Source organism: Topomyia yanbarensis, unplaced genomic scaffold (genome assembly GCF_030247195.1).
Source record: "Topomyia yanbarensis strain Yona2022 unplaced genomic scaffold, ASM3024719v1 HiC_scaffold_10, whole genome shotgun sequence".
Taxonomy (NCBI): domain Eukaryota; kingdom Metazoa; phylum Arthropoda; class Insecta; order Diptera; family Culicidae; genus Topomyia; species Topomyia yanbarensis.
In genome coordinates this window covers 156,439-228,527 of record NW_026683225.1, presented here as the reverse complement: position 1 = coordinate 228,527, position 72,089 = coordinate 156,439, and the positions used below count along the sequence as shown (strand labels likewise).

General features: G+C 37.6%; 4 long non-coding RNA genes across 4 annotated transcripts; all 4 read right to left on the bottom strand.

Moving 5' to 3' along the window:
- Nucleotides 1-2,937: 2,937 nt before the first annotated feature.
- LOC131694570 (uncharacterized) lies at nt 2,938-3,500 on the bottom strand. The gene is made up of 2 exons (XR_009306523.1): nt 3,374-3,500; nt 2,938-3,282 (listed from the first exon to the last, which is right to left on the bottom strand). It is a non-coding gene; the product is annotated as an uncharacterized LOC131694570 (long non-coding RNA).
- Nucleotides 3,501-20,862: 17,362 nt separating this feature from the next.
- On the bottom strand, nt 20,863-21,422 carry LOC131694565 (uncharacterized). Its single transcript, XR_009306521.1, has 2 exons — nt 21,296-21,422; nt 20,863-21,204 (listed from the first exon to the last, which is right to left on the bottom strand). It is a non-coding gene; the product is annotated as an uncharacterized LOC131694565 (long non-coding RNA).
- A 17,361-nt stretch (nt 21,423-38,783) lies between these two features.
- Nucleotides 38,784-39,343, bottom strand: LOC131694566 (uncharacterized). The gene is made up of 2 exons (XR_009306522.1): nt 39,217-39,343; nt 38,784-39,125 (listed from the first exon to the last, which is right to left on the bottom strand). It is a non-coding gene; the product is annotated as an uncharacterized LOC131694566 (long non-coding RNA).
- A 17,385-nt stretch (nt 39,344-56,728) lies between these two features.
- Nucleotides 56,729-57,288, bottom strand: LOC131694564 (uncharacterized). The gene is made up of 2 exons (XR_009306520.1): nt 57,162-57,288; nt 56,729-57,070 (listed from the first exon to the last, which is right to left on the bottom strand). It is a non-coding gene; the product is annotated as an uncharacterized LOC131694564 (long non-coding RNA).
- Between the last annotated feature and the right edge of the window lie 14,801 nt (nt 57,289-72,089).

Below are 72,089 nucleotides of genomic sequence, written 5' to 3'. Positions count from 1 at the left end.
GATTTCATCAAACGAATCATGTCGCAATATGGAGAAGTAGAATCTATTACGAATGACACCGGCATTCCCAACGGCGTTCGTATTGTGACTAAACCAATACACTGGAACCTCCATTTACGAACCAAACCGGGGGTTCGTAAATTGAATTAGTTCGTAAAAAAGTATTCGTTATTTGGGATTTAGTTCGTAAAAAAAGTTTGCTTCACATTCTTATTAATATTCGTGGGTTGAGCAATATTCTCGATAACCCTAACAATATGGATATTTTTGGAATGGGCTTCCCAAGTAGAAGCTGAAAATGGATAATTGGAACCTTTTCCAAGTCCAATATGACGATTGCTGGTTGAGTAATATTCTTGATAACGAACAATATGGGTTCTACAGTGGAAACCCGATTTTATCATCCCCCGATTTTGTCTACCCCCGATTTTATCCGTTTTTTGACTCGATTTTATCAGCTTCATATGAAAATTGATAGTTGGTAGTTTGATGGGCTCTAGCAGACTAACCAGGTTGAATTCGAGAAAATGCTTTCTTGGGCATATATTTTTGCCTTTCTCATATAGAAAGGTTATGCAATCACTCTGAAAAACGTCAACCTAATCCCGGCTCTAATAATTTTTTTTTGACTCTCAAAAGGTTTCTGGATTTTAACAGAGGCGTAGTTTAAGGAGAGGGGTTACACCCCCCCCCCCGCTCTGCCGTTCACTCTCCTCTCTTAAAAATCTTCTTAAATCACCCCTCAGCCCTCATACCCCTCCCCATCAACCCCATATGTTGCATAGTACTGAATACTAAATGCACCTTAAATTTTCATAATGTTTTGAAAGCGTTATGAAGCGTACATCATTGATGAATAAAACAGATACGAGTGGACCTTAGTGGCTTCCTTTAGGAACATCTTAAATAATTTCTGTGTATGATTTGCCTAGTACAAGTACTCACCAAAGGGTGTATACAATCGCTTTTCTGTGTTATTATATTCTGGTTGAATAGGAGGGTCACGCGATACCCACCCCCCCCCACCCCCTCGTGCAACCCCTTGGAGCCGCCAACATGGAAGCGTAACGCACACACTCGGGTTGAGTATGATCTTTTAACCGTGATCCCACCTCATGGCTGTAGAAGTAGTACTAATGCGATCGCCAATCGACAGTCCAGCTACGCTGACCGGGAATCGTGTTCAAGACTGGCACTTTGAAACAAAGCTGGAACAGTGAAATCTAAATATGACTATTGTATAATAAATAGTGTAAATAAATGATGTTATGTTTAATAAATGGCCTTTTAGTGCTGTGTGGGCTGAAAATGTCCGAAGAAGGCGGAAAAAAATGCCCTTTTGCAGCCCTGTGAGAGGCGTTTCATGTTTTTGTTTGGGTGTTCGTTTGCTTTGCATCTAAATATTTATTGTTTCTAGAGCTAGTACGATAAGAGAAGATTGCATATAGCGATGCAATCGGAGACTGAAAACATTTATTTTTTTCTGTTGAATCTCAATTTTTTTTAATTGATTGCCGAGATCCAAACAGATCTCGAATATCAGCAAGCAATTTTTTTGAGATCTCAGCAAAAGTAAATATTTCACTGGAAATCAGTAAACAAATGTAGCTTTGTTGAGATGTTAGTTCTTTCTAAAGTATGATAACCATTATGTGGATACGTAGTCCAGTAGGTGCTCTATAAATTTGCCAAAGGAAGTATGGTGCTAGAGTGTTTCTGGAAATGTTATAGTTGATTGGAAATCGATGGTTGGAATCAATTTTCGATCAGCTATAACTCTTTTCAGAAACACTTTATACCAACACTTCCGGTGTACTAAAGGAAGACTGATTTAAAAATTCTATTTCGATGCATTACCCAAAATCATTGGCTAATATCATACGTGGATGTAATGAAACATACATGTTTCTCATAGTTTCGAATGTTAGCAGAAAATAGGACTTTGTCCACTAATACGAATTTTCAAAGTTTGAACAACGGTTTATTTTATTTTTTAGAAACATTCTCTCGCGTTTCCTTCAGCAAAGTCATTAGGCACTTTCTGGGCTATATTTTATACTTCAGGCAAAACTGCGGTTTTAGGTGCATAGGTATTTTAAACCCCAAAATGAAAACATAAAAATGTTGTTCTGAAAAAATAACCGTGTTGTCACACCCTAAAACAAACGAATATGAAGAGTTTAAGGTTGAACAGAGAAGGGGTTCGAAACGAAAAAAAGCAGTTTTTTTTCCACACCGCGTGTTAGATCTTCATAAAAATCAATCAGCAGTACTGTGACAACATTCTACATACGCTGATTGATTTTTATGAAGATCTAACACACGGTGCGGTAAAAAACTGCTTTTTTTGTTCTGGATTTTTGCCCATTCTCTGTGCAACCTTAAGACAATAGCTAATCGAAGCAGGCGCTGGTAAAAAAAACAGCGATTCGACATCAGGTAACGTTTGGATCGACTGGACGCATCACTACCAGGGTTACCATATTCAGAGATTTGTCTGTAATGTCACGGATTTTTTTCATAAATTTTAATCACAGATTCACAGATGACAGATTTTTGGCATTTTGATGAAAATTTCACAGATTTTTTAACATATTGTGATTTTTCACAGATTTTTTGGAAATTTATCACAGATTTTTTTCCTGTCTTGGTCATCACAGATGGTTAAAAGATTTTTTTGACCGAAACGTAGATTTCAATGTGGCATCCCTGATCACTACACTGACTGACCACTTCCTTCCAATATTGATAATGATGGTTACTGTTCTGTACGTTTCACCCGGAACGCGCTGTTTACATCGAGCATGCGAATGATCCGACAAGAAAAGCATGACGAAGAAACGTCGCCTACTTTGGAAAATCTCGAACGATAATTTCAAAAGAAACAGCCAAGTAGAAGTATAAGAAATTCTTGCTGATAAATAAACGAAACAAAAATGGTTGATATCGCATGTATTTATTTATGATTCATACGATAGTGGCTCCACCGACGTAGTTTCACTAGAGAGTAGCATATCGGAGACGACATTTCCCATTTAGAAATCCAGCTGAGCTGGTCAAACGGAACATGACGTCATAGGTATTCTAGTCTCTGGGTACCTACCGGTAGAACCAACTAGCGCAGGCGATATCAGTAACCGGCAACTTATTTGCGGCTGTTGTCCTGTTGAACTCCCTGCTTCACAGCCGCAGCTCGTTGCTCAGGACTCTTGGTACCTTCACCTTGTTGGTACGCTTGTATGGATTCCTTTATAGCGGCGGCTCTCTGCTGGGTGTTGGAAGCTGAAAAGACAAATTTAAAATATGCGGAAACAAATGTTACAATCGCGCAGTATTAAGTTCTGACTATTTTATGTATTCTATATGCACTTACGTTTATTGTCCGACATTTTGATTGGTTATCGCTGGAATACTTGGAAAAACGTCTGACCACTAGGAAAGTAATATCTAAAATGAAGCAAGGAAAATCCTTTCTATGGTATATAGCGCCGAGAACTTGTACACATCTAACAAAAACTACTCAAAATAAGGGTAACTACTACTCAGTTTTGCTATAACTTTATCATTCTTTTATTACTTGATTTAACACTGTTCAATGTGTTAGTTCGACGGCGCCGAGGGTCTTTTACATTTATACAATGCACCAAAAATTTCTTTCTGACATTCGAAACCTGTATGTGCAGTTTTCTGCTACGCATTGAAATCTTCCTTCAAGGCGGCGAAATATTTCGAGTCTTGTCGACTGCAACTTGAGGTTCGATAGCTTTCCCTGCTTTCCTGCACAGTCAGATGTTTTGGTTTGTTCCACCGTCTATTGGAATAAAACAAGCGCTTGCGCTTTCAACACTCGCTTAAGTTTTCGATAAACTACTTTTTCGATTATCAATATAATGTATATTATCAACAGTCGCATATCACAATAACTATCTAGAATAACCTTGTTTTTAAAACTTAGGAGAAGGGTATCTGTTCCTTCCGACAAATGTGTACTAATGATTTGTAGAGAAGTCTTCAACAGTCAGTTATCGTGGAGTTTCTTCATTTCAAATAAAAATGTCTCTTATTTTTAGGAAAAATTGGAGAACTTAGAGAAATTTTTCCAAATGAAGAATTAATTGCAGAGAAAATTGTAGGTGATGGAAATTGATGATTGACACCATTTTCAAATTCAAAGTATCGACCTACGGTTACCATGAAACACTGAAAGCCTCCATTTTATAAAAAGTGATCCTTACTTACTTTTACTATTCTACGGCAATAGAGTTGCCATCGCAAAGAGAGGCTTTGACCCCAAGATTATTACCGGAGACTAATTGAGACGAAGGACTGAAGGATTTTCTATTGTTTCAAATAGTACTAGTACAGTCCCTTGAATAGTCAAAGATTGATCGGTACTCAGTACTCATTTCCATATGCTTTGGATATAAGTAAGCTGACCAACTGTGGGCTAGGAAAAATCCGTAGACATTTCATCTCAAAATTTAGAAAACTAAAGTTGATTTCTTAGACTGTTTAGTATTTCTCTTGTTTACTATATTTTACTACAGGCAATGGGATTTTTAACAATGGTTTTAGGGGTTGGCATAGCGTAGTTGGTAAATCGATTGGTTCGATTCCCAACCCCGCACACAGGGTCAGAGTTTTTTCAAAAGAGATTTTTCTACCACGAAAAAAGAAGCAAATGACCCTAATTTTAAAACCTCTATAATCGAAATATTTTCTGAATTCAATGTTATTGATGGAGCACAGAAATTATAAGTCAGAGTTTCTGTGTTAGTGTCCTGATCGGTTTCCTCCATGTACATTTGTTATTTGATTTGCAGTTATTATTTATGGAACCAAAATATATTTAGTTTACCATCATAATCTAGTTCGACCGTTCCAAGACATCGTTTCGTTCTTCGCATTATGCTTTTAAAAAATCCAGAAAAAATCTTCTGTTTAACATTCTTCATGTTCACAACTGGAATTTCTTTTCATGCAGGAAGGTTCTTAGAAATTATATGGGTTTCTGTAGAAAATTAGACAATCCGATCGAAATGAACTTACGAAATTATAACAGTTATGTTGCTTAGAACATTGGATTCAAAATTATTAGGTTTCGAATTCAAATATCCATGATAATCCAATCCCATAATTATGAACTTTGATTAGAGGATCTGAATGCAGAATCATAGAATGTTGAGGTAGGAATCTGTCATTGATAACTGCAAAGCGTGGTTTGTAGAATTATACTGTCGTGTTTTGTATTGTCGGACTAGGTAGGAAGAACGCAATCTTACCGCGTAATCACCATTGAAATATCTAGGAATAATTAGTTTTTTTTCATGTGTCCTTTGTAACGATTTCATTTTTCTGTACAGCGACACTTTTAAAGACCGTATCGCAAGCTCGAGATGCCATATCGTGCAGTCGAATCTTGATTTTGCTATTATCCATGAATACGACTTTTTGTAGATTGTTCTGCAACATGATTTTATTTGTCTGGCGCAATCTATCGAAATTTATCATTATCGAATGTCTGATATGATGGCATCTGATAGAGGTGACTTTCGCAAGGCTAAGCTATGAAACCTGTATGTAAATATTCCAAAACTCGGACTGATACGAAAAGATTAAAAGTAACGTTCTTTGATCCGAGTTCCTCTTTTATTTTTTTCATTTCCACACATCTCGACAATAAACGATCACTTCGGCACGAATTAAAGTATTACAGCGATTGTTGTTCAAATTGGCACTTCCCGACAGATTCTACGATACAGTAATTCCTCCGAGATTCACCTAAAAAAATTTAAAATCGCGAAAGACCATCTTCGCTACAGATAAAACATCTAGACCTTTTATTCAAAATGACATATCTACAATGAGTGACCCTCTTTGTTTACTTTCTCTTCTGTTAATAATTCGGTCGCTTTAACGTTTATCCCTCAACTCTTTGCATAATATGCTAGTCAAAACCACCGTCTTTCGATCTGTACTGTAAAATAAGTGAAAAGTGCTATAGAGACGCCGTAAAAATCGAAAGAGAAAGTAAACAAAGAGAGTTACTCATTGTAGATATGTCGTTTTGAATAAAAGCTGTGTCATTAGACGTTTTATTGTGCACTTCCCACCAACCTGGACTCTTTTAACATGTTTCTAAATTTCATACTAACTGGCAGACAAAAACATAATTTTATTACAGAATACGATTCCCATAGATATTTTAAATTTTATTTTCTTTCTTTCTTTGTCGAGAGTTGTCCTACTGGAGCTGTAGAGCTGAGTTCACGGAAGGGCTACCCATCAGAATCCCTCATTACTACTTAAGTCCAATTGCAGCAGGCCATGATTCTGATTGGGTATCAAGTGGACGGCTCAGTTGTGCGGGCGTATGGGCTTTACGATCGCGTGAGAATCGGATTGGAAGTGATGTAGGGGTCAATAAATCGTTAGGGACGTTTTTGTGTTAGCGAAATATTGGGCGTAGTTGTGCGTGGATGAGCGCGATTGTATGTTCGGCTTTGTGTACCACCGCGAAGGTCTAGGGCGTTTGTATGTTATTGTGTTCGATTGCGTAGACGTCTGTTCGTCGCGTAGACGTTTGCATGTCGTGTGTGCTAGCGTGGCACTTCGCATGCATAAATTCGATTTTACATTTACATATTCGCGTGGGTTTTTGGATGATCGCACAGACCGTGAATCTAATACTTAATTTTTAGTGTATGATTCAGATGCTAGAAAATAGTGAGTTTTCTATTACTATCAACTCTATCACTAGAGTTCCCGGTCATGCCGCCATGGAACGTATTGTCTAGTAGATATGAGCGTCATTTTTTTTTTCTGATTGGTCCAGCTGAGAGCATGGGGCCTAGGCTGCTAGGGCCGAGAGGAAGAACTTCTGGACGTAGTTAATTTATGATCGCGAGAACACGAGCTTGTGTAGGCTCATTCTTGAGACCGCGTTTGTGAATTTATAAGTGCTAAAACGTTCAATTAGTCACCGGAGCGCATGCATGCACAAGAACGGTGCTGCACCGTTCTTTTATTTTGTGCACTGGCTCATAATGTATCAGAGCTAAGTTCATTGAGCTAGCAAGTAGTACGAGCACCGATGAGCGAGAGCTCTTGCTAGCCTGGTGATAGCTAGCACGCTGTTCCGAGCTATAGCTCAGCTATAGCAAAGTAGAAAAAATACAACACGTTAGTGTAACAATGCTTGCATCGTTTTTTTTGCAGAAACTTGTCGCACATTTACCAACATATTTTTTTCATGCTTTGTCCTATTCTTTCATTTAATGGCTTACTCTATTGCGTTCTAGCTCATCGGGCAGGCTTACCGTGCTAGTTAATTGAGTTAAATCGTGCCATCTTACCGAGCTAGCTCTTCGAACCCTACAGCTCGAGCATGAAGGATACCTAGCACGAGCGTTGTCAGTTCTTATTGCATTTGGTTCGTTCAAAGCGGCCTCTCAGCTCGTGTTAGACTCTCGTGGTGTGCTTCGTGCAGGTATGCGTGGATGATCGCGAAGGACTCAAACGTTTGTATGTTAACGTTTTTGTCGCGTGTAGAGTGTATGAAACTTCGCGTGTATAAATTCGATTTTATAACCGTTCGCTATTCGCTTATTTGCGTGTACTCTTGGTTAAGATCCTAGAAGAGAGTGAGTTCTCCCATATCACTAGAGTTTCCGGTTATGGCCAAAGAGGCATCCCCGTAAAATAAAATCACTCCTATATAGATGAAATGGAAGTAAAAATCTCATCACGAAAACTTACAGCAGTAAATATGAATGCTTTATGATACAAACGAGCCTGCTATATAATTTGGTTCCGAAAAAGATTAAAAATAGAAAATGTATAATCCGGATCATTTTCAGATACCTTCATAGGAGGCAAATTGAGTTGAACCAAATGCTAGGGGCAGATCACTCTAGGAATGCATAACAAATTAGCCTCAATTTAGAAAAAATGCATTTAATTTCCATTTTTGCATCAACTTTACGAACACAGTAAATTTTTCAAATTTATGTAAAATATTTCCGGTGGGAAGGGGGGATTATTTTGATGTTGGTCGGAAATGAAAGGGGAAAATGCATTCTTTCTTTTTCTGAAGTTTCAGAGATGCTGAGATTTTTTATGCATAAAGTCGTTGAAAAAAGTCACCGTGCACATAAAATAAGCTTTTCTAGGCAGTACTCCCACGGGCGGCTGTTCGGACTTCAAATTGCCTTTGTTCAGCACACATAGGCTGCTCTCGGTAGCCCGCTGCCCAATGTTAAAAAACTTAAAAACATCTTTTAGTTCAAGCCAATACAAACGGTAGTTTAATAAACAAATTATGAGCAAAAAAACGACACTATCTGATGTAGGAGCCTTAAGGGAACGGGGGGGGGGGGGGCTTAAATATTGATATTGTTTGTAAACTTAGAATAAGTGGAATAACATAAAATAAGTCAAAATAAGTGTTCCAATTGCAGGTAACCCAAGACTAAGAATATCACGCTGTGGCCCTATCCGACACATTCAGATTTGTTCAGGGAATCTGATCTGTACCTGAATCAAGAGAGCATAATGATTTGTCGTGAAGAATGGTGAAGCTCTCATTAGTGTTTCTGAAAAAGCGTGCTTAAAGTGTCTTCTACGGGAACGCTCCTCATTATCCAGGCGCACCCTGCGAGGCGGGGTAATAGATGACGTGAACTCTCCTCACAATAGACACACTTTACAGCATTGCTAATTAAAAAATCATCCCAATGATTCTCTGCACGATTGCCATATTGGCCCTTATTGTTGCAATGTCCCATTTTCTTATATTCAATGCAATGCATAACGCGCGGTACAAATAACCGTACAGACAGACGAACGTTGTTATGCGTAAAACAGCCAATCCGGTATTTCACACCGGTAACTACACTGTCGATCTCAATTTTGTGGGCGGGGATGTAGGCGCGGTAGTCATTCATAAAATTCTTGTCGCCAGTAATGCCAATTGCTTGCAGTCCATCACAAATCTGAGATTATCTGGGCGAATTTTCGAGATTGACGAAAGATTTTTCATGATTCGACGAAATTCAATGTACATGATTTTCAACGAGAAGTTGGGGTCTTCTATGACGAATCTTGTTCACCTTCCTGGTAGAAGTGGGTTGTCTTCCCCAATAAATCGTTTCCCCAGTGAACCGATCTCTACTTATTGTCTCCATTCGTCACCTTCAAAAACCTAGCGTTAACTGATTTTCCGAGAAAATGCTCCAACCGTCGCCTTCAAACAACGCATTAATGATATTGCAACGAACTTGTGCCCTTCAAGTGCAAAGACTGGTTTTACCAAAACAAAAAAATCGCCCTGGTGACAAAAATTTTGGTGTTTACCCAATTTTTCTCCTTAGGGTGAAATATAGCATAGTGATATTGCAACGAGCTTATATCTGAATTTTCACAAAACTTGAATGTACTGTTGGTGAAGACTTCACCCAAAATTGTTGCATCACTTTGGAAAATTTTTCTGAAAATTAGTTTCAGCGTTTTTTATGAAATTATTATTTTATATACATTAAATATATATGCGAGGGAATAATCATTCTGGGCGTCTGCAATGGGCTCATTCTAAATGTTTTTGAGTCGAATCTGTGTTGTCATGTCAGTAAAACTTTTTATGTGATTATCTATAATAGAGGAAACAGCAAACTTAACTATACTTGTACTGGTTCTCCTAATTGACGAATGAATTTTTCCCTATCGAAGCGATAGTACTTAAACTTCTTTTCAGGTGTTCCCAACGGTGTTGGTGTGGTGAGAAAACGTGTGCCGAAATCTATCCCCTCCTACCTGACTCTCTTAATCAAAGCCAATGGAATTCAATATACTCGCAAAACGCAAACGCAAACAGTTACGGAAAATATTGCAACAGACACCACAAACGGTTACTAAAACAATAATTACGGATCACTCAACAACGACTGCACCAAATACTTGCAAATCAACAACCAGCACAGATAACAAAACATCCAAAGCCGCAGAAGACTAATACGCAATAATGACTCGTAAGAATATAAAATCCAACAATCATGAACAACACAAAAGCGATGGCATTTTTGGCGATGTCATAAAGATGAGGATATGGACGTGGACGCAAGAGAAGGCAAATCGGTTGACCCCCAACACGCAGTAGCAAATTGCGTCAACAGGATCGGATCCATCGGACAAGAAATAATTGTAGTTGCTATACTTTTAATTTTACGCATAACATAAGAGACCCACGGCTCAGTTAAGCTGTGTCAAATAAATTCATATATAAAAAATGCTTTCAACAATTCAATATCAGTTGCGCAGGACCGTACCATGTTGTTGACCGGGATGTCCCTCGGCAAGGACGCCAGCCATAGAAGAGCGCCGAAATCTCTATCTGATTTATAAACTTAGGCTGGATAAGGGTGCTATTTATATATACACAATTATTGTTAGAAATTCTAACTGAAAAAAACCATAAAGAGGCGCAACGCTGAGCCACCGCCAAGGGCACCAGAAGACCTCGCTACGGCACTGTCTATACTGTAAACTTGTACTGTCGAAGTCTGACAAGATTTATCTTTTTGATCTATCGGGGGAAAAATTCCGTGTTTGCGGAAGCTAAGGCAATTTACTGGCACATTTTTCTGAAATTTCTGCAGGAAACAAAATTGCTCGCTTGTTTGCAGTGCAGTCTGCCCCGTTCAACCCCGAGGGGATTCGTTTTGCCCCACCTATATTTTAAAGAGTAATTTGTAACGATATTGAAAATTGAACATTTTTTTGCTTTAGAATATTTTGTGAAACGATATGATTGCTATTACATACTAGTTAAAGGATATCATTAATTGAATACTCCCTAATAATGTTCTACGGCTAAGTTATGATATTTTCTTAATGGGGCGTTTCACCCCACTTTCCTCTACTATGCGAAGTCGACTACTCATAAAATTCTTTCCCATGATCGATCATTTTGTGCACACATAAGCACATTTGCTTATACGCTCTCGCCGTTCGGTGGTTTATTACTCAAATTGTGTGCCACATTAGTATTCACTGATAGAAGAACATTGGCGGCTCCAGCTGGATAGTAAAGAGGAGGGGCACGTCTTCTTGGTAAAATGTATCCGATGCTCGATTTGGAAAATGTACTTTAGAATTTTCGGAAACGCGTTTTCTGACATGCGGTGTGAGTGACGAAAAATTTGCCAAATCATGCACAGGATTTATTTAAGATGTTCCTAAAGGCAGCCACTAAGGTCCACTCGTATCTGCTTTATTCATCAATGATATTAACTACATATGTCGCAGAGTTCTACTAAATACTAAATGCACCTTAAATCTTCATAATGTTTTTAAAGCGCTATGAAGTTTTAAGATGCGTTTTGTATTTAGAACTCTGCGACATATTCGGTCAACGTCATTGATGAATAAAACAGATACGAGTGGACCTTAGTGGCTTCCTTTAGGAACATCTTAAATAATTTCTGTGTATGATTTGCCTAGAATAAGTACTCAACACAGGGTTGTATACACAAGAATGTAAACACATTCTGGTTGAATAGGAGGGGCACGTGCCCCCTCGTGCCGCCCCTTGGAGCCACCAACATGGAAGAGTAACGCACACACTCGGGTTGAGCATGATCTTTTAACCGTGATTCAATCTCATAGCTGTAGACAGGCCTGTGCGCAAGGGGAGGGTTTTATGGGTTCAAACCCCTCCCATGAGGGTTTGAATTACTAAAACTTTATTAACTTCCTGTTCAGGTATGAAATTATATAGTGAGCCGTGTCATTCGAGTACGATCACTCTTGAAACAAGTCGTTGGAAAAACCAAGGAAGAAACCCCACGAAGGTGGCTGGAAAGAGAAGTAAGTTATGTTGGTCGGCATCTCTGGGCCGGTTCACATTTCGGATTGTTTCGATATTAGCACTAGTTGTGAGTAGATCAGCTACACAGCAAAGGTCGGTCAGCGGGCTAGCAACGGGATCTAAGGATAAAGCATGATGTCAGAGAAAATCGAGATATCGTTATCTGCAGAAATTTTACAGCCGATGATCTCTTCGTCGGAGTGACTGACAGCTAAATGACTCGCGAAAATGGTTATCGGTCCCGGCAGAAATACCGCCGCCGAGAAATTCTCAGCAGCAGCTATCAAATGAACAGGAACGAGTAGCACCAAGAAGGATAAAAAACCCTGGAAAGGTGGTTGTAAAGAGATGTAAATCATTATGGTCGACACCTCCGGATCGGTTCGTGTCTCAACAGGTGACGATATTTGCAGCAGACCTGAGCAGGTCAGATATACCGAGAAGGTTGGACAGCAAGCAAGAAAAAGCATCATTGGAAAAAAAAACATGAACGATTAACACAAAATAAAAAGAGCTAGAGTACAATTTCCACTGAAGTTGTGCCTACACGGAAAAAAATCGTTCATAAATTCATGAAAAATTGATTGCTATTTCGTGAACGATTCATGAAATCCGTGACAGTTTCTAAAACTATGAATGCTAGACCTCGTATCCATGAAACTATCTGTGTTTCTACAAAACTAGTTCACTTCGACTATATACATGGCGTTACACTTGAATGTTTGGTTGGGTTACTATTGTTTGCTGGATATGTTTAGTTTTTGTTATGAGTCTTGTTCATAATTTGGGAATACACAGCCGATTTTGATGATTTCAGGATTCTTATGTCAGAGTAGTGGGATCTATGTTAATGATTTCAGGATCTTAGTCACGATTTTCGTAATTTCTATTCACTTTATCGTGATATTTCAGTCATGAGTAAAGTGATTCATGTTCATAATCTCACGGTCTTAGTCACGATTTTGAATATTTCAATCACGAGTAATGTGATTTATGTCCATGATTGAAGGAACTTTGGTTTTCATATTTTCTGTTCATGTTGTGATATTTGAGTCACGAGTAGGGATTCATGTTTATTTATGTTCATGATTTCAGGATCTTAGTGACGATTTTTGATATTTTTGTCACTAGTTGTGTGATTTATGTTTATGATTTCAGGACCTCAGTCACGAATTTTGTAATTTCTATTCATCTTACCTTGATATTTTATTCTAGACCTTACTTTCGAATTTGACACGTGAAGCAATGTGACATGATTTCAGTTTCATCGTGGTATTCGTAATTTCTCTTCGTCTTATCGCGATCTGGTATTTTTGGTTACTATCGGTTTTTTACTCGGAGTAACGTGACAAGGTGAACTGGACCATAAACGTGTTCGCGGGATCTTATTCTGTAAACTATATTACGAACACGATTTGAGGCGCTCAGCACAGTTTTCGTTTTCTATCCAGTCATCACACTGAACCGCATCGAATGAATAACGATAATGGTCCCAATAATTTTTTATATCCCAATAATCTTTTATATCTACGATTACATGAATACTGTTTGATGGCTTCGTGAACTATTTCATAAGCACGAATGGTAACTTGTGACTACTATACTGGATAAAATGATCCAGTTGACGACATGAATAACATTTTATAATTTTGTGATTTATTTCACGGGTACGCATGGTCAGTCGTAACTATTATACTAGAAATAATGAACGAGTTCACGAGTACATGAATAATATTTCATGATTTTGGAAACTATTTCAGGAGCACGAATGGTAAGTTGTGTTTAATATATAATCATGAAATAGTTCACGAAGATCGAATGGATTCATGAATAAAATTCCGAGCATCGTGAAATTGAATACGAGAAAATATCCACAATGCACTATGGGTCACAGGGGCGGTTTTTTTGTACAAAAATCAATAACTCCCAAACCGTTCATTTTAGATAAATTATGTCTGAGAGAATATTTTTGGAAATTAAATTGGCTTTCTTTTAAACTAAAATGGAACTAGGGTGGTCCTCTCGAACATTCTTTTCGAAAAATTATTTTTCGAACTAAATGGTGTAGCAAGGTACTTACTTCAGCAAAGTTGTAGAAAAATGGTTTTCAAGTAACATTTTCAAATGCATCAAAGTTATAGCATTATCGGTTTTCATGCTATAATTATTTTTCTTCTTTAACCTAGGGTGTTTCTGAAAAGTCAGTTTTTTAACTAATAACTTTTTAAGTAGTTAGTCTTTCTTCATACTCTTTATGAAGCAATTTCAGTATTTTTGATTGCGGATATTTCTGCTGAAGAATATGAATCGATATCATTTTTCGTTATCGAGTTACGATCATTTTTTTTAAATAAAAATAATAGTTTTCAATGACCTCTAACTCAGAAGGTTCCAAAAAGTAGCAGCTAAATGTGTACTCTTTCGAAAATGCATCAAAAATACTATAAAATATCTCAAAATCAACTTTTGCTTTTTTGTCCTTCGATGCCAAATATAAACAACAACACCACGAGTAGTGACAGTTTAATTGGTATCAATCCCATTCACGAATCGAATCGCAGTAGCCAACGACTGCTTTGATAAACGCGTGTAGTGCTTTGTATTATTAGTTCCGTTAAAATGGATAAAAGAAAACCATTTGATCTCTGGAAAGTGACCAAAGGTGAAAATAAAAATAAAATAAAGGTTGTGTTTGAGGAAATTATGAGATCTCAGAATGCAAAAGGGTATCTTCGTCGCGAGCGGTTGACTCTCGTAGAGCTCCCTTCGAATCGGTTAATTTTCATCATTTTTGGCACAGTTTACTGTCTCCCGGTTATCAAAAGTGTTAATAACGATGCAATTTAACAATTATACAAAGTGAAGTGGTTTATAAATGCATTTTTCGGCATATTTTCGACAGACGCGAGTGGTGACAGTTTGTGAAAATTGAATTCCGGCAAATGAAAAAATATCTTTTCCTCGCATTACGGGCCGTCGATTCCCGATGCAAGGACAATAAAAGTGTACAGAAAACATCTAGAAACACAATGTACATTGTAAAAATAGTGAAAAATGGTTTTTCAGAGAAAAAAATTCGATCTGCAGCATAAATTAAGTCTGCGAATTTGCAGACTTGTCTGCAAATCTGGCATCTCTGAACCCAGCGGTGGGTTCTGTCTAGAGCACTCTAGTTAGAGTGTGGCCAAGAGGCAGTGACGTGTCCAAACGAACATGGAATTTGACGTATACACAATAGAAATACGTCAAATTTCATGTTCGTTTGGTTACGTCATGGCCTCTTGGCCACACTCTAACTAGAGTGCTCTAGTTCTGTCAACAAGTCGACTCCTGCGAACAGAAAAACTCGTCCGACAAACATCTTCCATTAATCCGATTCGTTTGATGTTGGAACGAATCACCGATATTGTCGGACGTCGAACCCCTCGGTGTAACGTCAGAAGAAGTAAAAAGGAAATAATCAGCTGATCAGAAACGTCTCATGACGTGATGACTTTTCATACCTATTGTTTACATGATTAACTTAATTTGGCACAGTTTACTGTCTCCCGGTTATCAAAAGTGTTAATAACGGTGCAATTTAACAATTATACAAAGTTGAGTGGTTTATAAAAGCATTTTCGGCATATTTTCGACAGACGCGAGTGGTGACAGTTTGTGAAAATTGAATTCCGGCAAATGAAAAAATATCTTTTCCTCGCATTACGGGCCGTCGATTCCTGATGCAAGGACAATAAAAGTGTACAGAAAACATCTAGAAACACAGTGTACATTGTAAAAATAGTGAAAAATGGTTCTTCAGAGAAAAAAATTCGATCCGAGAATTGAAAAAATATGGCAATAAGAAAAATTGACATTCAAATAATTGGCGTTTCACCAGCGACTAGCGACTACCAGGTGTCGCCCAAAATTCTTCGCCCGAAAAATAGGTGGCAAACCAGCCGGTCGGTGCTCAGCTAATTTCGTCCGCGTCCCTTGTCACCTATTTTTTATTGAGTGTTTCATCGGCGGTGCTATCTTTAAAAATGAGCCGCCTTGGATATTCAACTGTTTTTTTACTGTATTATTTTATTGCAAATGAGTAGAGGTTTTGAGTCTTTTATATTCGGGATTGCAAATATTTTGTCGCATGTAAATTTTGGGTGTTCGTTGATGTGATGGCGCTGTAAGGGAACACGTATCTGCCGGTCGGAAAACTTTTCTTTGGACTGAGCAAACTAATTTTTATGTTTCTTTAGGGTTTGTTTTACCAACGAGGGAACTGATTCACAGAGCATTCAATGTGCTTTGGGAAAACACATGACCTTATTTGAGTGGAATGATGACTTCAATCATGTATAAGGTTTGAGCATTGACAATTCGCGAGAGGGATCGGGGACCGGTTGGCAATTACCTTCAGTAATGTCAGCACGAAGAATAAGTGTTTTGCTGTCATTTTCATTGCTTAGTTTTCTATTCTATCGCATGCCTCCACGCGAGTCTAAGTCTATTGATGACATTTGGTCCTTAGTCCGGCGACGACTGGGAGCTATCAGCCTTCTGCCGATAGTAGCAGAATGAGAGCGACTAGCGATGCGACTGCGATATAGCCGAGAAATCAATACCGTAAAAGTTGTTCGGAAATCAGCGCCAATAAGACTTTAATTTGACTAGTATCGATGATCGCGGGTCAATGCGTACTGAAAATTCGCCGCGTCTGTTTTAATAAATCTAATTTCAAGTTCCGTTATTGGTAACAAGCCCGTGCATCAGGTTAACGATCCTCTGTATTTCCCTTCAATGTTCGATATAATCGTTCGTATACGTGTATTTCACAAACAATCCGATATTACAAATAGGAAGCACTTTCGTTGATTTATAACATCTAGAGCTATCATAACTCTTTGTCTGCATAACGTGTTATCACTCGGTAGTTTGCAACCCAAAAAATATATCGTAGAGAAGGAATAGCGAAGTTAGTCTAAATAATGTCGCAATAAATAGTGATCCGGACCATTAAGCAGATAACATTAGTTTTTCTGGACAATACTCCCGCGATCGGCTGTGTGGAGTTGAAATTGCTTTTGTTTAGAAAACATAGGATACTCTCGGTATCCGGCTACCCAGATTTTAAAAGAACAAAAAACTAAACAAGATCTTATTTTTCGAGCAATCGTGTTCTCGAAAACTAACTGAACTACAAACTAATAAACTATGCTTTACAGGTCGCATCGCTTGCTTGGAGCGAATCCTAGACCCTATTTCCAACCAAACCACCAACTCCGCGATACCTGTGGAAGATTCTGATGAACCTTCCGTATAAGATTCCTCATTTTATTCAAACGATCGCCGGGTAAAATCAGCACCGACACGATAGAAACCACGAAAAATTCGTTGAAATTCGTTGTGTGATTGAATATTCTTAAAAAATATAAGCAGTGCTCCTTATAGCCGGCTATCCGGAGTTCAAGGTGCTTATTTTGCTAATCGTATTAATACAACAAATGATAAATTTCCCAAATTCTCGGCAGCCGGCTGCCCAGAGTAATTATTACATGATAACGCTATTGGCATACTTACTAACAACTCTCCCCATCCCGTGATACATGTATACATGGAGATGCAGAGGATTCCTCGGTCTCTAGTAGTAACATGTATCGGACTAACATTCCTTCCTTTCCCAGAAGATCTGCATTCGGACGTGGCCGGCGTCGGTATTGATCAGCATGCAGGGATCAGAATAGATTGTACAATGTGGCTCATCATGTTATTCCCAAGCATGTTGTTCCAATGAACATTTTGCAACCTAATTTGGTTCTGGTCAATAACGGAGTAGCAACTACGGGCGATCTCTTATGCTTATGCTTATGCTTATTATTAGATCTCAGAATGCAAAAGCTGTAGCAATTAAAACATGTTAAAGGTTTGATTAATTTTGGAAAGACAGTCATCAAATTGAGACGAAATTGCTCTATAAAAATTCGAAATATTTCGAAAAGCCGTTAACAGTTCAAAAAAAGAATGCACTTCCTCCCAAACCAGCATTCACAGAAATTCGTCGCTTACTCAGAGCAGAATAAAGGGTAATCCTTAAGTCATTCGCTTTTTAAAGTAACATGCTCTACATTTTATATTGTTTATATAATGTTCAAAATTATAGGCCGTCCAAAAAAACGAGTGCATGAATTGTGCTTGAAAAGGAAAAGGAAACTTAATCTTTGGGAAAAGAAACACGATTCAGATAGCGACGACGATGCTGATGTTGTTGAAGATTGTGATTATAATAATTATGACGATTATAATAAAATAGTTGACTTTTTGATCTAGTAAAGCAGATGCTAAATGGCGATGACCAGGTCCTTAAAAACAGCCGTAAGCTGATGTCATTTGATTATAATGTTGATGTCAACATTATTCGCTGAAGGATAAAAAAGCAAAAGTTGATTTTGAGATACTTTATAGTATTTTTGATGCACTTTCAAAAAAGTTCAAATTTAGCTGCTACTTTTTGCAACCTTCTGAGTTAGAGGTCATTGAAAACTATCATTTTTATTTAAAAAATGATCGTAACTCGATAACGAAAAATGATATCGATTCACATTCTTCAGCAAAAATATTCGCAATGAAAAGTACTAAAATTGCTTCATAGATAGTATGAAGATAGACTAACTACTAAAAGTTATAGTTAAAAAACTGACTTTTTCAGGAGCACCCTAGGTTAAAGAAGAAAAATAATTATAGCATGAAAACCGATATAACTTTGATGCATTTGAAAATGTTACTTGAAAAACATGTTTCTACAACTTTGCTGAAATAAGTACCTTGCTACACCATTTAGTTCGAAAAAAAAAATTCGAAAAGAATGTTCGAGAGGACCACCCTAATTCCATTTTAATTTAAAAGAAAGCCAATTTAATTTCCAAAAATATTCTCTCAGACATAATTACTATAAAATGAACGGTTTGGGAGTTATTGATTTTTGTACCGAAAAACCGCCCTTGTGAGCCATAGTGCAATGAGTCAACTGAGAGTAATGATCATAAAGTTGTGAACTAATTAACGTACAGAAAATCGTTTTGATAATGACAAGGAAACCGTGATTGAATTTCACAAAACAAAAACTAATATTTCCACTAATAAAAGCGTTATGAGGGCGTTACTGAAGCGAAATTGAACATAATTATAAAACACATGATTTTTGTTCATTGTCCTGTTTTCGTAACGAAAAAATGTAAATGTTCTAGAACTCATGGTACTCTATGCAAGATTTTAGGAACAATGTTTTTCAGTGTAACAGTGGCCTCGGATGGATGAGGATGGCAAGATACAAGAGGTTTAAGTTTAGTCAGTAAGATTAACTACTTCAAACCAATCCGACACTACCACCAACCAATTCCATTCCATCTTGATAATAGACATTTACCCAATTTGTTGAGCTGAGTCGATTGGTACACAATTCTCAGCCTTCCAGGTCTCATAAAAATCTTCAAAATTTAACCTTTCTTTTATGAGAAACGTAAAAAAATCAAAACCCTCCCAATGAGCATTTTCTGCGCACGGGCCTGGCTGTAGAAGTATTACTAATGCGATCGCCAATCAAGACAGTCTAGCAATGCTGACCGGAAATGATGTTTCAGACTGGGACTTTGGAAAAAAAAGTTGGAACAGTGAAATCTAAATAGAACCATCGTATAATAAATAATGTAAATAAATGATGTTATGTTTAAAAAATGCACTTTCAGCGTTGTGGTGGCTGAAAGTGTCCGAGGAAGGCGGAAAAGAACACCCTTTTGCTAGCCTGTGAAGGGCGTTTCGTGTTTCTGTTTTGGTGCTGTTCGTTCGCTTTGAATCTCAATGTTTACTGTTTCTAGAGCTAGTACGATAAGAGAAGATTGTATATAGCGATGCAATCGGAGACTGTACACATTTTTTTCCGTTGAATCTCAGTTTTTTTAATTGATTGCCGAGATCCCAACAGATCTTGGATATCAGTCAGCAATTTTTTCTCAATAAAAGTAAATCATCAGTATCAGTCATATCTGACTCTCGAAAAATATTCCAATGAAAATGATTAAACAAATGTAGCTTTGATGGGATATCAGCTCTTTCTAAAGTATGATAACAATTATGTGGATACGTGTTCTATAACTTTACAGAAGGAAGTATGGTGCTAGAGTGTTTCTGAAAAATGTTATAGTTGATCGAAAAGCGATGGTTCGAATTCAATGCCGGTATTTAATTCGAACCACCGATTTTCGATCAGCTATAGCATTTTCCAAAAAACACTATGTACCACTCTACTTGCAAACACTTCCGGTGAACTAAAAGAATCTTGATTTCTATTTCTGTTACCTGTTTTCATTCCAGTCCTTCAAATAAATTATCATTTATCATTCGCTAATATCATACGTGGAAGAAAAGATTCAAACATTTAAATAGAAATTACATGTGTCTCAACTTTTCGAATGTTAGCAGAAAATAGGACTTTGTCTACTAATTCGAAATCGCAAAGTTTGAACAACTATTTATTTTTTTAGATACATTCTCGCGTGCTTCTTTCGTCAAAGTCATTAGACACTTTCTGGGCTATACGATTACGTAATAAATTTTATACTTCAAGAAAAACTGCGATTTCTAGAAATGAAAGGAAAAATAATAAGTTTTCCAATACAATTCTCTGTTACACCACCCTAAAGCATACGAATATGAAGATTTTAGGACAATTGCTAATCGAAGCAGGCGATGGTTAAAAGAACAGCGATTCGACATCAGGTAACGTTTGGATCGACTGGACGCATTACTACACTGACCACTTCCTTAAAATATTGATCATGATGGTTACTGTTCTGTACGTTTCACCCGAAACGCGCTGTTTACATCGAGCATGCGAATGATCCGACAAGAAAAGCATGACGAAGAAACGTCGCCTACTTTGGAAAATCTCGAACGATAATTTCAAAAGAAACAGCCAAGTACAAGTATAAGAAATTTTTGCTGATAAATAAACGAAACAAAAATGGTTGATATCGCATATATTTATTTATGATTCATACGATAGTGGCTCCACCGACGTCGTTTCACTAGAGAAGAGTATATCGGAGACGCCATTTCCCATCTGGAAATCCAGCTGAGCTGGTCAAACGGAACATGATGTCATAGTTATTCTAGTCTCTAGGTACCTACCGGTAGAACCAACTAGCGCAGGCGACATCAGTAACCGGCAACTTATTTGCGGCTGTTGTCCTGTTGAACTCCCTGCTTCACAGCCGCAGCTCGTTGCTCAGGACTCTTGGTACCTTCACCTTGTTGGTACGCTTGTATGGATTCCTTTATAGCGGCGGCTCTCTGCTGGGTGTTGGAAGCTGAAAAGACAAATTTAAAATATGCGGAAACAAATGTTACAATCGCGCAGTATTAAGTTCTGACTATTTTAAGTATTCTATATGCACTTACGTTTATTGTCCGACATTTTGATTGGTTATCGCTGGAATACTTGGAAAAACGTCTGACCACTAGGAAAGTAATATCTAAAATGAAGCAAGGAAAATCCTTTCTATGGTATATAGCGCCGAGAACTTGTACACATCTAACAAAAACTACTCAAAATAAGGGTAACTACTACTCAGTTTTGCTATAACTTTATCATTCTTTTATTACTTGATTTAACACTGTTCAATGTGTTAGTTCGACGGCGCCGAGGGTCTTTTACATTTTTACAATACACCAAAAATTTCTTTCTGACATTCGAAACCTGTATGTGCAGTTTTCTGCTGCGCATTGAAATCTTCCTTCAAGGCGGCGAAATATTTCGAGTCTTGTCGACTGCAACTTGAGGTTCGATAGCTTTTCCTGCTTTCCTGCACAGTCAGATGTTTTGGTTTGTTCCACCGTCTATTGGAATAAAACAAGCGCTTGCGCTTTCAACACTCGCTTAAGTTTTCGATAAACTACTTTTTCGATTATCAATATAATGTATATTATCAACAGTCGCATATCACAATAACTATCTAGAATAACCTTGTTTTTAAAACTTAGGAGAAGGGTATCTGTTCCTTCCGACAAATGTGTACTAATGATTTGTAGAGAAGTCTTCAACAGTCAGTTATCGTGGAGTTTCTTCATTTCAAATAAAAATGTCTCTTATTTTTAGGAAAAATTGGAGAACTTAGAGAAATTTTTCCAAATGAAGAATTAATTGCAGAGAAAATTGTAGGTGATGGAAATTGATGATTGACACCATTTTCAAATTCAAAGTATCGACCTACGGTTACCATGAAACACTGGAAGCCTCCATTTTATAAAAAGTGATCCTTACTTACTTTTACTATTCTACGGCAATAGAGTTGCCATCGCAAAGAGAGGCTTTGACCCCAAGATTATTACCGGAGACTAATTGAGACGAAGGACTGAAGGATTTTCTATTGTTTCAAATAGTACTAGTACAGTCCCTTGAATAGTCAAAGATTGATCGGTACTCAGTACTCATTTCCATATGCTTTGGATATAAGTAAGCTGACCAACTGTGGGCTAGGAAAAATCCGTAGACATTTCATCTCAAAATTTAGAAAACTAAAGTTGATTTCTTAGACTGTTTAGTATTTCTCTTGTTTACTATATTTTACTACAGGCAATGGGATTTTTAACAATGGTTTTAGGGGTTGGCATAGCGTAGTTGGTAAATCGATTGGTTCGATTCCCAACCCCGCACACAGGGTCAGAGTTTTTTCAAAAGAGATTTTTCTACCACGAAAAAAGAAGCAAATGACCCTAATTTTAAAACCTCTATAATCGAAATATTTTCTGAATTCAATGTTATTGATGGAGCACAGAAATTATAAGTCAGAGTTTCTGTGTTAGTGTCCTGATCGGTTTCCTCCATGTACATTTGTTATTTGATTTGCAGTTATTATTTATGGAACCAAAATATATTTAGTTTACCATCATAATCTAGTTCGACCGTTCCAAGACATCGTTTCGTTCTTCGCATTATGCTTTTAAAAAATCCAGAAAAAATCTTCTGTTTAACATTCTTCATGTTCACAACTGGAATTTCTTTTCATGCAGGAAGGTTCTTAGAAATTATATGGGTTTCTGTAGAAAATTAGACAATCCGATCGAAATGAACTTACGAAATTATAACAGTTATGTTGGTTAGAACATTGGATTCAAAATTATTAGGTTTCGAATTCAAATATCCATGATAATCCAATCCCATAATTATGAACTTTGATTAGAGGATCTGAATGCAGAATCATAGAATGTTGAGGTAGGAATCTGTCATTGATAACTGCAAAGCGTGGTTTGTAGAATTATACTGTCGTGTTTTGTATTGTCGGACCAGGTAGGAAGAACGCAATCTTACCGCGTAATCACCATTGAAATATCTAGGAATAATTAGTTTTTTTTTTCATGTGTCCTTTGTAACGATTTCATTTTTCTGTACAGCGACACTTTTAAAGACCGTATCGCAAGCTCGAGATGCCATATCGTGCAGTCGAATCTTGATTTTGCTATTATCCATGAATACGACTTTTTGTAGATTGTTCTGCAACATGATTTTATTTGTCTGGCGCAATCTATCGAAATTTATCATTATTGAATGTCTGATATGATGGCATCTGATAGAGGTGACTTTCGCAAGGCTAAGCTATGAAACCTGTATGTAAATATTCCAAAACTCGGACTGATACGAAAAGATTAAAAGTAACGTTCTTTGATCCGAGTTCCTCTTTTATTTTTTTCATTTCCACACATCTCGACAATAAACGATCACTTCGGCACGAATTAAAGTATTACAGCGATTGTTGTTCAAATTGGCACTTCCCGACAGATTCTACGATACAGTAATTCCTCCGAGATTCACCTAAAAAAATTTAAAATCGCGAAAGACCATCTTCGCTACAGATAAAACATCTAGACCTTTTATTCAAAATGACATATCTACAATGAGTGACCCTCTTTGTTTACTTTCTCTTCTGTTAATAATTCGGTCGCTTTAACGTTTATCCCTCAACTCTTTGCATAATATGCTAGTCAAAACCACCGTCTTTCGATCTGTACTGTAAAATAAGTGAAAAGTGCTATAGAGACGCCGTAAAAATCGAAAGAGAAAGTAAACAAAGAGAGTTACTCATTGTAGATATGTCGTTTTGAATAAAAGCTGTGTCATTAGACGTTTTATTGTGCACTTCCCACCAACCTGGACTCTTTTAACATGTTTCTAAATTTCATACTAACTGGCAGACAAAAACATAATTTTATTACAGAATACGATTCCCATAGATATTTTAAATTTTATTTTCTTTCTTTCTTTGTCGAGAGTTGTCCTACTGGAGCTGTAGAGCTGAGTTCACGGAAGGGCTACCCATCAGAATCCCTCATTACTACTTAAGTCCAATTGCAGCAGGCCATGATTCTGATTGGGTATCAAGTGGACGGCTCAGTTGTGCGGGCGTATGGGCTTTACGATCGCGTGAGAATCGGATTGGAAGTGATGTAGGGGTCAATAAATCGTTAGGGACGTTTTTGTGTTAGCGAAATATTGGGCGTAGTTGTGCGTGGATGAGCGCGATTGTATGTTCGGCTTTGTGTACCACCGCGAAGGTCTAGGGCGTTTGTATGTTATTGTGTTCGATTGCGTAGACGTCTGTTCGTCGCGTAGACGTTTGCATGTCGTGTGTGCTAGCGTGGCACTTCGCATGCATAAATTCGATTTTACATTTACATATTCGCGTGGGTTTTTGGATGATCGCACAGACCGTGAATCTAATACTTAATTTTTAGTGTATGATTCAGATGCTAGAAAATAGTGAGTTTTCTATTACTATCAACTCTATCACTAGAGTTCCCGGTCATGCCGCCATGGAACGTATTGTCTAGTAGATATGAGCGTCATTTTTTTTTTCTGATTGGTCCAGCTGAGAGCATGGGGCCTAGGCTGCTAGGGCCGAGAGGAAGAACTTCTGGACGTAGTTAATTTATGATCGCGAGAACACGAGCTTGTGTAGGCTCATTCTTGAGACCGCGTTTGTGAATTTATAAGTGCTAAAACGTTCAATTAGTCACCGGAGCGCATGCATGCACAAGAACGGTGCTGCACCGTTCTTTTATTTTGTGCACTGGCTCATAATGTATCAGAGCTAAGTTCATTGAGCTAGCAAGTAGTACGAGCACCGATGAGCGAGAGCTCTTGCTAGCCTGGTGATAGCTAGCACGCTGTTCCGAGCTATAGCTCAGCTATAGCAAAGTAGAAAAAATACAACACGTTAGTGTAACAATGCTTGCATCGTTTTTTTTGCAGAAACTTGTCGCACATTTACCAACATATTTTTTTCATGCTTTGTCCTATTCTTTCATTTAATGGCTTACTCTATTGCGTTCTAGCTCATCGGGCAGGCTTACCGTGCTAGTTAATTGAGTTAAATCGTGCCATCTTACCGAGCTAGCTCTTCGAACCCTACAGCTCGAGCATGAAGGATACCTAGCACGAGCGTTGTCAGTTCTTATTGCATTTGGTTCGTTCAAAGCGGCCTCTCAGCTCGTGTTAGACTCTCGTGGTGTGCTTCGTGCAGGTATGCGTGGATGATCGCGAAGGACTCAAACGTTTGTATGTTAACGTTTTTGTCGCGTGTAGAGTGTATGAAACTTCGCGTGTATAAATTCGATTTTATAACCGTTCGCTATTCGCTTATTTGCGTGTACTCTTGGTTAAGATCCTAGAAGAGAGTGAGTTCTCCCATATCACTAGAGTTTCCGGTTATGGCCAAAGAGGCATCCCCGTAAAATAAAATCACTCCTATATAGATGAAATGGAAGTAAAAATCTCATCACGAAAACTTACAGCAGTAAATATGAATGCTTTATGATACAAACGAGCCTGCTATATAATTTGGTTCCGAAAAAGATTAAAAATAGAAAATGTATAATCCGGATCATTTTCAGATACCTTCATAGGAGGCAAATTGAGTTGAACCAAATGCTAGGGGCAGATCACTCTAGGAATGCATAACAAATTAGCCTCAATTTAGAAAAAATGCATTTAATTTCCATTTTTGCATCAACTTTACGAACACAGTAAATTTTTCAAATTTATGTAAAATATTTCCGGTGGGAAGGGGGGATTATTTTGATGTTGGTCGGAAATGAAAGGGGAAAATGCATTCTTTCTTTTTCTGAAGTTTCAGAGATGCTGAGATTTTTTATGCATAAAGTCGTTGAAAAAAGTCACCGTGCACATAAAATAAGCTTTTCTAGGCAGTACTCCCACGGGCGGCTGTTCGGACTTCAAATTGCCTTTGTTCAGCACACATAGGCTGCTCTCGGTAGCCCGCTGCCCAATGTTAAAAAACTTAAAAACATCTTTTAGTTCAAGCCAATACAAACGGTAGTTTAATAAACAAATTATGAGCAAAAAAACGACACTATCTGATGTAGGAGCCTTAAGGGAACGGGGGGGGGCTTAAATATTGATATTGTTTGTAAACTTAGAATAAGTGGAATAACATAAAATAAGTCAAAATAAGTGTTCCAATTGCAGGTAACCCAAGACTAAGAATATCACGCTGTGGCCCTATCCGACACATTCAGATTTGTTCAGGGAATCTGATCTGTACCTGAATCAAGAGAGCATAATGATTTGTCGTGAAGAATGGTGAAGCTCTCATTAGTGTTTCTGAAAAAGCGTGCTTAAAGTGTCTTCTACGGGAACGCTCCTCATTATCCAGGCGCACCCTGCGAGGCGGGGTAATAGATGACGTGAACTCTCCTCAAAATAGACACACTTTACAGCATTGCTAATTAAAAAATCATCCCAATGATTCTCTGCACGATTGCCATATTGGCCCTTATTGTTGCAATGTCCCATTTTCTTATATTCAATGCAATGCATAACGCGCGGTACAAATAACCGTACAGACAGACGAACGTTGTTATGCGTAAAACAGCCAATCCGGTATTTCACACCGGTAACTACACTGTCGATCTCAATTTTGTGGGCGGGGATGTAGGCGCGGTAGTCATTCATAAAATTCTTGTCGCCAGTAATGCCAATTGCTTGCAGTCCATCACAAATCTGAGATTATCTGGGCGAATTTTCGAGATTGACGAAAGATTTTTCATGATTCGACGAAATTCAATGTACATGATTTTCAACGAGAAGTTGGGGTCTTCTATGACGAATCTTGTTCACCTTCCTGGTAGAAGTGGGTTGTCTTCCCCAATAAATCGTTTCCCCAGTGAACCGATCTCTACTTATTGTCTCCATTCGTCACCTTCAAAAACCTAGCGTTAACTGATTTTCCGAGAAAATGCTCCAACCGTCGCCTTCAAACAACGCATTAATGATATTGCAACGAACTTGTGCCCTTCAAGTGCAAAGACTGGTTTTACCAAAACAAAAAAATCGCCCTGGTGACAAAAATTTTGGTGTTTACCCAATTTTTCTCCTTAGGGTGAAATATAGCATAGTGATATTGCAACGAGCTTATATCTGAATTTTCACAAAACTTGAATGTACTGTTGGTGAAGACTTCACCCAAAATTGTTGCATCACTTTGGAAAATTTTTCTGAAAATTAGTTTCAGCGTTTTTTATGAAATTATTATTTTATATACATTAAATATATATGCGAGGGAATAATCATTCTGGGCGTCTGCAATGGGCTCATTCTAAATGTTTTTGAGTCGAATCTGTGTTGTCATGTCAGTAAAACTTTTTATGTGATTATCTATAATAGAGGAAACAGCAAACTTAACTATACTTGTACTGGTTCTCCTAATTGACGAATGAATTTTTCCCTATCGAAGCGATAGTACTTAAACTTCTTTTCAGGTGTTCCCAACGGTGTTGGTGTGGTGAGAAAACGTGTGCCGAAATCTATCCCCTCCTACCTGACTCTCTTAATCAAAGCCAATGGAATTCAATATACTCGCAAAACGCAAACGCAAACAGTTACGGAAAATATTGCAACAGACACCACAAACGGTTACTAAAACAATAATTACGGATCACTCAACAACGACTGCACCAAATACTTGCAAATCAACAACCAGCACAGATAACAAAACATCCAAAGCCGCAGAAGACTAATACGCAATAATGACTCGTAAGAATATAAAATCCAACAATCATGAACAACACAAAAGCGATGGCATTTTTGGCGATGTCATAAAGATGAGGATATGGACGTGGACGCAAGAGAAGGCAAATCGGTTGACCCCCAACACGCAGTAGCAAATTGCGTCAACAGGATCGGATCCATCGGACAAGAAATAATTGTAGTTGCTATACTTTTAATTTTACGCATAACATAAGAGACCCACGGCTCAGTTAAGCTGTGTCAAATAAATTCATATATAAAAAATGCTTTCAACAATTCAATATCAGTTGCGCAGGACCGTACCATGTTGTTGACCGGGATGTCCCTCGGCAAGGACGCCAGCCATAGAAGAGCGCCGAAATCTCTATCTGATTTATAAACTTAGGCTGGATAAGGGTGCTATTTATATATACACAATTATTGTTAGAAATTCTAACTGAAAAAAACCATAAAGAGGCGCAACGCTGAGCCACCGCCAAGGGCACCAGAAGACCTCGCTACGGCACTGTCTATACTGTAAACTTGTACTGTCGAAGTCTGACAAGATTTATCTTTTTGATCTATCGGGGGAAAAATTCCGTGTTTGCGGAAGCTAAGGCAATTTACTGGCACATTTTTCTGAAATTTCTGCAGGAAACAAAATTGCTCGCTTGTTTGCAGTGCAGTCTGCCCCGTTCAACCCCGAGGGGATTCGTTTTGCCCCACCTATATTTTAAAGAGTAATTTGTAACGATATTGAAAATTGAACATTTTTTTGCTTTAGAATATTTTGTGAAACGATATGATTGCTATTACATACTAGTTAAAGGATATCATTAATTGAATACTCCCTAATAATGTTCTACGGCTAAGTTATGATATTTTCTTAATGGGGCGTTTCACCCCACTTTCCTCTACTATGCGAAGTCGACTACTCATAAAATTCTTTCCCATGATCGATCATTTTGTGCACACATAAGCACATTTGCTTATACGCTCTCGCCGTTCGGTGGTTTATTACTCAAATTGTGTGCCACATTAGTATTCACTGATAGAAGAACATTGGCGGCTCCAGCTGGATAGTAAAGAGGAGGGGCACGTCTTCTTGGTAAAATGTATCCGATGCTCGATTTGGAAAATGTACTTTAGAATTTTCGGAAACGCGTTTTCTGACATGCGGTGTGAGTGACGAAAAATTTGCCAAATCATGCACAGGATTTATTTAAGATGTTCCTAAAGGCAGCCACTAAGGTCCACTCGTATCTGCTTTATTCATCAATGATATTAACTACATATGTCGCAGAGTTCTACTAAATACTAAATGCACCTTAAATCTTCATAATGTTTTTAAAGCGCTATGAAGTTTTAAGATGCGTTTTGTATTTAGAACTCTGCGACATATTCGGTCAACGTCATTGATGAATAAAACAGATACGAGTGGACCTTAGTGGCTTCCTTTAGGAACATCTTAAATAATTTCTGTGTATGATTTGCCTAGAATAAGTACTCAACACAGGGTTGTATACACAAGAATGTAAACACATTCTGGTTGAATAGGAGGGGCACGTGCCCCCTCGTGCCGCCCCTTGGAGCCACCAACATGGAAGAGTAACGCACACACTCGGGTTGAGCATGATCTTTTAACCGTGATTCAATCTCATAGCTGTAGACAGGCCTGTGCGCAAGGGGAGGGTTTTATGGGTTCAAACCCCTCCCATGAGGGTTTGAATTACTAAAACTTTATTAACTTCCTGTTCAGGTATGAAATTATATAGTGAGCCGTGTCATTCGAGTACGATCACTCTTGAAACAAGTCGTTGGAAAAACCAAGGAAGAAACCCCACGAAGGTGGCTGGAAAGAGAAGTAAGTTATGTTGGTCGGCATCTCTGGGCCGGTTCACATTTCGGATTGTTTCGATATTAGCACTAGTTGTGAGTAGATCAGCTACACAGCAAAGGTCGGTCAGCGGGCTAGCAACGGGATCTAAGGATAAAGCATGATGTCAGAGAAAATCGAGATATCGTTATCTGCAGAAATTTTACAGCCGATGATCTCTTCGTCGGAGTGACTGACAGCTAAATGACTCGCGAAAATGGTTATCGGTCCCGGCAGAAATACCGCCGCCGAGAAATTCTCAGCAGCAGCTATCAAATGAACAGGAACGAGTAGCACCAAGAAGGATAAAAAACCCTGGAAAGGTGGTTGTAAAGAGATGTAAATCATTATGGTCGACACCTCCGGATCGGTTCGTGTCTCAACAGGTGACGATATTTGCAGCAGACCTGAGCAGGTCAGATATACCGAGAAGGTTGGACAGCAAGCAAGAAAAAGCATCATTGGAAAAAAAAAAACATGAACGATTAACACAAAATAAAAAGAGCTAGAGTACAATTTCCACTGAAGTTGTGCCTACACGGAAAAAAATCGTTCATAAATTCATGAAAAATTGATTGCTATTTCGTGAACGATTCATGAAATCCGTGACAGTTTCTAAAACTATGAATGCTAGACCTCGTATCCATGAAACTATCTGTGTTTCTACAAAACTAGTTCACTTCGACTATATACATGGCGTTACACTTGAATGTTTGGTTGGGTTACTATTGTTTGCTGGATATGTTTAGTTTTTGTTATGAGTCTTGTTCATAATTTGGGAATACACAGCCGATTTTGATGATTTCAGGATTCTTATGTCAGAGTAGTGGGATCTATGTTAATGATTTCAGGATCTTAGTCACGATTTTCGTAATTTCTATTCACTTTATCGTGATATTTCAGTCATGAGTAAAGTGATTCATGTTCATAATCTCACGGTCTTAGTCACGATTTTGAATATTTCAATCACGAGTAATGTGATTTATGTCCATGATTGAAGGAACTTTGGTTTTCATATTTTCTGTTCATGTTGTGATATTTGAGTCACGAGTAGGGATTCATGTTTATTTATGTTCATGATTTCAGGATCTTAGTGACGATTTTTGATATTTTTGTCACTAGTTGTGTGATTTATGTTTATGATTTCAGGACCTCAGTCACGAATTTTGTAATTTCTATTCATCTTACCTTGATATTTTATTCTAGACCTTACTTTCGAATTTGACACGTGAAGCAATGTGACATGATTTCAGTTTCATCGTGGTATTCGTAATTTCTCTTCGTCTTATCGCGATCTGGTATTTTTGGTTACTATCGGTTTTTTACTCGGAGTAACGTGACAAGGTGAACTGGACCATAAACGTGTTCGCGGGATCTTATTCTGTAAACTATATTACGAACACGATTTGAGGCGCTCAGCACAGTTTTCGTTTTCTATCCAGTCATCACACTGAACCGCATCGAATGAATAACGATAATGGTCCCAATAATTTTTTATATCCCAATAATCTTTTATATCTACGATTACATGAATACTGTTTGATGGCTTCGTGAACTATTTCATAAGCACGAATGGTAACTTGTGACTACTATACTGGATAAAATGATCCAGTTGACGACATGAATAACATTTTATAATTTTGTGATTTATTTCACGGGTACGCATGGTCAGTCGTAACTATTATACTAGAAATAATGAACGAGTTCACGAGTACATGAATAATATTTCATGATTTTGGAAACTATTTCAGGAGCACGAATGGTAAGTTGTGTTTAATATATAATCATGAAATAGTTCACGAAGATCGAATGGATTCATGAATAAAATTCCGAGCATCGTGAAATTGAATACGAGAAAATATCCACAATGCACTATGGGTCACAGGGGCGGTTTTTTTGTACAAAAATCAATAACTCCCAAACCGTTCATTTTAGATAAATTATGTCTGAGAGAATATTTTTGGAAATTAAATTGGCTTTCTTTTAAACTAAAATGGAACTAGGGTGGTCCTCTCGAACATTCTTTTCGAAAAATTATTTTTCGAACTAAATGGTGTAGCAAGGTACTTACTTCAGCAAAGTTGTAGAAAAATGGTTTTCAAGTAACATTTTCAAATGCATCAAAGTTATAGCATTATCGGTTTTCATGCTATAATTATTTTTCTTCTTTAACCTAGGGTGTTTCTGAAAAGTCAGTTTTTTAACTAATAACTTTTTAAGTAGTTAGTCTTTCTTCATACTCTTTATGAAGCAATTTCAGTATTTTTGATTGCGGATATTTCTGCTGAAGAATATGAATCGATATCATTTTTCGTTATCGAGTTACGATCATTTTTTTTAAATAAAAATAATAGTTTTCAATGACCTCTAACTCAGAAGGTTCCAAAAAGTAGCAGCTAAATGTGTACTCTTTCGAAAATGCATCAAAAATACTATAAAATATCTCAAAATCAACTTTTGCTTTTTTGTCCTTCGATGCCAAATATAAACAACAACACCACGAGTAGTGACAGTTTAATTGGTATCAATCCCATTCACGAATCGAATCGCAGTAGCCAACGACTGCTTTGATAAACGCGTGTAGTGCTTTGTATTATTAGTTCCGTTAAAATGGATAAAAGAAAACCATTTGATCTCTGGAAAGTGACCAAAGGTGAAAATAAAAATAAAATAAAGGTTGTGTTTGAGGAAATTATGAGATCTCAGAATGCAAAAGGGTATCTTCGTCGCGAGCGGTTGACTCTCGTAGAGCTCCCTTCGAATCGGTTAATTTTCATCATTTTTGGCACAGTTTACTGTCTCCCGGTTATCAAAAGTGTTAATAACGATGCAATTTAACAATTATACAAAGTGAAGTGGTTTATAAAAGCATTTTTCGGCATATTTTCGACAGACGCGAGTGGTGACAGTTTGTGAAAATTGAATTCCGGCAAATGAAAAAATATCTTTTCCTCGCATTACGGGCCGTCGATTCCCGATGCAAGGACAATAAAAGTGTACAGAAAACATCTAGAAACACAATGTACATTGTAAAAATAGTGAAAAATGGTTTTTCAGAGAAAAAAATTCGATCTGCAGCATAAATTAAGTCTGCGAATTTGCAGACTTGTCTGCAAATCTGGCATCTCTGAACCCAGCGGTGGGTTCTGTCTAGAGCACTCTAGTTAGAGTGTGGCCAAGAGGCAGTGACGTGTCCAAACGAACATGGAATTTGACGTATACACAATAGAAATACGTCAAATTTCATGTTCGTTTGGTTACGTCATGGCCTCTTGGCCACACTCTAACTAGAGTGCTCTAGTTCTGTCAACAAGTCGACTCCTGCGAACAGAAAAACTCGTCCGACAAACATCTTCCATTAATCCGATTCGTTTGATGTTGGAACGAATCACCGATATTGTCGGACGTCGAACCCCTCGGTGTAACGTCAGAAGAAGTAAAAAGGAAATAATCAGCTGATCAGAAACGTCTCATGACGTGATGACTTTTCATACCTATTGTTTACATGATTAACTTAATTTGGCACAGTTTACTGTCTCCCGGTTATCAAAAGTGTTAATAACGGTGCAATTTAACAATTATACAAAGTTGAGTGGTTTATAAAAGCATTTTCGGCATATTTTCGACAGACGCGAGTGGTGACAGTTTGTGAAAATTGAATTCCGGCAAATGAAAAAATATCTTTTCCTCGCATTACGGGCCGTCGATTCCTGATGCAAGGACAATAAAAGTGTACAGAAAACATCTAGAAACACAGTGTACATTGTAAAAATAGTGAAAAATGGTTCTTCAGAGAAAAAAATTCGATCCGAGAATTGAAAAAATATGGCAATAAGAAAAATTGACATTCAAATAATTGGCGTTTCACCAGCGACTAGCGACTACCAGGTGTCGCCCAAAATTCTTCGCCCGAAAAATAGGTGGCAAACCAGCCGGTCGGTGCTCAGCTAATTTCGTCCGCGTCCCTTGTCACCTATTTTTTATTGAGTGTTTCATCGGCGGTGCTATCTTTAAAAATGAGCCGCCTTGGATATTCAACTGTTTTTTTACTGTATTATTTTATTGCAAATGAGTAGAGGTTTTGAGTCTTTTATATTCGGGATTGCAAATATTTTGTCGCATGTAAATTTTGGGTGTTCGTTGATGTGATGGCGCTGTAAGGGAACACGTATCTGCCAGTCGGAAAACTTTTCTTTGGACTGAGCAAACTAATTTTTATGTTTCTTTAGGGTTTGTTTTACCAACGAGGGAACTGATTCACAGAGCATTCAATGTGCTTTGGGAAAACACATGACCTTATTTGAGTGGAATGATGACTTCAATCATGTATAAGGTTTGAGCATTGACAATTCGCGAGAGGGATCGGGGACCGGTTGGCAATTACCTTCAGTAATGTCAGCACGAAGAATAAGTGTTTTGCTGTCATTTTCATTGCTTAGTTTTCTATTCTATCGCATGCCTCCACGCGAGTCTAAGTCTATTGATGACATTTGGTCCTTAGTCCGGCGACGACTGGGAGCTATCAGCCTTCTGCCGATAGTAGCAGAATGAGAGCGACTAGCGATGCGACTGCGATATAGCCGAGAAATCAATACCGTAAAAGTTGTTCGGAAATCAGCGCCAATAAGACTTTAATTTGACTAGTATCGATGATCGCGGGTCAATGCGTACTGAAAATTCGCCGCGTCTGTTTTAATAAATCTAATTTCAAGTTCCGTTATTGGTAACAAGCCCGTGCATCAGGTTAACGATCCTCTGTATTTCCCTTCAATGTTCGATATAATCGTTCGTATACGTGTATTTCACAAACAATCCGATATTACAAATAGGAAGCACTTTCGTTGATTTATAACATCTAGAGCTATCATAACTCTTTGTCTGCATAACGTGTTATCACTCGGTAGTTTGCAACCCAAAAAATATATCGTAGAGAAGGAATAGCGAAGTTAGTCTAAATAATGTCGCAATAAATAGTGATCCGGACCATTAAGCAGATAACATTAGTTTTTCTGGACAATACTCCCGCGATCGGCTGTGTGGAGTTGAAATTGCTTTTGTTTAGAAAACATAGGATACTCTCGGTATCCGGCTACCCAGATTTTAAAAGAACAAAAAACTAAACAAGATCTTATTTTTCGAGCAATCGTGTTCTCGAAAACTAACTGAACTACAAACTAATAAACTATGCTTTACAGGTCGCATCGCTTGCTTGGAGCGAATCCTAGACCCTATTTCCAACCAAACCACCAACTCCGCGATACCTGTGGAAGATTCTGATGAACCTTCCGTATAAGATTCCTCATTTTATTCAAACGATCGCCGGGTAAAATCAGCACCGACACGATAGAAACCACGAAAAATTCGTTGAAATTCGTTGTGTGATTGAATATTCTTAAAAAATATAAGCAGTGCTCCTTATAGCCGGCTATCCGGAGTTCAAGGTGCTTATTTTGCTAATCGTATTAATACAACAAATGATAAATTTCCCAAATTCTCGGCAGCCGGCTGCCCAGAGTAATTATTACATGATAACGCTATTGGCATACTTACTAACAACTCTCCCCATCCCGTGATACATGTATACATGGAGATGCAGAGGATTCCTCGGTCTCTAGTAGTAACATGTATCGGACTAACATTCCTTCCTTTCCCAGAAGATCTGCATTCGGACGTGGCCGGCGTCGGTATTGATCAGCATGCAGGGATCAGAATAGATTGTACAATGTGGCTCATCATGTTATTCCCAAGCATGTTGTTCCAATGAACATTTTGCAACCTAATTTGGTTCTGGTCAATAACGGAGTAGCAACTACGGGCGATCTCTTATGCTTATGCTTATGCTTATTATTAGATCTCAGAATGCAAAAGCTGTAGCAATTAAAACATGTTAAAGGTTTGATTAATTTTGGAAAGACAGTCATCAAATTGAGACGAAATTGCTCTATAAAAATTCGAAATATTTCGAAAAGCCGTTAACAGTTCAAAAAAAGAATGCACTTCCTCCCAAACCAGCATTCACAGAAATTCGTCGCTTACTCAGAGCAGAATAAAGGGTAATCCTTAAGTCATTCGCTTTTTAAAGTAACATGCTCTACATTTTATATTGTTTATATAATGTTCAAAATTATAGGCCGTCCAAAAAAACGAGTGCATGAATTGTGCTTGAAAAGGAAAAGGAAACTTAATCTTTGGGAAAAGAAACACGATTCAGATAGCGACGACGATGCTGATGTTGTTGAAGATTGTGATTATAATAATTATGACGATTATAATAAAATAGTTGACTTTTTGATCTAGTAAAGCAGATGCTAAATGGCGATGACCAGGTCCTTAAAAACAGCCGTAAGCTGATGTCATTTGATTATAATGTTGATGTCAACATTATTCGCTGAAGGATAAAAAAGCAAAAGTTGATTTTGAGATACTTTATAGTATTTTTGATGCACTTTCAAAAAAGTTCAAATTTAGCTGCTACTTTTTGCAACCTTCTGAGTTAGAGGTCATTGAAAACTATCATTTTTATTTAAAAAATGATCGTAACTCGATAACGAAAAATGATATCGATTCACATTCTTCAGCAAAAATATTCGCAATGAAAAGTACTAAAATTGCTTCATAGATAGTATGAAGATAGACTAACTACTAAAAGTTATAGTTAAAAAACTGACTTTTTCAGGAGCACCCTAGGTTAAAGAAGAAAAATAATTATAGCATGAAAACCGATATAACTTTGATGCATTTGAAAATGTTACTTGAAAAACATGTTTCTACAACTTTGCTGAAATAAGTACCTTGCTACACCATTTAGTTCGAAAAAAAAAATTCGAAAAGAATGTTCGAGAGGACCACCCTAGTTCCATTTTAATTTAAAAGAAAGCCAATTTAATTTCCAAAAATATTCTCTCAGACATAATTACTATAAAATGAACGGTTTGGGAGTTATTGATTTTTGTACCGAAAAACCGCCCTTGTGAGCCATAGTGCAATGAGTCAACTGAGAGTAATGATCATAAAGTTGTGAACTAATTAACGTACAGAAAATCGTTTTGATAATGACAAGGAAACCGTGATTGAATTTCACAAAACAAAAACTAATATTTCCACTAATAAAAGCGTTATGAGGGCGTTACTGAAGCGAAATTGAACATAATTATAAAACACATGATTTTTGTTCATTGTCCTGTTTTCGTAACGAAAAAATGTAAATGTTCTAGAACTCATGGTACTCTATGCAAGATTTTAGGAACAATGTTTTTCAGTGTAACAGTGGCCTCGGATGGATGAGGATGGCAAGATACAAGAGGTTTAAGTTTAGTCAGTAAGATTAACTACTTCAAACCAATCCGACACTACCACCAACCAATTCCATTCCATCTTGATAATAGACATTTACCCAATTTGTTGAGCTGAGTCGATTGGTACACAATTCTCAGCCTTCCAGGTCTCATAAAAATCTTCAAAATTTAACCTTTCTTTTATGAGAAACGTAAAAAAATCAAAACCCTCCCAATGAGCATTTTCTGCGCACGGGCCTGGCTGTAGAAGTATTACTAATGCGATCGCCAATCAAGACAGTCTAGCAATGCTGACCGGAAATGATGTTTCAGACTGGGACTTTGGAAAAAAAAGTTGGAACAGTGAAATCTAAATAGAACCATCGTATAATAAATAATGTAAATAAATGATGTTATGTTTAAAAAATGCACTTTCAGCGTTGTGGTGGCTGAAAGTGTCCGAGGAAGGCGGAAAAGAACACCCTTTTGCTAGCCTGTGAAGGGCGTTTCGTGTTTCTGTTTTGGTGCTGTTCGTTCGCTTTGAATCTCAATGTTTACTGTTTCTAGAGCTAGTACGATAAGAGAAGATTGTATATAGCGATGCAATCGGAGACTGTACACATTTTTTTCCGTTGAATCTCAGTTTTTTTAATTGATTGCCGAGATCCCAACAGATCTTGGATATCAGTCAGCAATTTTTTCTCAATAAAAGTAAATCATCAGTATCAGTCATATCTGACTCTCGAAAAATATTCCAATGAAAATGATTAAACAAATGTAGCTTTGATGGGATATCAGCTCTTTCTAAAGTATGATAACAATTATGTGGATACGTGTTCTATAACTTTACAGAAGGAAGTATGGTGCTAGAGTGTTTCTGAAAAATGTTATAGTTGATCGAAAAGCGATGGTTCGAATTCAATGCCGGTATTTAATTCGAACCACCGATTTTCGATCAGCTATAGCATTTTCCAAAAAACACTATGTACCACTCTACTTGCAAACACTTCCGGTGAACTAAAAGAATCTTGATTTCTATTTCTGTTACCTGTTTTCATTCCAGTCCTTCAAATAAATTATCATTTATCATTCGCTAATATCATACGTGGAAGAAAAGATTCAAACATTTAAATAGAAATTACATGTGTCTCAACTTTTCGAATGTTAGCAGAAAATAGGACTTTGTCTACTAATTCGAAATCGCAAAGTTTGAACAACTATTTATTTTTTTAGATACATTCTCGCGTGCTTCTTTCGTCAAAGTCATTAGACACTTTCTGGGCTATACGATTACGTAATAAATTTTATACTTCAAGAAAAACTGCGATTTCTAGAAATGAAAGGAAAAATAATAAGTTTTCCAATACAATTCTCTGTTACACCACCCTAAAGCATACGAATATGAAGATTTTAGGACAATTGCTAATCGAAGCAGGCGATGGTTAAAAGAACAGCGATTCGACATCAGGTAACGTTTGGATCGACTGGACGCATTACTACACTGACCACTTCCTTAAAATATTGATCATGATGGTTACTGTTCTGTACGTTTCACCCGAAACGCGCTGTTTACATCGAGCATGCGAATGATCCGACAAGAAAAGCATGACGAAGAAACGTCGCCTACTTTGGAAAATCTCGAACGATAATTTCAAAAGAAACAGCCAAGTACAAGTATAAGAAATTTTTGCTGATAAATAAACGAAACAAAAATGGTTGATATCGCATATATTTATTTATGATTCATACGATAGTGGCTCCACCGACGTCGTTTCACTAGAGAAGAGTATATCGGAGACGCCATTTCCCATCTGGAAATCCAGCTGAGCTGGTCAAACGGAACATGATGTCATAGTTATTCTAGTCTCTAGGTACCTACCGGTAGAACCAACTAGCGCAGGCGACATCAGTAACCGGCAACTTATTTGCGGCTGTTGTCCTGTTGAACTCCCTGCTTCACAGCCGCAGCTCGTTGCTCAGGACTCTTGGTACCTTCACCTTGTTGGTACGCTTGTATGGATTCCTTTATAGCGGCGGCTCTCTGCTGGGTGTTGGAAGCTGAAAAGACAAATTTAAAATATGCGGAAACAAATGTTACAATCGCGCAGTATTAAGTTCTGACTATTTTAAGTATTCTATATGCACTTACGTTTATTGTCCGACATTTTGATTGGTTATCGCTGGAATACTTGGAAAAACGTCTGACCACTAGGAAAGTAATATCTAAAATGAAGCAAGGAAAATCCTTTCTATGGTATATAGCGCCGAGAACTTGTACACATCTAACAAAAACTACTCAAAATAAGGGTAACTACTACTCAGTTTTGCTATAACTTTATCATTCTTTTATTACTTGATTTAACACTGTTCAATGTGTTAGTTCGACGGCGCCGAGGGTCTTTTACATTTTTACAATACACCAAAAATTTCTTTCTGACATTCGAAACCTGTATGTGCAGTTTTCTGCTGCGCATTGAAATCTTCCTTCAAGGCGGCGAAATATTTCGAGTCTTGTCGACTGCAACTTGAGGTTCGATAGCTTTTCCTGCTTTCCTGCACAGTCAGATGTTTTGGTTTGTTCCACCGTCTATTGGAATAAAACAAGCGCTTGCGCTTTCAACACTCGCTTAAGTTTTCGATAAACTACTTTTTCGATTATCAATATAATGTATATTATCAACAGTCGCATATCACAATAACTATCTAGAATAACCTTGTTTTTAAAACTTAGGAGAAGGGTATCTGTTCCTTCCGACAAATGTGTACTAATGATTTGTAGAGAAGTCTTCAACAGTCAGTTATCGTGGAGTTTCTTCATTTCAAATAAAAATGTCTCTTATTTTTAGGAAAAATTGGAGAACTTAGAGAAATTTTTCCAAATGAAGAATTAATTGCAGAGAAAATTGTAGGTGATGGAAATTGATGATTGACACCATTTTCAAATTCAAAGTATCGACCTACGGTTACCATGAAACACTGGAAGCCTCCATTTTATAAAAAGTGATCCTTACTTACTTTTACTATTCTACGGCAATAGAGTTGCCATCGCAAAGAGAGGCTTTGACCCCAAGATTATTACCGGAGACTAATTGAGACGAAGGACTGAAGGATTTTCTATTGTTTCAAATAGTACTAGTACAGTCCCTTGAATAGTCAAAGATTGATCGGTACTCAGTACTCATTTCCATATGCTTTGGATATAAGTAAGCTGACCAACTGTGGGCTAGGAAAAATCCGTAGACATTTCATCTCAAAATTTAGAAAACTAAAGTTGATTTCTTAGACTGTTTAGTATTTCTCTTGTTTACTATATTTTACTACAGGCAATGGGATTTTTAACAATGGTTTTAGGGGTTGGCATAGCGTAGTTGGTAAATCGATTGGTTCGATTCCCAACCCCGCACACAGGGTCAGAGTTTTTTCAAAAGAGATTTTTCTACCACGAAAAAAGAAGCAAATGACCCTAATTTTAAAACCTCTATAATCGAAATATTTTCTGAATTCAATGTTATTGATGGAGCACAGAAATTATAAGTCAGAGTTTCTGTGTTAGTGTCCTGATCGGTTTCCTCCATGTACATTTGTTATTTGATTTGCAGTTATTATTTATGGAACCAAAATATATTTAGTTTACCATCATAATCTAGTTCGACCGTTCCAAGACATCGTTTCGTTCTTCGCATTATGCTTTTAAAAAATCCAGAAAAAATCTTCTGTTTAACATTCTTCATGTTCACAACTGGAATTTCTTTTCATGCAGGAAGGTTCTTAGAAATTATATGGGTTTCTGTAGAAAATTAGACAATCCGATCGAAATGAACTTACGAAATTATAACAGTTATGTTGGTTAGAACATTGGATTCAAAATTATTAGGTTTCGAATTCAAATATCCATGATAATCCAATCCCATAATTATGAACTTTGATTAGAGGATCTGAATGCAGAATCATAGAATGTTGAGGTAGGAATCTGTCATTGATAACTGCAAAGCGTGGTTTGTAGAATTATACTGTCGTGTTTTGTATTGTCGGACCAGGTAGGAAGAACGCAATCTTACCGCGTAATCACCATTGAAATATCTAGGAATAATTAGTTTTTTTTTTCATGTGTCCTTTGTAACGATTTCATTTTTCTGTACAGCGACACTTTTAAAGACCGTATCGCAAGCTCGAGATGCCATATCGTGCAGTCGAATCTTGATTTTGCTATTATCCATGAATACGACTTTTTGTAGATTGTTCTGCAACATGATTTTATTTGTCTGGCGCAATCTATCGAAATTTATCATTATTGAATGTCTGATATGATGGCATCTGATAGAGGTGACTTTCGCAAGGCTAAGCTATGAAACCTGTATGTAAATATTCCAAAACTCGGACTGATACGAAAAGATTAAAAGTAACGTTCTTTGATCCGAGTTCCTCTTTTATTTTTTTCATTTCCACACATCTCGACAATAAACGATCACTTCGGCACGAATTAAAGTATTACAGCGATTGTTGTTCAAATTGGCACTTCCCGACAGATTCTACGATACAGTAATTCCTCCGAGATTCACCTAAAAAAATTTAAAATCGCGAAAGACCATCTTCGCTACAGATAAAACATCTAGACCTTTTATTCAAAATGACATATCTACAATGAGTGACCCTCTTTGTTTACTTTCTCTTCTGTTAATAATTCGGTCGCTTTAACGTTTATCCCTCAACTCTTTGCATAATATGCTAGTCAAAACCACCGTCTTTCGATCTGTACTGTAAAATAAGTGAAAAGTGCTATAGAGACGCCGTAAAAATCGAAAGAGAAAGTAAACAAAGAGAGTTACTCATTGTAGATATGTCGTTTTGAATAAAAGCTGTGTCATTAGACGTTTTATTGTGCACTTCCCACCAACCTGGACTCTTTTAACATGTTTCTAAATTTCATACTAACTGGCAGACAAAAACATAATTTTATTACAGAATACGATTCCCATAGATATTTTAAATTTTATTTTCTTTCTTTCTTTGTCGAGAGTTGTCCTACTGGAGCTGTAGAGCTGAGTTCACGGAAGGGCTACCCATCAGAATCCCTCATTACTACTTAAGTCCAATTGCAGCAGGCCATGATTCTGATTGGGTATCAAGTGGACGGCTCAGTTGTGCGGGCGTATGGGCTTTACGATCGCGTGAGAATCGGATTGGAAGTGATGTAGGGGTCAATAAATCGTTAGGGACGTTTTTGTGTTAGCGAAATATTGGGCGTAGTTGTGCGTGGATGAGCGCGATTGTATGTTCGGCTTTGTGTACCACCGCGAAGGTCTAGGGCGTTTGTATGTTATTGTGTTCGATTGCGTAGACGTCTGTTCGTCGCGTAGACGTTTGCATGTCGTGTGTGCTAGCGTGGCACTTCGCATGCATAAATTCGATTTTACATTTACATATTCGCGTGGGTTTTTGGATGATCGCACAGACCGTGAATCTAATACTTAATTTTTAGTGTATGATTCAGATGCTAGAAAATAGTGAGTTTTCTATTACTATCAACTCTATCACTAGAGTTCCCGGTCATGCCGCCATGGAACGTATTGTCTAGTAGATATGAGCGTCATTTTTTTTTTCTGATTGGTCCAGCTGAGAGCATGGGGCCTAGGCTGCTAGGGCCGAGAGGAAGAACTTCTGGACGTAGTTAATTTATGATCGCGAGAACACGAGCTTGTGTAGGCTCATTCTTGAGACCGCGTTTGTGAATTTATAAGTGCTAAAACGTTCAATTAGTCACCGGAGCGCATGCATGCACAAGAACGGTGCTGCACCGTTCTTTTATTTTGTGCACTGGCTCATAATGTATCAGAGCTAAGTTCATTGAGCTAGCAAGTAGTACGAGCACCGATGAGCGAGAGCTCTTGCTAGCCTGGTGATAGCTAGCACGCTGTTCCGAGCTATAGCTCAGCTATAGCAAAGTAGAAAAAATACAACACGTTAGTGTAACAATGCTTGCATCGTTTTTTTTGCAGAAACTTGTCGCACATTTACCAACATATTTTTTTCATGCTTTGTCCTATTCTTTCATTTAATGGCTTACTCTATTGCGTTCTAGCTCATCGGGCAGGCTTACCGTGCTAGTTAATTGAGTTAAATCGTGCCATCTTACCGAGCTAGCTCTTCGAACCCTACAGCTCGAGCATGAAGGATACCTAGCACGAGCGTTGTCAGTTCTTATTGCATTTGGTTCGTTCAAAGCGGCCTCTCAGCTCGTGTTAGACTCTCGTGGTGTGCTTCGTGCAGGTATGCGTGGATGATCGCGAAGGACTCAAACGTTTGTATGTTAACGTTTTTGTCGCGTGTAGAGTGTATGAAACTTCGCGTGTATAAATTCGATTTTATAACCGTTCGCTATTCGCTTATTTGCGTGTACTCTTGGTTAAGATCCTAGAAGAGAGTGAGTTCTCCCATATCACTAGAGTTTCCGGTTATGGCCAAAGAGGCATCCCCGTAAAATAAAATCACTCCTATATAGATGAAATGGAAGTAAAAATCTCATCACGAAAACTTACAGCAGTAAATATGAATGCTTTATGATACAAACGAGCCTGCTATATAATTTGGTTCCGAAAAAGATTAAAAATAGAAAATGTATAATCCGGATCATTTTCAGATACCTTCATAGGAGGCAAATTGAGTTGAACCAAATGCTAGGGGCAGATCACTCTAGGAATGCATAACAAATTAGCCTCAATTTAGAAAAAATGCATTTAATTTCCATTTTTGCATCAACTTTACGAACACAGTAAATTTTTCAAATTTATGTAAAATATTTCCGGTGGGAAGGGGGGATTATTTTGATGTTGGTCGGAAATGAAAGGGGAAAATGCATTCTTTCTTTTTCTGAAGTTTCAGAGATGCTGAGATTTTTTATGCATAAAGTCGTTGAAAAAAGTCACCGTGCACATAAAATAAGCTTTTCTAGGCAGTACTCCCACGGGCGGCTGTTCGGACTTCAAATTGCCTTTGTTCAGCACACATAGGCTGCTCTCGGTAGCCCGCTGCCCAATGTTAAAAAACTTAAAAACATCTTTTAGTTCAAGCCAATACAAACGGTAGTTTAATAAACAAATTATGAGCAAAAAAACGACACTATCTGATGTAGGAGCCTTAAGGGAACGGGGGGGGGGGCTTAAATATTGATATTGTTTGTAAACTTAGAATAAGTGGAATAACATAAAATAAGTCAAAATAAGTGTTCCAATTGCAGGTAACCCAAGACTAAGAATATCACGCTGTGGCCCTATCCGACACATTCAGATTTGTTCAGGGAATCTGATCTGTACCTGAATCAAGAGAGCATAATGATTTGTCGTGAAGAATGGTGAAGCTCTCATTAGTGTTTCTGAAAAAGCGTGCTTAAAGTGTCTTCTACGGGAACGCTCCTCATTATCCAGGCGCACCCTGCGAGGCGGGGTAATAGATGACGTGAACTCTCCTCACAATAGACACACTTTACAGCATTGCTAATTAAAAAATCATCCCAATGATTCTCTGCACGATTGCCATATTGGCCCTTATTGTTGCAATGTCCCATTTTCTTATATTCAATGCAATGCATAACGCGCGGTACAAATAACCGTACAGACAGACGAACGTTGTTATGCGTAAAACAGCCAATCCGGTATTTCACACCGGTAACTACACTGTCGATCTCAATTTTGTGGGCGGGGATGTAGGCGCGGTAGTCATTCATAAAATTCTTGTCGCCAGTAATGCCAATTGCTTGCAGTCCATCACAAATCTGAGATTATCTGGGCGAATTTTCGAGATTGACGAAAGATTTTTCATGATTCGACGAAATTCAATGTACATGATTTTCAACGAGAAGTTGGGGTCTTCTATGACGAATCTTGTTCACCTTCCTGGTAGAAGTGGGTTGTCTTCCCCAATAAATCGTTTCCCCAGTGAACCGATCTCTACTTATTGTCTCCATTCGTCACCTTCAAAAACCTAGCGTTAACTGATTTTCCGAGAAAATGCTCCAACCGTCGCCTTCAAACAACGCATTAATGATATTGCAACGAACTTGTGCCCTTCAAGTGCAAAGACTGGTTTTACCAAAACAAAAAAATCGCCCTGGTGACAAAAATTTTGGTGTTTACCCAATTTTTCTCCTTAGGGTGAAATATAGCATAGTGATATTGCAACGAGCTTATATCTGAATTTTCACAAAACTTGAATGTACTGTTGGTGAAGACTTCACCCAAAATTGTTGCATCACTTTGGAAAATTTTTCTGAAAATTAGTTTCAGCGTTTTTTATGAAATTATTATTTTATATACATTAAATATATATGCGAGGGAATAATCATTCTGGGCGTCTGCAATGGGCTCATTCTAAATGTTTTTGAGTCGAATCTGTGTTGTCATGTCAGTAAAACTTTTTATGTGATTATCTATAATAGAGGAAACAGCAAACTTAACTATACTTGTACTGGTTCTCCTAATTGACGAATGAATTTTTCCCTATCGAAGCGATAGTACTTAAACTTCTTTTCAGGTGTTCCCAACGGTGTTGGTGTGGTGAGAAAACGTGTGCCGAAATCTATCCCCTCCTACCTGACTCTCTTAATCAAAGCCAATGGAATTCAATATACTCGCAAAACGCAAACGCAAACAGTTACGGAAAATATTGCAACAGACACCAGAACACAGTCAACTTATGCTAAACCACAAACGGTTACTAAAACAATAATTGCGGATCACTCAACAACGACGACTGCACCAAAATCAACAACCAGCACAGATAACAAAACATCCAAAGCCGCAGAAGACTAATACGCAATAATGACTCGTAAGAATATAAAATCCAACAATCATGAACAACACAAAAGCGATGGCATTTTTGGCGATGTCATAAAGATGAGGATATGGACGTGGACGCAAGAGAAGGCAAATCGGTTGACCCCCAACACGCAGTAGCAAATTGCGTCAACAGGATCGGATCCATCGGACAAGAAATAATTGTAGTTGCTATACTTTTAATTTTACGCATAACATAAGAGACCCACGGCTCAGTTAAGCTGTGTCAAATAAATTCATATATAAAAAATGCTTTCAACAATTCAATATCAGTTGCGCAGGACCGTACCATGTTGTTGACCGGGATGTCCCTCGGCAAGGACGCCAGCCATAGAAGAGCGCCGAAATCTCTATCTGATTTATAAACTTAGGCTGGATAAGGGTGCTATTTATATATACACAATTATTGTTAGAAATTCTAACTGAAAAAAACCATAAAGAGGCGCAACGCTGAGCCACCGCCAAGGGCACCAGAAGACCTCGCTACGGCACTGTCTATACTGTAAACTTGTACTGTCGAAGTCTGACAAGATTTATCTTTTTGATCTATCGGGGGAAAAATTCCGTGTTTGCGGAAGCTAAGGCAATTTACTGGCACATTTTTCTGAAATTTCTGCAGGAAACAAAATTGCTCGCTTGTTTGCAGTGCAGTCTGCCCCGTTCAACCCCGAGGGGATTCGTTTTGCCCCACCTATATTTTAAAGAGTAATTTGTAACGATATTGAAAATTGAACATTTTTTTGCTTTAGAATATTTTGTGAAACGATATGATTGCTATTACATACTAGTTAAAGGATATCATTAATTGAATACTCCCTAATAATGTTCTACGGCTAAGTTATGATATTTTCTTAATGGGGCGTTTCACCCCACTTTCCTCTACTATGCGAAGTCGACTACTCATAAAATTCTTTCCCATGATCGATCATTTTGTGCACACATAAGCACATTTGCTTATACGCTCTCGCCGTTCGGTGGTTTATTACTCAAATTGTGTGCCACATTAGTATTCACTGATAGAAGAACATTGGCGGCTCCAGCTGGATAGTAAAGAGGAGGGGCACGTCTTCTTGGTAAAATGTATCCGATGCTCGATTTGGAAAATGTACTTTAGAATTTTCGGAAACGCGTTTTCTGACATGCGGTGTGAGTGACGAAAAATTTGCCAAATCATGCACAGGATTTATTTAAGATGTTCCTAAAGGCAGCCACTAAGGTCCACTCGTATCTGCTTTATTCATCAATGATATTAACTACATATGTCGCAGAGTTCTACTAAATACTAAATGCACCTTAAATCTTCATAATGTTTTTAAAGCGCTATGAAGTTTTAAGATGCGTTTTGTATTTAGAACTCTGCGACATATTCGGTCAACGTCATTGATGAATAAAACAGATACGAGTGGACCTTAGTGGCTTCCTTTAGGAACATCTTAAATAATTTCTGTGTATGATTTGCCTAGAATAAGTACTCAACACAGGGTTGTATACACAAGAATGTAAACACATTCTGGTTGAATAGGAGGGGCACGTGCCCCCTCGTGCCGCCCCTTGGAGCCACCAACATGGAAGAGTAACGCACACACTCGGGTTGAGCATGATCTTTTAACCGTGATTCAATCTCATAGCTGTAGACAGGCCTGTGCGCAAGGGGAGGGTTTTATGGGTTCAAACCCCTCCCATGAGGGTTTGAATTACTAAAACTTTATTAACTTCCTGTTCAGGTATGAAATTATATAGTGAGCCGTGTCATTCGAGTACGATCACTCTTGAAACAAGTCGTTGGAAAAACCAAGGAAGAAACCCCACGAAGGTGGCTGGAAAGAGAAGTAAGTTATGTTGGTCGGCATCTCTGGGCCGGTTCACATTTCGGATTGTTTCGATATTAGCACTAGTTGTGAGTAGATCAGCTACACAGCAAAGGTCGGTCAGCGGGCTAGCAACGGGATCTAAGGATAAAGCATGATGTCAGAGAAAATCGAGATATCGTTATCTGCAGAAATTTTACAGCCGATGATCTCTTCGTCGGAGTGACTGACAGCTAAATGACTCGCGAAAATGGTTATCGGTCCCGGCAGAAATACCGCCGCCGAGAAATTCTCAGCAGCAGCTATCAAATGAACAGGAACGAGTAGCACCAAGAAGGATAAAAAACCCTGGAAAGGTGGTTGTAAAGAGATGTAAATCATTATGGTCGACACCTCCGGATCGGTTCGTGTCTCAACAGGTGACGATATTTGCAGCAGACCTGAGCAGGTCAGATATACCGAGAAGGTTGGACAGCAAGCAAGAAAAAGCATCATTGGAAAAAAAAACATGAACGATTAACACAAAATAAAAAGAGCTAGAGTACAATTTCCACTGAAGTTGTGCCTACACGGAAAAAAATCGTTCATAAATTCATGAAAAATTGATTGCTATTTCGTGAACGATTCATGAAATCCGTGACAGTTTCTAAAACTATGAATGCTAGACCTCGTATCCATGAAACTATCTGTGTTTCTACAAAACTAGTTCACTTCGACTATATACATGGCGTTACACTTGAATGTTTGGTTGGGTTACTATTGTTTGCTGGATATGTTTAGTTTTTGTTATGAGTCTTGTTCATAATTTGGGAATACACAGCCGATTTTGATGATTTCAGGATTCTTATGTCAGAGTAGTGGGATCTATGTTAATGATTTCAGGATCTTAGTCACGATTTTCGTAATTTCTATTCACTTTATCGTGATATTTCAGTCATGAGTAAAGTGATTCATGTTCATAATCTCACGGTCTTAGTCACGATTTTGAATATTTCAATCACGAGTAATGTGATTTATGTCCATGATTGAAGGAACTTTGGTTTTCATATTTTCTGTTCATGTTGTGATATTTGAGTCACGAGTAGGGATTCATGTTTATTTATGTTCATGATTTCAGGATCTTAGTGACGATTTTTGATATTTTTGTCACTAGTTGTATGATTTATGTTTATGATTTCAGGACCTCAGTCACGAATTTTGTAATTTCTATTCATCTTACCTTGATATTTTATTCTAGACCTTACTTTCGAATTTGACACGTGAAGCAATGTGACATGATTTCAGTTTCATCGTGGTATTCGTAATTTCTCTTCGTCTTATCGCGATCTGGTATTTTTGGTTACTATCGGTTTTTTACTCGGAGTAACGTGACAAGGTGAACTGGACCATAAACGTGTTCGCGGGATCTTATTCTGTAAACTATATTACGAACACGATTTGAGGCGCTCAGCACAGTTTTCGTTTTCTATCCAGTCATCACACTGAACCGCATCGAATGAATAACGATAATGGTCCCAATAATTTTTTATATCCCAATAATCTTTTATATCTACGATTACATGAATACTGTTTGATGGCTTCGTGAACTATTTCATAAGCACGAATGGTAACTTGTGGCTACTATACTGGATAAAATGATCCAGTTCACGACATGAATAACATTTTATAATTTTGTGATTTATTTCACGGGTACGCATGGTCAGTCGTAACTATTATACTAGAAATAATGAACGAGTTCACGAGTACATGAATAATATTTCATGATTTTGGAAACTATTTCAGGAGCACGAATGGTAAGTTGTGTTTAATATATAATCATGAAATAGTTCACGAAGATCGAATGGATTCATGAATAAAATTCCGAGCATCGTGAAATTGAGTACGAGAAAATATCCACAATGCACTATGGGTCACAGGGGCGGTTTTTTTGTACAAAAATCAATAACTCCCAAACCGTTCATTTTAGATAAATTATGTCTGAGAGAATATTTTTGGAAATTAAATTGGCTTTCTTTTAAACTAAAATGGAACTAGGGTGGTCCTCTCGAACATTCTTTTCGAAAAATTATTTTTCGAACTAAATGGTGTAGCAAGGTACTTACTTCAGCAAAGTTGTAGAAAAATGGTTTTCAAGTAACATTTTCAAATGCATCAAAGTTATAGCATTATCGGTTTTCATGCTATAATTATTTTTCTTCTTTAACCTAGGGTGTTTCTGAAAAGTCAGTTTTTTAACTAATAACTTTTTAAGTAGTTAGTCTTTCTTCATACTCTTTATGAAGCAATTTCAGTATTTTTGATTGCGGATATTTCTGCTGAAGAATATGAATCGATATCATTTTTCGTTATCGAGTTACGATCATTTTTTTTAAATAAAAATAATAGTTTTCAATGACCTCTAACTCAGAAGGTTCCAAAAAGTAGCAGCTAAATGTGTACTCTTTCGAAAATGCATCAAAAATACTATAAAATATCTTAAAATCAACTTTTGCTTTTTTGTCCTTCGATGCCAAATATAAACAACAACACCACGAGTAGTGACAGTTTAATTGGTATCAATCCCATTCACGAATCGAATCACAGTAGCCAACGACTGCTTTGATGAACGCGTGTAGTGCTTTGTATTATTAGTTCCGTTAAAATGGATAAAAGAAAACCATTCGATCTCTGGAAAGTGACCAAAGGTGAAAATAAAAATAAAATAAAGGTTGTGTTTGAGGAAATTATGAGATCTCAGAATGCAAAAGGGTATCTTCGTCGCGAGCGGTTGACTCTCGTAGAGCTCCCTTCGAATCGGTTAATTTTCATCATTTTTGGCACAGTTTACTGTCTCCCGGTTATCAAAAGTGTTAATAACGGTGCAATTTAACAATTATACAAAGTGAAGTGGTTTATAAAAGCATTTTTCGGCATATTTTCGACAGACGCGAGTGGTGACAGTTTGTGAAAATTGAATTCCGGCAAATGAAAAAATATCTTTTCCTCGCATTACGGGCCGTCGATTCCCGATGCAAGGACAATAAAAGTGTACAGAAAACATCTAGAAACACAGTGTACATTGTAAAAATAGTGAAAAATGGTTTTTCAGAGAAAAAAATTCGATCTGCAGCATAAATTAAGTCTGCGAATTTGCAGACTTGTCTGCAAATCTGGCATCTCTGAACCCAGCGGTGGGTTCTGTCTAGAGCACTCTAGTTAGAGTGTGGCCAAGAGGCAGTGACGTGTCCAAACGAACATGGAATTTGACGTATACACAATAGAAATACGTCAAATTTCATGTTCGTTTGGTTACGTCATGGCCTCTTGGCCACACTCTAACTAGAGTGCTCTAGTTCTGTCAACAAGTCGACTCCTGCGAACAGAAAAACTCGTCCGACAAACATCTTCCATTAATCCGATTCGTTTGATGTTGGAACGAATCACCGATATTGTCGGACGTCGAACCCCTCGGTGTAACGTCAGAAGAAGTAAAAAGGAAATAATCAGCTGATCAGAAACGTCTCATGACGTGATGACTTTTCATACCTATTGTTTACATGATTAACTTAATTTGGCACAGTTTACTGTCTCCCGGTTATCAAAAGTGTTAATAACGGTGCAATTTAACAATTATACAAAGTTGAGTGGTTTATAAAAGCATTTTCGGCATATTTTCGACAGACGCGAGTGGTGACAGTTTGTGAAAATTGAATTCCGGCAAATGAAAAAATATCTTTTCCTCGCATTACGGGCCGTCGATTCCTGATGCAAGGACAATAAAAGTGTACAGAAAACATCTAGAAACACAGTGTACATTGTAAAAATAGTGAAAAATGGTTCTTCAGAGAAAAAAATTCGATCCGAGAATTGAAAAAATATGGCAATAAGAAAAATTGACATTCAAATAATTGGCGTTTCACCAGCGACTAGCGACTACCAGGTGTCGCCCAAAATTCTTCGCCCGAAAAATAGGTGGCAAACCAGCCGGTCGGTGCTCAGCTAATTTCGTCCGCGTCCCTTGTCACCTATTTTTTATTGAGTGTTTCATCGGCGGTGCTATCTTTAAAAATGAGCCGCCTTGGATATTCAACTGTTTTTTTACTGTATTATTTTATTGCAAATGAGTAGAGGTTTTGAGTCTTTTATATTCGGGATTGCAAATATTTTGTCGCATGTAAATTTTGGGTGTTCGTTGATGTGATGGCGCTGTAAGGAAACACGTATCTGCCGGTCGGAAAACTTTTCTTTGGACTGAGCAAACTAATTTTTATGTTTCTTTAGGGTTTGTTTTACCAACGAGGGAACTGATTCACAGAGCATTCAATGTGCTTTGGGAAAACACATGACCTTATTTGAGTGGAATGATGACTTCAATCATGTATAAGGTTTGAGCATTGACAATTCGCGAGAGGGATCGGGGACCGGTTGGCAATTACCTTCAGTAATGTCAGCACGAAGAATAAGTGTTTTGCTATCATTTTCATTGCTTAGTTTTCTATTCTATCGCATGCCTCCACGCGAGTCTAAGTCTATTGATGACATTTGGTCCTTAGTCCGGCGACGACTGGGAGCTATCAGCCTTCTGCCGATAGTAGCAGAATGAGAGCGACTAGCGATGCGACTGCGATATAGCCGAGAAATCAATACCGTAAAAGTTGTTCGGAAATCAGCGCCAATAAGACTTTAATTTGACTAGTATCGATGATCGCGGGTCAATGCGTACTGAAAATTCGCCGCGTCTGTTTTAATAAATCTAATTTCAAGTTCCGTTATTGGTAACAAGCCCGTGCATCAGGTTAACGATCCTCTGTATTTCCCTTCAATGTTCGATATAATCGTTCGTATACGTGTATTTCACAAACAATCCGATATTACAAATAGGAAGCACTTTCGTTGATTTATAACATCTAGAGCTATCATAACTCTTTGTCTGCATAACGTGTTATCACTCGGTAGTTTGCAACCCAAAAAATATATCGTAGAGAAGGAATAGCGAAGTTAGTCTAAATAATGTCGCAATAAATAGTGATCCGGACCATTAAGCAGATAACATTAGTTTTTCTGGACAATACTCCCGCGATCGGCTGTGTGGAGTTGAAATTGCTTTTGTTTAGAAATCATAGGATACTCTCGGTATCCGGCTACCCAGATTTTAAAAGAACAAAAAACTAAACAAGATCTTATTTTTCGAGCAATCGTGTTCTCGAAAACTAACTGAACTACAAACTAATAAACTATGCTTTACAGGTCGCATCGCTTGCTTGGAGCGAATCCTAGACCCTATTTCCAACCAAACCACCAACTCCGCGATACCTGTGGAAGATTCTGATGAACCTTCCGTATAAGATTCCTCATTTTATTCAAACGATCGCCGGGTAAAATCAGCACCGACACGATAGAAACCACGAAAAATTCGTTGAAATTCGTTGTGTGATTGAATATTCTTAAAAAATATAAGCAGTGCTCCTTATAGCCGGCTATCCGGAGTTCAAGGTGCTTATTTTGCTAATCGTATTAATACAACAAATGATAAATTTCCCAAATTCTCGGCAGCCGGCTGCCCAGAGTAATTATTACATGATAACGCTATTGGCATACTTACTAACAACTCTCCCCATCCCGTGATACATGTATACATGGAGATGCAGAGGATTCCTCGGTCTCTAGTAGTAACATGTATCGGACTAACATTCCTTCCTTTCCCAGAAGATCTGCATTCGGACGTGGCCGGCGTCGGTATTGATCAGCATGCAGGGATCAGAATAGATTGTACAATGTGGCTCATCATGTTATTCCCAAGCATGTTGTTCCAATGAACATTTTGCAACCTAATTTGGTTCTGGTCAATAACGGAGTAGCAACTACGGGCGATCTCTTATGCTTATGCTTATGCTTATTATTAGATCTCAGAATGCAAAAGCTGTAGCAATTAAAACATGTTAAAGGTTTGATTAATTTTGGAAAGACAGTCATCAAATTGAGACGAAATTGCTCTATAAAAATTCGAAATATTTCGAAAAGCCGTTAACAGTTCAAAAAAAGAATGCACTTCCTCCCAAACCAGCATTCACAGAAATTCGTCGCTTACTCAGAGCAGAATAAAGGGTAATCCTTAAGTCATTCGCTTTTTAAAGTAACATGCTCTACATTTTATATTGTTTATATAATGTTCAAAATTATAGGCCGTCCAAAAAAACGAGTGCATGAATTGTGCTTGAAAAGGAAAAGGAAACTTAATCTTTGGGAAAAGAAACACGATTCAGATAGCGACGACGATGCTGATGTTGTTGAAGATTGTGATTATAATAATTATGACGATTATAATAAAATAGTTGACTTTTTGATCTAGTAAAGCAGATGCTAAATGGCGATGACCAGGTCCTTAAAAACAGCCGTAAGCTGATGTCATTTGATTATAATGTTGATGTCAACATTATTCGCTGAAGGATAAAAAAGCAAAAGTTGATTTTGAGATACTTTATAGTATTTTTGATGCACTTTCAAAAAAGTTCAAATTTAGCTGCTACTTTTTGCAACCTTCTGAGTTAGAGGTCATTGAAAACTATCATTTTTATTTAAAAAATGATCGTAACTCGATAACGAAAAATGATATCGATTCACATTCTTCAGCAAAAATATTCGCAATGAAAAGTACTAAAATTGCTTCATAGATAGTATGAAGATAGACTAACTACTAAAAGTTATAGTTAAAAAACTGACTTTTTCAGGAGCACCCTAGGTTAAAGAAGAAAAATAATTATAGCATGAAAACCGATATAACTTTGATGCATTTGAAAATGTTACTTGAAAAACATGTTTCTACAACTTTGCTGAAATAAGTACCTTGCTACACCATTTAGTTCGAAAAAAAAAATTCGAAAAGAATGTTCGAGAGGACCACCCTAGTTCCATTTTAATTTAAAAGAAAGCCAATTTAATTTCCAAAAATATTCTCTCAGACATAATTACTATAAAATGAACGGTTTGGGAGTTATTGATTTTTGTACCGAAAAACCGCCCTTGTGAGCCATAGTGCAATGAGTCAACTGAGAGTAATGATCATAAAGTTGTGAACTAATTAACGTACAGAAAATCGTTTTGATAATGACAAGGAAACCGTGATTGAATTTCACAAAACAAAAACTAATATTTCCACTAATAAAAGCGTTATGAGGGCGTTACTGAAGCGAAATTGAACATAATTATAAAACACATGATTTTTGTTCATTGTCCTGTTTTCGTAACGAAAAAATGTAAATGTTCTAGAACTCATGGTACTCTATGCAAGATTTTAGGAACAATGTTTTTCAGTGTAACAGTGGCCTCGGATGGATGAGGATGGCAAGATACAAGAGGTTTAAGTTTAGTCAGTAAGATTAACTACTTCAAACCAATCCGACACTACCACCAACCAATTCCATTCCATCTTGATAATAGACATTTACCCAATTTGTTGAGCTGAGTCGATTGGTACACAATTCTCAGCCTTCCAGGTCTCATAAAAATCTTCAAAATTTAACCTTTCTTTTATGAGAAACGTAAAAAAATCAAAACCCTCCCAATGAGCATTTTCTGCGCACGGGCCTGGCTGTAGAAGTATTACTAATGCGATCGCCAATCAAGACAGTCTAGCAATGCTGACCGGAAATGATGTTTCAGACTGGGACTTTGGAAAAAAAAGTTGGAACAGTGAAATCTAAATAGAACCATCGTATAATAAATAATGTAAATAAATGATGTTATGTTTAAAAAATGCACTTTCAGCCTTGTGGTGGCTGAAAGTGTCCGAGGAAGGCGGAAAAGAACACCCTTTTGCTAGCCTGTGAAGGGCGTATCGTGTTTCTGTTTTGGTGCTGTTCGTTTGCTTTGCATCTAAATATTTATTGTTTCTAGAGCTTGTATGATAAGAGAAAATTGCATTTAGTGATGCAATCGGAGACTGTTCACATTTTTTTTCTGTTGAATCTCAGTTTTTTTTTTAATTGATTGCCGAGATCCCAACAGATCTTGGATATAAGTCAGCAATTTTTTCTCAATAAAAGTAAATCATCAGTATCAGTCATATCTGACTCTCGAAAAATATTCCAATGAAAATGATTAAACAAATGTAGCTTTGATGGGATATCAGCTCTTTCTCAAGTATGATAACAATTATGTGGATACGTGTTCTATAACTTTTCAGAAGGAAGTATGGTGCTAGAGTGTTTCTGAAAAATGTTATAGTTGATCGAAAAGCGATGGTTCGAATTCAATGCCGGTATTTAATTCGAACCACCGATTTTCGATCAGCTATAGCATTTTCCAAAAAACACTATGTACCACTCTACTTGCAAACACTTCCGGTGAACTAAAAGAATCTTGATTTCTATTTCTGTTACCTGTTTTCATTCCAGTCCTTCAAATAAATTATCATTTATCATTCGCTAATATCATACGTGGAAGAAAAGATTCAAACATTTAAATAGAAATTACATGTGTCTCAACTTTTCGAATGTTAGCAGAAAATAGGACTTTGTCTACTAATTCGAAATCGCAAAGTTTGAACAACTATTTATTTTTTTAGATACATTCTCGCGTGCTTCTTTCGTCAAAGTCATTAGACACTTTCTGGGCTATACGATTACGTAATAAATTTTATACTTCAAGAAAAACTGCGATTTCTAGAAATGAAAGGAAAAATAATAAGTTTTCCAATACAATTCTCTGTTACACCACCCTAAAGCATACGAATATGAAGATTTTAGGACAATTGCTAATCGAAGCAGGCGATGGTTAAAAGAACAGCGATTCGACATCAGGTAACGTTTGGATCGACTGGACGCATTACTACACTGACCACTTCCTTAAAATATTGATCATGATGGTTACTGTTCTGTACGTTTCACCCGAAACGCGCTGTTTACATCGAGCATGCGAATGATCCGACAAGAAAAGCATGACGAAGAAACGTCGCCTACTTTGGAAAATCTCGAACGATAATTTCAAAAGAAACAGCCAAGTACAAGTATAAGAAATTTTTGCTGATAAATAAACGAAACAAAAATGGTTGATATCGCATATATTTATTTATGATTCATACGATAGTGGCTCCACCGACGTCGTTTCACTAGAGAAGAGTATATCGGAGACGCCATTTCCCATCTGGAAATCCAGCTGAGCTGGTCAAACGGAACATGATGTCATAGTTATTCTAGTCTCTAGGTACCTACCGGTAGAACCAACTAGCGCAGGCGACATCAGTAACCGGCAACTTATTTGCGGCTGTTGTCCTGTTGAACTCCCTGCTTCACAGCCGCAGCTCGTTGCTCAGGACTCTTGGTACCTTCACCTTGTTGGTACGCTTGTATGGATTCCTTTATAGCGGCGGCTCTCTGCTGGGTGTTGGAAGCTGAAAAGACAAATTTAAAATATGCGGAAACAAATGTTACAATCGCGCAGTATTAAGTTCTGACTATTTTAAGTATTCTATATGCACTTACGTTTATTGTCCGACATTTTGATTGGTTATCGCTGGAATACTTGGAAAAACGTCTGACCACTAGGAAAGTAATATCTAAAATGAAGCAAGGAAAATCCTTTCTATGGTATATAGCGCCGAGAACTTGTACACATCTAACAAAAACTACTCAAAATAAGGGTAACTACTACTCAGTTTTGCTATAACTTTATCATTCTTTTATTACTTGATTTAACACTGTTCAATGTGTTAGTTCGACGGCGCCGAGGGTCTTTTACATTTTTACAATACACCAAAAATTTCTTTCTGACATTCGAAACCTGTATGTGCAGTTTTCTGCTGCGCATTGAAATCTTCCTTCAAGGCGGCGAAATATTTCGAGTCTTGTCGACTGCAACTTGAGGTTCGATAGCTTTTCCTGCTTTCCTGCACAGTCAGATGTTTTGGTTTGTTCCACCGTCTATTGGAATAAAACAAGCGCTTGCGCTTTCAACACTCGCTTAAGTTTTCGATAAACTACTTTTTCGATTATCAATATAATGTATATTATCAACAGTCGCATATCACAATAACTATCTAGAATAACCTTGTTTTTAAAACTTAGGAGAAGGGTATCTGTTCCTTCCGACAAATGTGTACTAATGATTTGTAGAGAAGTCTTCAACAGTCAGTTATCGTGGAGTTTCTTCATTTCAAATAAAAATGTCTCTTATTTTTAGGAAAAATTGGAGAACTTAGAGAAATTTTTCCAAATGAAGAATTAATTGCAGAGAAAATTGTAGGTGATGGAAATTGATGATTGACACCATTTTCAAATTCAAAGTATCGACCTACGGTTACCATGAAACACTGGAAGCCTCCATTTTATAAAAAGTGATCCTTACTTACTTTTACTATTCTACGGCAATAGAGTTGCCATCGCAAAGAGAGGCTTTGACCCCAAGATTATTACCGGAGACTAGTTGAGACGAAGGACTGAAGGATTTTCTATTGTTTCAAATAGTACTAGTACAGTCCCTTGAATAGTCAAAGATTGATCGGTACTCAGTACTCATTTCCATATGCTTTGGATATAAGTAAGCTGACCAGCTGTGGGCTAGGAAAAATCCGTAGACATTTCATCTCAAAATTTAGAAAACTAAAGTTGATTTCTTAGACTGTTTAGTATTTCTCTTGTTTACTATATTTTACTACAGGCAATGGGATTTTTAACAATGGTTTTAGGGGTTGGCATAGCGTAGTTGGTAAATCGATTGGTTCGATTCCCAACCCCGCACACAGGGTCAGAGTTTTTTCAAAAGAGATTTTTCTACCACGAAAAAAGAAGCAAATGACCCTAATTTTAAAACCTCTATAATCGAAATATTTTCTGAATTCAATGTTATTGATGGAGCACAGAAATTATAAGTCAGAGTTTCTGTGTTAGTGTCCTGATCGGTTTCCTCCATGTACATTTGTTATTTGATTTGCAGTTATTATTTATGGAACCAAAATATATTTAGTTTACCATCATAATCTAGTTCGACCGTTCCAAGACATCGTTTCGTTCTTCGCATTATGCTTTTAAAAAATCCAGAAAAAATCTTCTGTTTAACATTCTTCATGTTCACAACTGGAATTTCTTTTCATGCAGGAAGGTTCTTAGAAATTATATGGGTTTCTGTAGAAAATTAGACAATCCGATCGAAATGAACTTACGAAATTATAACAGTTATGTTGGTTAGAACATTGGATTCAAAATTATTAGGTTTCGAATTCAAATATCCATGATAATCCAATCCCATAATTATGAACTTTGATTAGAGGATCTGAATGCAGAATCATAGAATGTTGAGGTAGGAATCTGTCATTGATAACTGCAAAGCGTGGTTTGTAGAATTATACTGTCGTGTTTTGTATTGTCGGACCAGGTAGGAAGAACGCAATCTTACCGCGTAATCACCATTGAAATATCTAGGAATAATTAGTTTTTTTTTTCATGTGTCCTTTGTAACGATTTCATTTTTCTGTACAGCGACACTTTTAAAGACCGTATCGCAAGCTCGAGATGCCATATCGTGCAGTCGAATCTTGATTTTGCTATTATCCATGAATACGACTTTTTGTAGATTGTTCTGCAACATGATTTTATTTGTCTGGCGCAATCTATCGAAATTTATCATTATTGAATGTCTGATATGATGGCATCTGATAGAGGTGACTTTCGCAAGGCTAAGCTATGAAACCTGTATGTAAATATTCCAAAACTCGGACTGATACGAAAAGATTAAAAGTAACGTTCTTTGATCCGAGTTCCTCTTTTATTTTTTTCATTTCCACACATCTCGACAATAAACGATCACTTCGGCACGAATTAAAGTATTACAGCGATTGTTGTTCAAATTGGCACTTCCCGACAGATTCTACGATACAGTAATTCCTCCGAGATTCACCTAAAAAAATTTAAAATCGCGAAAGACCATCTTCGCTACAGATAAAACATCTAGACCTTTTATTCAAAATGACATATCTACAATGAGTGACCCTCTTTGTTTACTTTCTCTTCTGTTAATAATTCGGTCGCTTTAACGTTTATCCCTCAACTCTTTGCATAATATGCTAGTCAAAACCACCGTCTTTCGATCTGTACTGTAAAATAAGTGAAAAGTGCTATAGAGACGCCGTAAAAATCGAAAGAGAAAGTAAACAAAGAGAGTTACTCATTGTAGATATGTCGTTTTGAATAAAAGCTGTGTCATTAGACGTTTTATTGTGCACTTCCCACCAACCTGGACTCTTTTAACATGTTTCTAAATTTCATACTAACTGGCAGACAAAAACATAATTTTATTACAGAATACGATTCCCATAGATATTTTAAATTTTATTTTCTTTCTTTCTTTGTCGAGAGTTGTCCTACTGGAGCTGTAGAGCTGAGTTCACGGAAGGGCTACCCATCAGAATCCCTCATTACTACTTAAGTCCAATTGCAGCAGGCCATGATTCTGATTGGGTATCAAGTGGACGGCTCAGTTGTGCGGGCGTATGGGCTTTACGATCGCGTGAGAATCGGATTGGAAGTGATGTAGGGGTCAATAAATCGTTAGGGACGTTTTTGTGTTAGCGAAATATTGGGCGTAGTTGTGCGTGGATGAGCGCGATTGTATGTTCGGCTTTGTGTACCACCGCGAAGGTCTAGGGCGTTTGTATGTTATTGTGTTCGATTGCGTAGACGTCTGTTCGTCGCGTAGACGTTTGCATGTCGTGTGTGCTAGCGTGGCACTTCGCATGCATAAATTCGATTTTACATTTACATATTCGCGTGGGTTTTTGGATGATCGCACAGACCGTGAATCTAATACTTAATTTTTAGTGTATGATTCAGATGCTAGAAAATAGTGAGTTTTCTATTACTATCAACTCTATCACTAGAGTTCCCGGTCATGCCGCCATGGAACGTATTGTCTAGTAGATATGAGCGTCATTTTTTTTTTCTGATTGGTCCAGCTGAGAGCATGGGGCCTAGGCTGCTAGGGCCGAGAGGAAGAACTTCTGGACGTAGTTAATTTATGATCGCGAGAACACGAGCTTGTGTAGGCTCATTCTTGAGACCGCGTTTGTGAATTTATAAGTGCTAAAACGTTCAATTAGTCACCGGAGCGCATGCATGCACAAGAACGGTGCTGCACCGTTCTTTTATTTTGTGCACTGGCTCATAATGTATCAGAGCTAAGTTCATTGAGCTAGCAAGTAGTACGAGCACCGATGAGCGAGAGCTCTTGCTAGCCTGGTGATAGCTAGCACGCTGTTCCGAGCTATAGCTCAGCTATAGCAAAGTAGAAAAAATACAACACGTTAGTGTAACAATGCTTGCATCGTTTTTTTTGCAGAAACTTGTCGCACATTTACCAACATATTTTTTTCATGCTTTGTCCTATTCTTTCATTTAATGGCTTACTCTATTGCGTTCTAGCTCATCGGGCAGGCTTACCGTGCTAGTTAATTGAGTTAAATCGTGCCATCTTACCGAGCTAGCTCTTCGAACCCTACAGCTCGAGCATGAAGGATACCTAGCACGAGCGTTGTCAGTTCTTATTGCATTTGGTTCGTTCAAAGCGGCCTCTCAGCTCGTGTTAGACTCTCGTGGTGTGCTTCGTGCAGGTATGCGTGGATGATCGCGAAGGACTCAAACGTTTGTATGTTAACGTTTTTGTCGCGTGTAGAGTGTATGAAACTTCGCGTGTATAAATTCGATTTTATAACCGTTCGCTATTCGCTTATTTGCGTGTACTCTTGGTTAAGATCCTAGAAGAGAGTGAGTTCTCCCATATCACTAGAGTTTCCGGTTATGGCCAAAGAGGCATCCCCGTAAAATAAAATCACTCCTATATAGATGAAATGGAAGTAAAAATCTCATCACGAAAACTTACAGCAGTAAATATGAATGCTTTATGATACAAACGAGCCTGCTATATAATTTGGTTCCGAAAAAGATTAAAAATAGAAAATGTATAATCCGGATCATTTTCAGATACCTTCATAGGAGGCAAATTGAGTTGAACCAAATGCTAGGGGCAGATCACTCTAGGAATGCATAACAAATTAGCCTCAATTTAGAAAAAATGCATTTAATTTCCATTTTTGCATCAACTTTACGAACACAGTAAATTTTTCAAATTTATGTAAAATATTTCCGGTGGGAAGGGGGGATTATTTTGATGTTGGTCGGAAATGAAAGGGGAAAATGCATTCTTTCTTTTTATGAAGTTTCAGAGATGCTGAGATTTTTTATGCATAAAGTCGTTGAAAAAAGTCACCGTGCACATAAAATAAGCTTTTCTAGGCAGTACTCCCACGGGCGGCTGTTCGGACTTCAAATTGCCTTTGTTCAGCACACATAGGCTGCTCTCGGTAGCCCGCTGCCCAATGTTAAAAAACTTAAAAACATCTTTTAGTTCAAGCCAATACAAACGGTAGTTTAATAAACAAATTATGAGCAAAAAAACGACACTATCTGATGTAGGAGCCTTAAGGGAACGGGGGGGGGGCTTAAATATTGATATTGTTTGTAAACTTAGAATAAGTGGAATAACATAAAATAAGTCAAAATAAGTGTTCCAATTGCAGGTAACCCAAGACTAAGAATATCACGCTGTGGCCCTATCCGACACATTCAGATTTGTTCAGGGAATCTGATCTGTACCTGAATCAAGAGAGCATAATGATTTGTCGTGAAGAATGGTGAAGCTCTCATTAGTGTTTCTGAAAAAGCGTGCTTAAAGTGTCTTCTACGGGAACGCTCCTCATTATCCAGGCGCACCCTGCGAGGCGGGGTAATAGATGACGTGAACTCTCCTCACAATAGACACACTTTACAGCATTGCTAATTAAAAAATCATCCCAATGATTCTCTGCACGATTGCCATATTGGCCCTTATTGTTGCAATGTCCCATTTTCTTATATTCAATGCAATGCATAACGCGCGGTACAAATAACCGTACAGACAGACGAACGTTGTTATGCGTAAAACAGCCAATCCGGTATTTCACACCGGTAACTACACTGTCGATCTCAATTTTGTGGGCGGGGATGTAGGCGCGGTAGTCATTCATAAAATTCTTGTCGCCAGTAATGCCAATTGCTTGCAGTCCATCACAAATCTGAGATTATCTGGGCGAATTTTCGAGATTGACGAAAGATTTTTCATGATTCGACGAAATTCAATGTACATGATTTTCAACGAGAAGTTGGGGTCTTCTATGACGAATCTTGTTCACCTTCCTGGTAGAAGTGGGTTGTCTTCCCCAATAAATCGTTTCCCCAGTGAACCGATCTCTACTTATTGTCTCCATTCGTCACCTTCAAAAACCTAGCGTTAACTGATTTTCCGAGAAAATGCTCCAACCGTCGCCTTCAAACAACGCATTAATGATATTGCAACGAACTTGTGCCCTTCAAGTGCAAAGACTGGTTTTACCAAAACAAAAAAATCGCCCTGGTGACAAAAATTTTGGTGTTTACCCAATTTTTCTCCTTAGGGTGAAATATAGCATAGTGATATTGCAACGAGCTTATATCTGAATTTTCACAAAACTTGAATGTACTGTTGGTGAAGACTTCACCCAAAATTGTTGCATCACTTTGGAAAATTTTTCTGAAAATTAGTTTCAGCGTTTTTTATGAAATTATTATTTTATATACATTAAATATATATACGAGGGAATAATCATTCTGGGCGTCTGCAATGGGCTCATTCTAAATGTTTTTGAGTCGAATCTGTGTTGTCATGTCAGTAAAACTTTTTATGTGATTATCTATAATAGAGGAAACAGCAAACTTAACTATACTTGTACTGGTTCTCCTAATTGACGAATGAATTTTTCCCTATCGAAGCGATAGTACTTAAACTTCTTTTCAGGTGTTCCCAACGGTGTTGGTGTGGTGAGAAAACGTGTGCCGAAATCTATCCCCTCCTACCTGACTCTCTTAATCAAAGCGAAGACTCCATATCAAGAAGACTGGCAACTCTGTCCAGAATCCGGAGACAGTAACAGCAACGCCACTTGCGGGTAAAGGTGGTACTTTCCATAGTGATGCACACACACATATACATTTTTACATAAAGCTTCCTCCCTTCTTCCAATAGAGGCGCTGTAACCTCTGTCGCTTCTCGTTTGTATGGGGGAAGGAAAGAGATATCAGTCTTCTTGATATGGAGTCTTCGATCAAAGCCAATGGAATTCAATATACTCGCAAAACGCAAACGCAAACAGTTACGGAAAATATTGCAACAGACTCCAGCACACAGTCAACTTATGCTAAACCACAAACGGTTACTAAAACAATAATTGCGGATCACTCAACAACGACGACTGCACCAAAATCAACAACCAGCACAGATAACAAAACATCCAAAGCCGCAGAAGACTAATACGCAATAATGACTCGTAAGAATATAAAATCCAACAATCATGAACAACACAAAAGCGATGGCATTTTTGGCGATGTCATAAAGATGAGGATATGGACGTGGACGCAAGAGAAGGCAAATCGGTTGACCCCCAACACGCAGTAGCAAATTGCGTCAACAGGATCGGATCCATCGGACAAGAAATAATTGTAGTTGCTATACTTTTAATTTTACGCATAACATAAGAGACCCACGGCTCAGTTAAGCTGTGTCAAATAAATTCATATATAAAAAATGCTTTCAACAATTCAATATCAGTTGCGCAGGACCGTACCATGTTGTTGACCGGGATGTCCCTCGGCAAGGACGCCAGCCATAGAAGAGCGCCGAAATCTCTATCTGATTTATAAACTTAGGCTGGATAAGGGTGCTATTTATATATACACAATTATTGTTAGAAATTCTAACTGAAAAAAACCATAAAGAGGCGCAACGCTGAGCCACCGCCAAGGGCACCAGAAGACCTCGCTACGGCACTGTCTATACTGTAAACTTGTACTGTCGAAGTCTGACAAGATTTATCTTTTTGATCTATCGGGGGAAAAATTCCGTGTTTGCGGAAGCTAAGGCAATTTACTGGCACATTTTTCTGAAATTTCTGCAGGAAACAAAATTGCTTGCTTGTTTGCAGTGCAGTCTGCCCCGTTCAACCCCGAGGGGATTCGTTTTGCCCCACCTATATTTTAAAGAGTAATTTGTAACGATATTGAAAATTGAACATTTTTTTGCTTTAGAATATTTTGTGAAACGATATGATTGCTATTACATACTAGTTAAAGGATATCATTAATTGAATACTCCCTAATAATGTTCTACGGCTAAGTTATGATATTTTCTTAATGGGGCGTTTCACCCCACTTTCCTCTACTATGCGAAGTCGACTACTCATAAAATTCTTTCCCATGATCGATCATTTTGTGCACACATAAGCACATTTGCTTATACGCTCTCGCCGTTCGGTGGTTTATTACTCAAATTGTGTGCCATATTAGTATTCACTGATAGAAGAACATTGGCGGCTCCAGCTGGATAGTAAAGAGGAGGGGCACGTCTTCTTGGTAAAATGTATCCGATGCTCGATTTGGAAAATGTACTTTAGAATTTTCGGAAACGCGTTTTCTGACATGCGGTGTGAGTGACGAAAAATTTGCCAAATCATGCACAGGATTTATTTAAGATGTTCCTAAAGGCAGCCACTAAGGTCCACTCGTATCTGCTTTATTCATCAATGATATTGACTACATATGTCGCAGAGTTCTACTAAATACTAAATGCACCTTAAATCTTCATAATGTTTTTAAAGCGCTGTGAAGTTTTAAGATGAGTTTTGTATTTAGAACTCTGCGACATATTTGGTCAACATCATTGATGAATAAAACAGATACGAGTGGACCTTAGTGGCTTCCTTTAGGAACATCTTAAATAATTTCTGTGTATGATTTGCCTAGTATAAGTACTCAACACAGGGTTGTATACACAAGAATGTAAACACATTCTGGTTGAATAGGAGGGTCTCGTGAGCCCCCCCTCGTGCAACCCCTTGGAGCCGCCAACATGGAAGAGTAACGCACACACTCGGGTTGAGCATGATCTTTTAACCGTGATTCAATCTCATGGCCCATGCGTGCGCAAGGGGAGGGTTTTATGGGTTCAAACCCCTCCCATGAGGGTTTTGAATTACTTTTAAAAATTTATTAACTTCCTGTTCAGGGATGAAATTATATATTTATTTATTGTCGTCAAACAAGAGTAGACCGTTTTGTTACAACGCTAAAATATAGTATACACTTAAAACATAAAATACTAATAACTAAACTAAACACTATCTGGTTTACATAGCACTACTTTAGGATGTTCTTTATAAGCGAATAGAATTGAAATATTTTTTTAATTTGCTTTTTGTCATTGTTAAGTCAATAGCTTCGCAGTGCTTGTTGTAAGTTGCCATCATCTGATTTAATGGTCCAAACTTGGCATAATTTGTACGATAATTGTTTGTTATAAATGTATTTCGGATTCGTAACTGCCGGGAAGGTATATAAAAATTAAGTTTAGATAGAAGTTCGACTGAATCAATACGACACGAAATTATATCGTTTAGAAATGAAACCATTGCATATTCTCGGCGCTCTTTTAGTGTTTGGATGTTAATGAGCATACAGCGAGCTTTATAAGATGGGAGAGGAAATCGTGTCCAACCTATTTTGCGAAGTGCAAACAATAAAAATTGCCTTTGTACTGATTCTATTCTTTCTTCATGTGTGATTGAGAAAGGTGACCAAACTATGCTACAATATTCCAGTATTGACCTTACATACGAGATGTATAATGTTTTAATTGTATATGGATCATTAAAATTGTAACTAAAACGCTTTATAAATCCAAGCATGTTATTTGCTCTATTGATGATTGTGTTGTAATGGTCAATGAATGTTAATTTTGAATCTAGAATGACTCCCAAATCTTTAACTCTTTCGCACTTTTGTACCACTTGATTTCCTAGAGTGATTGAAATGTCAGGTGTATTTCGTTTCCTACTAAAAGTTATTGCATTACATTTTTTTACGTTTAGTTGCAGAAGGCTTTTGTTACACCAGAGGTAAAACATATGTATTTCTTCCTGTAATATCTTTATGTCTTGTTCGTTCCTAATTTCTAAAAAGAGCTTCATGTCGTCGGCATAGATAAGAACTTTTATGTTTTTGAGAATGTATGATATGTCGTCTACGAATAAAATGAACAAAAGAGGGCCTAGATGGGAGCCTTGAGGAACTCCTGATGTGACTTGAATGGGATTCGATTTCTTCCCTTTAAATCTAACTATTTGTTGACGGTTAGTTAAATATGATTCGAGCCATTTGAGAAGACCTGATTCAATTCCTAATTTTTTCAGTTTGAATAATAGCAAGGGTATGTCGATACGATCAAATGCCTTGCTAAAGTCCGTGTAAAGAGCTTCAGTGTAGTTTCCATTCTCCATTGCAATCAATGAGTAGTTAACGAATTCTAGTAAATTTGTATTAGTTGAACGTCCTTTGAAGAACCCATGCTGCATGTTAGTAATTCTGTTTTTGATTTGATTGAATAGTTTTTCGTTAACGATTGCTTCAAAGAGTTTAGGCATACATGACATAATGGCAATTCCACGGTAGTTACATATGTCAGATTTTTTGCCACTTTTAAAAATGGGTACCAGGTACGAGCTTTTCCATAAATTGGGGAAAATGCCAGATTCAAGCGACATGTTAAAAAGCCAAAACAGAGGAGCTGTGAGTTCCAACGCTAAGTTCTTCATAAATACGGGTGGGATCCCGTCAGGTCCACAACCTTTGGAGGCATCTAGTTTGTTTAGAGCCTCCATAATATCTTGCACACTGACATGATTGACGCCAATGTCTGTGGTGAATTCTGGGAAGAAACCGAAATATTCGCGATCACGATCTTCTTCAGAAAATGTGGTATAGATGTCTTGAAAGAAGGTTGCGAAAAGATTGCAGATTTGTTCCGCATTGACACCGACATTTTCTTTAAGTTTCATTTTTGAAGGGAAGTTTTCCGATTTTAAATTATTTTTAACATGATTAAAGAAATTTTTTGGGCAAGATTTTATTTGAAGTTCGGTTTTTGAGTTATACTCTTCAAATGCTATTTTAATGGATAGGTTTAGTTGATCGCAAATGTCCAAATAGTTAAATAAGTTCCTTTCATTTCTGATTTTTTTATACTTTTTGTGGGCCTTTTGTTTACGATTTTTTTAAATTTTTAATTTGCTCGTTATACCAAACTGGATATTTTGTGTTGCCTTGTCGCCTAATTTTTTTCAGTGGTACTTGTTCAACTATTATATCAAACAATTTTGTGTAAAAGACGTCTACTGAATTTTCGATACTTGTTTCATTTCTAAACAACGTTTGCCAATCTATACTGCTTAGTCTTTGTTTTATGTTGTCAAAATTTGCCAATTGAAATTGAAAGGCCTCTTCGTACTCGCAGTCATCGGGTCTTTTGTTATCATGTACAAATACAGAAAACTCTATTGCTGTATGAAACGCTTCATTTTTCCATAGTGGAGTTAATGATTCGGTGACACAGAAGTCTTCAAGAATGTTTGTGAATAATAAATCTAAATAACAGTTTTGCTGATTTCTAGCATGATTAATTTGGTTAAGTCCTAAACTTGCAGTTTTGTCAAATATGGCCTGCAGAGTTTCGTTATCCCCAACGACTGGAAGTAGGATGCTTTCATTTTCAGTGTCTGGAAAGAAGTCAATGCTTCGTTGATTGAAGTCACCATAAATATGAACTTTTACCTCTGGGGGGAGCTTGGTTATAATGTCTTCGGCAATAAGAAAAAACTTTTCAAATGTATCTTTGCGGGCATTATTTGGGGGGAAGTACACAGAGGCAAATATATGTGTTTCACCTGCCAGATGGGTTTTAACCCACACATGCTCAAATTCTTTAAATTTCCTTGTAGTAATGATTTCTGCATTAAATTTTGATGTAATTGCTATTAAAACTCCCCCTCCTGACTTCTTTTCAGACATATGAATGTCTCGGTCAGCTCTAAACACATTGTAGCTGTTCCCGAAAACTTCTTCACTTCTAACACTTTCGTCCCAACTAGTTTCTGTAGCCAAAATAATTGTATAGGAACTACTTAAAATATTCTTGTGAATTTCATTCATTTTCGATGCACTTTTCATTCTATTAAAATTTTGACAGTAAATTAAAATTTCTACTGACGACTCTACTTGAGGAATCGAGATTACCTCTTTTTGTTGTCGTTCAAATGGCGTCGAATCTTGGCAAACTGCGGTGTCCTCGTCATTTCCTTCTTCTAGGGAATGCATCAATGTCGTCGAAAACACGAATGTTGAGAATGGCACGCCTTACACAAAACTGTTGACAAGCGCTCCGATGTTGGGTGCATTTGCATCGTCGACCGTGGTAAATCATCCACTGGATAGGGATTCAATGTCGGTCCTCTTTGAAACTGAATTGTTGGCCTATAGTTCGTGGGGGGTCCTGAGAAATGATCTTTTGCAGCCGCAAGAAGCACTCTATCCGGTGGCAGGAAACTATTGTTGTAGTGACTACTCGTATGGTTTTTGTTATAGTGGGTGTTGCCGGCCCTAAATGTGATTCTGCGATTGGTATTACTCGTATGGTTACTATTAACTGGCTGTCGTGAGTGGCGCGCTGCTTGCTCTTGATCAGGTCGAGGAAAATTTGTGGTGCTTTTGTTTTTTTCATTAACGTTATTATTATTATTATAGTGAGCCGTGTCATTCGAGTACGATCACTCTTGAAACAAGTCGTTGAAAAAACCAAGGAAGAAACCCCACGAAGGTGGCTGGAAAGGGATGTGAGTTATGTTGTTCGGCTTGTTTCGATATTAGCACTAGTTGTGAGTAGATCAGCTACACAGCCAAGGTCGGTCAGCGGGCTAGCAGTGGGATCTAAGTATAAAGCATGATGTCAGAGAAAATCGAGATATCGTTATCTGCAGAAATTTTACAGCCGATGATCTCTCCGTCGGAGTGACTGACAGCTAAATGACTTGCGAAAATGGTTATCGTTATCGGCAGAAATACCGCCGCCGAGAAATTCTCAGCAGCAGCTATCAAATGAACAGGAACGAGTAGCACCAAGAAGGATAAAAAACACTGGGAAGGTGATTGTAAAAAGAGATATAAATCATTATGGTCGACACCTCCGGATCGGTTCGTGTCTCAACAGGTGACGATATTTGCAGCAGACCTGAGCAGGTCAGATATACCGAGAAGGTTGGACAGCAAGCAAGAAAAAGTATCATTGGAAAAAAACATGAACGATTAACACAAAATAAAAAGAGCTAGAGTACAATTTCCACTGAAGTTGTGCCTACAGGGAAAAAAATCGTTCATAAATTCATGAATGATCGCTATTTCGTGAACGATTCACGAAAACCGTGACAGTTTCTAAAACTATGAATGCTAGACCTCGTATCCATGAAACTATCTGTGTTTCTACAAAACTAGTTCACTTCGACTATATACATGGCGTTACACTTGAATGTTTGGTTGGGTTACCGTTGTTCGCTGGATATGTTTAGTTTTTGTTATGAGTCTTGTTCATAATTTGGGAATACACAGCCGATTTTGATGATTTCAGGATTCTTATGTCAGAGTAGCGGGATCTATGTTAATGATTTCAGGATCTTAGTCACGATTTTCGTAATTTCTATTCACTTTATCGTGATATTTCAGTCATGAGTAAAGTGATTCATGTTCATAATCTCACGGTCTTAGTCACGATTTTGAATATTTCAATCACGAGTAATGTGATTTATGTCCATGATTGAAGGAACTTTGGTTTTCATATTTTCTGTTCATGTTGTGATATTTGAGTCACGAGTAGGGATTCATGTTTATTTATGTTTATGATTTCAGGATCTTAGTGACGATTTTTGATATTTTTGTTACTAGTTGTGTGATTTATGTTTATGATTTCAGGACCTCAGTCACGAATTTTGTAATTTCTGTTCATCTTACCTTGATATTTTATTCTAGACCTTATTTTCGAATTTGACACGTGAAGCAAAGTTTTATCGTGGTATTCGTAATTTCTCTTCGTCTTATCGCGATCTGGTATTTTTGGTTACTATCGGTTTTTTACTCGGAGTAACGTGACAAGGTGAACTGGACCATAAACGTGTTCGCGGGATCTTATTCTGTAAACTATATTACGAACACGATTTGAGGCGCTCAGCACAGTTTTCGTTTTCTATCCAGTCATCACACTGAACCGCATCGAATGAATAACGATAATGGTCCCAATAATTTTTTATATCCCAATAATCTTTTATATCTACGATTACATGAATACTGTTTGATGGCTTCGTGAACTATTTCATAAGCACGAATGGTAACTTGTGGCTACTATACTGGATAAAATGATCCAGTTCACGACATGAATAACATTTTATAATTTTGTGATTTATTTCACGGGTACGCATGGTCAGTCGTAACTATTATACTAGAAATAATGAACGAGTTCACGAGTACATGAATAATATTTCATGATTTTGGAAACTATTTCAGGAGCACGAATGGTAAGTTGTGTTTAATATATAATCATGAAATAGTTCACGAAGATCGAATGGATTCATGAATAAAATTCCGAGCATCGTGAAATTGAGTACGAGAAAATATCCACAATGCACTATGGGTCACAGGGGCGGTTTTTTTGTACAAAAATCAATAACTCCCAAACCGTTCATTTTAGATAAATTATGTCTGAGAGAATATTTTTGGAAATTAAATTGGCTTTCTTTTAAACTAAAATGGAACTAGGGTGGTCCTCTCGAACATTCTTTTCGAAAAATTATTTTTCGAACTAAATGGTGTAGCAAGGTACTTACTTCAGCAAAGTTGTAGAAAAATGGTTTTCAAGTAACATTTTCAAATGCATCAAAGTTATAGCATTATCGGTTTTCATGCTATAATTATTTTTCTTCTTTAACCTAGGGTGTTTCTGAAAAGTCAGTTTTTTAACTAATAACTTTTTAAGTAGTTAGTCTTTCTTCATACTCTTTATGAAGCAATTTCAGTATTTTTGATTGCGGATATTTCTGCTGAAGAATATGAATCGATATCATTTTTCGTTATCGAGTTACGATCATTTTTTTTAAATAAAAATAATAGTTTTCAATGACCTCTAACTCAGAAGGTTCCAAAAAGTAGCAGCTAAATGTGTACTCTTTCGAAAATGCATCAAAAATACTATAAAATATCTCAAAATCAACTTTTGCTTTTTTGTCCTTCGATGCCAAATATAAACAACAACACCACGAGTAGTGACAGTTTAATTGGTATCAATCCCATTCACGAATCGAATCACAGTAGCCAACGACTGCTTTGATGAACGCGTGTAGTGCTTTGTATTATTAGTTCCGTTAAAATGGATAAAAGAAAACCATTCGATCTCTGGAAAGTGACCAAAGGTGAAAATAAAAA